A 72,089-nucleotide genomic window follows, 5' to 3' on the forward strand; every position below is an offset into this window, starting at 1 on the left:
ATGTTCTGTCCCTCACAAGAAAAACAAACCCAATAAGAGGCAACTCTGAAGGACACTCAAAGGGTCTACAAAGCTCGATAAGTCAGAACGTATTTATTTCACAACAAGAAGTCTGGACATAAGAAATTATATACGTCAGAAATGTTCTGAAAATGATAAGTGAATGTCCAAGTAAATAGGATTTCAACAACAAAAGATGATCCAAATCCCACACAAATATGGCAAGCTAGACTAGGTCGTATTTCCCAAAGAAAGATGCACAAGCTAGTGGGAGAAGGCATGTTTGACCTGTCAGACATAAATTCTCTACCAACTTGTGAGTCCTGTCTAAAAGAAAAAATGACTAAGACACCATTCAATGGAAATGTGGAATGTGCGTATGGTCTACTGGATTTGATCCACACTGACGTTTGTGGCCCGATAAGTGTTAGCACAAAATATGGGCGATCCTACTTCATTACCTTTACTGATGACCATTCGAGGTATTGGTATGTTTATTTGATGAAACACAAATATGAAGCATTTGAAAAGTTCAAAGAATTCAGATCTGAAATAGAAAATCAGCTAGAAAGAAGTATTAAAGCACTTCGATCTGATCGAGGTGGAGAATACTTGAGTGCTGAATTTTTGTGTTGTCTAAAAGAGAATGAGATCCTCTCACAGTAGACTCCACCAGCAACACCACAATTGAATGGTGTTTCCGAACGTCGAAATCGAACCCTGATGGATATGGTTCGATTCATGATGGGATTCACTGAAATGACTACATCGTTTTGGGGCTTTGCGCTTGAAACTGCGGCAATGTTGTTGAATAATGTCCATACCAAAGCAGTGGATAAAACACCATATGAGATATGGATGGGAAAAACTCCCAAATATTCTTACATGAGAATATGGGGATGTCTTGCTTACGTGAAGCAGATAGTGGGAGACAAATTGGATATACTATCCAATTTGTGATACTTTGTAGGATATCCAAATAATTCTGTTGGATATTATTTCTATCATCCCAATGAAGCAAAAGTATTTGTTTCAAGAAATGCCACCTTTTTGGAAAAAAGTTTCTATTAGATAGAAAAGGCAAGATGATAGAACTTGAAGAAAGTCAAGAGACTCCCTCAACTTTAGAAGTTGAACCTAATCCCCAAGAACCAGTAGTTGAAGTATACGCTCCTAGAAGGTCTGATAGGGTTATTAGACCACCTGCTAGATATACGCCTCTTCATGAACGAGACCATGATGAGTCTTGTGTTGGATGTGATCCAATGAACCTCAAAGAAGCAATATCTAATACTGATTCATCCAAATGGTTTGAAGCCATGCAGTCTGAGATGGACTCTATGTATTCAAACCAAGTCTAGATATTAGTGGATCCACCTAAGGGAATCGTTCCCATAGGATGCAAATGGATCTACAAAAGAAAGCTTGGGGCGGATGGGAAGGTATTGACCTTCAAAGCAAGACTTGTTGCAAAAGGTTATACTCAAAGGCAAGGAGTTGGCTATGAGGAAATTTTTTCACAAGTTGCTATGTTTAAGTCCATTAGAATACTACTAGCCATAGCAGCATGGTATGACTATGAGATATTGCAAATGGATGTAAGGACTACATTCCTCAATGGAGACATCAAAGAAAAAATTTATATGTCTCAACCTGAGGGATAAATATCAGTAGGAAGTGAGCATAAGGTATGCAAACTTTAGAGATCTATATATGGTCTCAAGCAGGCGTCAAGGAGTTGGAACCTCAGATTTGATAGCACAATCAAAGAGTTTGGTTTTGCTAAGAATCCTGAGGAACCATGTGTGTACAAGAAAGTTAGTGGGAGTGCAGTGGCATTCCTTATACTTTATGTTGTTGATATCCTGCTCATTGGGAATGATGTAGGATTATCGCAATCAACTAAAGTATGGTTAGCAAGTAAATATTCCATGAAATACATGGGTGAAGCATCCTATGTATTGGGAATACAAATATATTGAGATAGATCAAACAGGATGCTATGGCTCACCCAAATCACTTATATCGATACCATCTTGAAGAGATTCTCTATGGAAGAGTCCAAGAGATGATACTTACCAATGTGTCATGGTGTTACTCTATCTAAAGCTGTGTCCCAAAACTGATGAACAGATAGAGATGATGACACGTATTCCATATGCGTCAGCTATTGGTAGTATCATGTATGGTGTGATATCGAAGCGTCCTGATGTTACTTACGCTCTGAGTGTTACAAGAAGATATCAGGCGAACTTTGGTCCAATGCATTGGAAGGCCGTGAAAGATATTCTTAAATACTTGAGAAGGACTAAGAACTTGTTCATGGTCTATGGGGGTGGGGAATTGAAATTGGAAGGCTACACTGATTCTAGCTTCCAATGTGACGTAAATGATTTGTAATCGACCTCTGATTTTGTATTCATGCTAAATGGTGCGGCTGTCTCATGGAAAAGTTCCAAGAAAGACACCGTTGTGCAAGCAAAGGAACCAAGGTCTCATCAGCGATCCAAACATGTACTGAGGAAGTTCCACATCATACGGGATATTGTGGGAAGATGAGACATATCAGTCGAAAGAGTCCCCTCTGCAGATAATGTTGCTGATCCACTTACAAAGCCCTTGCCATGATCATTGTTTGAAAAGCATCGCGAAGCAATGGGATTAAAGTTTATGGGTAGTTGGCTCTAGGACAAGTGGGAGATTGTTATAATAGATGCCCTGTAAGCCAACTGTTGAATGAAGAATTTATTGACTCAAATATAATAAATAATCTTTATTTTAATATAATTTAATTTTTAATGGTTTCGTTTTAATTTATCTGTATACCCATGCAAGCTGCATAGATAAAGTCCTTGATTATGCTTTAATACAAATGAATCGTAATTCGATGTTGAAACTCATTTGTAAACACTGCATATTCTAAATTCGTTCCTAGTAGATTCAGCCGCCTAAAACATGGATAAAGGTCGCTTGAGCTTGAGACTAGCATCTGTGATGTTGTGTACTGCGTTTCTTGGTAAGGACATAGAGATGTCCAAACATACAGATGGGTAGTCATATGATGATTATACCGAACAACCCTCCCTCGAACTTTCCAAGTGGTTATCATTCATCGAGAGGATAAGTCCGTGTTTATTATTGTACACCATTAGTCCTTACGACCCTGGACAAAACTGAGGCTCTATATTCTAAGGATGTGCTTTGACTCGTTTACCGGCTCCAAGAGAGTCATCAAGTGGCGAGGTTGGGTACAATTGCGAGACATATAGGAGTTAGTGCATTGTAGTCGGGGATTCACCGCTCACCTACGGGTGTGGATATCCTATGTGATATGATGAAATAATAGTGCGTGAAATATCTGGTCAGAGTATGAGATGTACACTGGAGAATGAGTTTTCCAAATAGTACACGCGATGCCACTATTATATGTGCCACATAGTTATCGAATTAATATGCAACCCTCGATGAACCAATGGTTGCAGATTCGATCGGGATATATGAGATGAAGGGACCGTACTGTACGTTAATCATAATCGACTGGTTCTTTTAGGCACTATCAGTGATACCTAGGGGATCATGGGGCGATGTTACTAGACGCTCTTACCATGATCCGATGGGTGCAATCAGAAATGAGTTCTGACATTTTTGATCAAGGTGTTGAAGAAAAGAATGGGGCTAACTAGGGTAAGCCCGAATAAGAATAAATGTTATTTTGAATCACAAGGAGTTGTGAACCCACGGCTAGGTGTATCCCTGAATCATTGAGGGTCACACAAGTATTGGATCGTTTGTTACCGTTGAGAGAATAAATTCAAGGAGTTGAATTTATATTATGATATAGTAAATTCAAGGAGTTGAATTTATGATAATTAAATTTAGAGATAATAAATTCAAGAAGTTGAATTTATATTATGATATAGTAAATTCAAGGAGTTGAATTAATGATAATTAAATTTTGAGAAAATAAATTCAAGGAGTTGAATTTATGGGATAGTAAATTCAAGAAGTTGAATTTATGAAATTTGGAGAGAATAAATTCAAGGAGTCGAATTTATAAAATTTGGTAATTAAATTTATTAAGCTCAAAAGTTGAGTTTATTAAATATTAAATTTTGGAGGTAATAAATCCAAAGAGTTGAATTTATAATTTAAATATTAAATTCAAATGTTGAATTTATAAGGGATTTAAATTAAATGTAATGGGTATATGTATAATGGGCTTGTAGGAGTACAAAACCAACATACATATTATTAAGGTTCTTTTTTGGATTTTAAAAGATTAATTAATTAATTAAACTAGTTAGACTAGAATAATTAATTGATTAAGCCCATTAAGTATTTAATTTTATTAATGGGCCTAGGCTTATATATATGTGTATTAGGCTTAAGGTTAAAAATAATTGATTCACAATTTTCGAAAATCCTCCTCCTTCTCTCCAAAAAATTTCGGCCACTTCTTTTTGAAGGAGAAGTTTGAGCCGTCTCTCGTTTTCAATCTCCAACATAAAAACTTCTTCTAATTTTTCTAGTGCAAATTAGAAGAGGAACAAATCATCTAGTCGTGGACTTGATTAGAAGAATAAAGAAAGGAGTTTTCGAAGAAAATCCGTAGGGATTTATTAAGAGCTATATCCGCCTAAACCGGATTAGATAGAGCCCAGTGATTTAATTCACCAAAGGTATAAAATTCCAACGCCCTATGATTGTTTAATTATAAAATCATACGAGTGCCTAAAACAAATATATTTTGATTGTCAAAATAAAATAAAAATTTTAAAACTTCCGCTGCGTTTGGGCACGAGAAAACCGAGATCCAACAACCCTTAACCACCGAGCCCCACCTGACCCTAGCCATCCTTGGACCACGCCCAGACCCAGCCAAGACCTAGCCCAGCCCCTGAACCCATGCACGAGCCGCCTGAAGCAAGCCTAGGCTGCACGCACGTTGTGACGCTTCCCTCACGTTGTCCACTTCCAGCTGAGCCAGCAGCGAACCCAGTCGCACCAACCCATGCCTAGACCTTGTGCACCCTCTTAGGACCCTAAGGACCTAGCCTAGCCCAGCCCTAAGCCGTCTGGCCGAGCCTTTTTCTCCCTGCACCACCTGCGCTACCCTTGCTTTCTCTCGGGTGGAGTCCTAGCTTGCTAGAACTCCTCCCCAGCCCCTGGTCTCGAGTCTTAGCATGGCTAGTACTCTTTCCCTGACCCCTCACGGACCCTAGCCAAGCCCTGGTCCCAGCCGAACCCAAGCCCAATAACCAAGTTGTAATATCCAAGCTTGGTGAATGGTACAGTTTAAGATTTCGTATGTTTATGGATTATTTGGTTAAGATTAAGTTTGATTTAGATGTTAAGAGTTGTGATTATGGGTCATAGTATTGTTGGTTATTATTGTTTTGTGGTATTGTTGATATTAGTTGATGGGTAGTTGTGTTGTCTCAGCGTTGCGATTCGATTTTGTTGCATAGAGTTGTTTTGGCTGAGAGCAGACTGCACCCGCGGTGATTTGTGCAGCGCACCCGCTGTCTTTATTGCAGAATTTGTGGAATTGCCGAAGAGACACCGCACCCGCGGTGGGATAGGTACCGCACCCGCGGTAAAGTATGTAGCGCACCCGCGGTGTATGAACAGTAAAGTCGTATTTTCGGGTTTTTAGTGTTTAAATGGATGAGTTGGTCTCATTTTTCTCATTCTTTCCCCTCATTCTCGATTCTTCAGTCCTTGGGAGTGCTAGGGTTCCATTTCCTTTCTTTTCCTTCCTTTGATTCAAGTATCTTGTGGGAGTTTTGAAATGTGAGCAAGGTTCTTTTGGAGTTCAAAGAGCTAAGGTAAGCTTGTGGTATAGTTTATTCTTGGTTTTGGTGTTGGGAGAAATCATGGGTTTGGTGATGGTGTTGGTTTTATGGATGAAATGTTATGGGTTTGTGTTTATTGGGTTATTGATGGTTCTATTTATGGTTTATTGTTGTAGGTTGTGTACCAAGAGTATTGTAGCAAGTGTTGCAAGTGTTGTAAGTGGAATTTCATTTCTTGTGCTCACATGATAATATATGTATTGTGTTTCAATGGTTTTAAAGTGTTATTCCCTTCCATTTGATTCATGCTATGTATTAATACACCTTGTTGTATATTAGAGATATTCTTATGTCTCAATTATGTTAAAGGGAATACAAAAGAAAATAGAGTCTTCAAAGTGTTTGTTTTAATGCCAAAGAGAGAATTCCAATGTTTTATTGGATTGATAGATACATAGTCAGAGATTGCATGCAATAAGTTGATCAACGACCATAGGCTTATATCCCTCAGAGTTATCGATTCATATCGATGGGATAGAGGCACAGAGACAGAGATACTATATAGATATCAATCCAACAGAGGAAAGAGAAATACCATCGTTATTGTTATTCATTCTATGATATTTGTGTTTCAAAGTTGAGGGTATTTAATGTTTTCAAAGCCACGTTTTACAGAGTATGGTATATGTACATTGCTATGTAAGAGTTCCACTTGCTGAGTTTCATACTCATTTCAGTTATTCATGTGATGCAGATAAGAGTGACGGGCCGGGACGTTGATTGGAGCCGGGGTCATATGCATAAGAGAGGGAAGGAAGAAGACTATTTTGAAAGTATTTTGACATGATCACAAAAATGATGTTTTGTATTTTGTTGCTTCATTTGATTGATCATGTATTAACTTTTGTTTATATATTGTAATGTATTTTAAATCCTTCCTCCCTTCAAAGAAAATTTTAAATTCCGCTGTTATTTTATTAAAACCGACCAGAGGTGTTACATTAAGTGGTATCAGAGCCAGGTTCCTCGGACCAATGCATATGACTTCGTCTACTTTCAACAGTCCGGGTATGTCTTCTTCTACATCTATTCATTGTTATCTATTGATATGTATTATGTGAGCACATTGTAGGAGTATGCCTCCTAAGAGAAAGGCTTCAGAGGGTTAGGATAGGTCTTCCTCTAGAGTTGTCGATGAGTTTGGCAAGTTACTAAAAGAGCAAGCCAAGGTCCATAGTGAGCAGATCCAGCAGTTGCTCCGTAGGCAAGGTACAGGCCAAGGTAGAGGACAAGGAAGAGGCCCAGTGGTTCAAACAGATGGGATCTTTACTGCTTTTAAGAGGATGGATCTGCCTGAGTTTGCAGGAAGCACTGATCCATTGGTGGCTGTAGAGTGGATCAAAGCACTTGAGGCAATATTTGATCATCTCAAGTATGAAGACAAAGACAGAGTTGGATGTGCAGTGTTCATGTTAGTCAAAGCTGCACGCATTTGGTGGAATGCTACCAAGGTAAGTGTTGATGTTCCAGCATTGAAGTGGCAAGAGTTCACTGATCTTTTCTATGACAAGTATTTCCCAGATGAACTTCGAGCTTGGAAGGTGACTGAGTTTTTAGAGCTTCGTCAAGGAGGTATGAATGTTGATGAGTATATTCTGAAGTTTGAAGAGGGCTGTCTGTTTGCTCCGTATATTGCCTCCAATGACAAAGAAAAGGGTGCTCATTTCATTAGAGGATTTCGAGCAGAAATCAGAAGGGACATCAATATGTCTAAGGCGGTGACATTTAAAGAGATTGTGGCTAAAGCATTGTTAGCCGAGCAAGATGAGAAAGACATTGCCAGAGAGAGACAGGCGAGGCAGCAGTTTGTTGCTCAAAGAGGTCAAGGTTCGAGCCAAAGAGGAAAAGACCATTTTAAAGGGAAAGGAAAGTTAGAGCCGAGTTCTAAAGCACCAACTGTTTTATCTGATCCAGAGAAGCCATTGTGTCCCAAGTGCAGTAGGCCTCACAGGGGTGAGTGCAGGTTTGGTACTAATACATGCTACAGATGTGGCACTGCAGGCCATATTGCCAAGGACTGCCCAAGAGGATCGAGCAAGGAGAAGGTGCAGGGTCGCATCTTTACCATGACGAAGGAAGGTATAAACCATGATTCTTCTGTGATCTCTAGCACTATTTTAATTTCAGGCAGAGTAGCTACGACATTGATTGATACAGGTTCTACTCATTCTTTTATGTCTGAACTATTTTTGAGATCTTTGGGTATAGTTCCTTCTATTATTCCCCTCCAGTTGAGTAATGTATTGCCTTCGGGAGATGTGTTGTGCCCGACGTCTATTGTGTATGCGTGTTCTGTTCAAATCGATGGGCGAGTGGTTTATGCCGACTTGATTGTTATTCCTATGGTTGCGTTTGATATTATACTTCGCATGGATTGGCTATCAACTTACCGTGCAGTGATTGATTGCATTGTTAAGACGGTTAAATTTTCAGATGATGGCAATAGGGAAGGTTTGTTCGCCAGTGCAGGTACTTCGCTGGTCCTTCCTTTTATTTCGTGTCTTGAAGCTAAGAAGTTGTTGCTTAGAGGTTGTGATGGGTTTTTGTCTTCGATTGTGGATATGGATAGAATTGTGAAGTTGAATCTTGATGATACTGATATTGTGAGAGAGTTCTCTGATGTATTTGAGGATGATGTGCCGGGTTTACCGCCGGACAGAGATGTAGAGTTTTTGATTGATCTAGTTCCAGGTACGGTTCCTATTTCTAAGGCTCCGTACAGAATGGTCCCTTCAGAGATGAAAGAGTTGAAGACACAATTGCAGGATTTATTGGATAAAGGTTTTATTCGGCCGAGTTCTTCGCCTTGGGGAGCTCCGGTTCTTTTCGTCAAGAAGAAAGATGGGTCGTTGCGACTGTGCATTGATTATAGAGAGATCAACAAAGTGACTATCGAGAATAAGTATCCGTTGCCACGGATAGACGATCTCTTTGACCAATTGCAAGGGGCTACAGTGTTTTCGAAGATTGATCTGTGATCTGGCTATTATCAGTTCAAAGTGAGGGAGTCTAATATCCCTAAGACGGCATTTCGGACTAGATATGGTCATTATGAATTTCTTGTTATGTCGTTTTGTCTAACCAATGCTCCTTCAGTCTTCACGGATCTTATGAACCGAGTGTTCAAGCCGTATTTGGATAGCTTTGTCATTGTTTTTATCGACGATATTTTGATCTATTACAAGACCAGAGAGCTTCATGCAGAGCATCTCAGAGTTGTTCTTCAGTTGTTGAGGGAGAAGTGGTTGTATGCTAAGTTGAAGAAATGTGAGTTCTGGTTAGAGCAGATTTCTTTCTTAGGCCATGTTGTATCGAAGGATGGGTTAGCTGTTGATCCAGCGAAAATAGAGGCGATACAAAAGTGGCCTATCCCTACCACTGTATCAGAGGTACGCAGTTTTCTTGGTTTGGCGGGTTATTATCGTCGCTTCATTTCAGATTTTTCCAAGATTGCCCTGCCGTTGACCAATCTGACGAGGAAGACTGTGAAGTTTGAGTGGTCCAATGATTGCCAAAATGGATTTCAGGAGTTGAAAGATAAGTTGACGACAGCTCCAGTACTTGCGTTGCCCAGTGGTTCAGAGGACTTTGTTGTTTATACCGATGCGTCGAAGAAGGGTCTCGGTGCAGTGTTGATGCAACGAGGTAAAGTTATAGCCTATGATTCTCGCCAGTTGAAGGATTACGAGAAGAATTATCCTACGCATGATTTGGAGCTGACAGCTGTGGTTTTCGCCATGAAAATCTTGAGACATTATTTGTATGGCGAAAAGTGTGAAATTTTCACAGACCACAAGAGTTTAAAGTATTTGTTTTTCACAGAAAGAACTTAATATGCGACAGAGGCGGTGGTTAGAGCTTGTCAAAGACTATGATGTGACTATTAGTTACCACCCAGGGAAGGCGAATGTTGTAGCGGATGCTTTTAGTCGTAAGTCGAGTTCTTCTTTGAGTTCTATGATCCAGAAGTCGTTGTTGTTAGACTTGGAACGAGAGGAGATAGCTTTGGTGGTTCCAGGAACCATTGCTCGTTTTTCAGCGTTGGTTATTCGGGCTGCATTGACGGACAGGATCCGTAGAGAGCAGGCTATTGATGTTCAGTTGTTAGAGTTGAGAGCTAGAGCAGAGGAGAGAGGTAATTCAGAGTTTGCGACGAATAGAGATGGTTTGGTGACGTTTAGAGGCCGTATTTGCATTCCTGCTGGTGACGATATTCGGCGAGACGTCTTGACAGAGGCACATACAGCGCCATACTCGATACATCCAGGCAGCACTAAGATGTATCAGGATCTTCGTAGACTCTATTGGTGGCCAGGTATGAAGAAAGATATTGCCATGTTTATTTCTCAGTGCCTAACTTGTCAGCAGGTGAAGATCGAGCACCAGAGACCTGCTGGGACATTGTTATCATTGCCGATTCCTCAATGGAAATGGGAGCACATTACGATGGATTTCGTGACTGGTCTTCCCAGAACGCAGAAAGGTTTTAACTCTATTTGGGTTATTGTTGATCGATTGACCAAGTCAGCGCATTTTCTTCCAGTCAAGACAACGTATTCTATGAACCAGTATGCCGAAGAGTATGTAGCAGAGATTGTTAGACTTCATGGTGTTCCTGTGTCGATTGTGTTTGATCGTGACCCTAGATTTACTTCAGAGTTTTGGAAGAGTTTACACAGAGCTATGGGTACACGGTTAGCATTTAGTACAACATATCACCCCAGAGCGATGGTCAATCAGAGAGAATTATTCAGATTTTAGAGGATATGATCAGAGCTTGTACTATCGATTATCCTGGTAGCTGGAATTCTAAATTGCCTCTTGTTGAGTTCACGTATAATAATAGCTACCAAGCGACAATTGGCATGGCACCGTATGAAGCACTTTATGGTAGGAAGGGTAGATCTCCCTTGTATTGGGATGAGATTGGTGAGAGGAAGATACTGGGTCCAGAGAGTCCAACAGACTGCTGATGTTGTTGCTGTTATTCGAGAAAGAATGAAGACAGCGCAGTCGAGACAGAAGAGTTATGCCGATGTGCGTCGTAGGCCATTGCAGTTTGAGGTTGGCGATCATGTGTTCTTGAAGAGGGCAAGAAGGGAAAGTTGAGTCCGAGATTTATTGGCCCATCTGAGATCTTGGATAGAATTGGTGATCGAGCTTACAGGTTAGCCCTACCGCCAGATCTTGACAGAGCTCATAATGTTTTTCACGTCTCTATGCTCAGGAAATCTATTGCGAATCCTTCCCATGTTCTTCGCCACGAGCCATTGGATTTGACGCAGAATTTGACGTACCAAGAGATTCCGGTCCAGATTCTGGATCGCAAAGTTAAAATGTTGAGGAACAAAGAGATCGGCATTGTTAAAGTCCTTTGGAGGAATCATCTGTTGAAGAAGCCGCGTGGGAACCAGAGGATGAGATGAAAGAGAAGTATCCTGAGTTGTTTGTGCAGTGACGTCAATTTCGAGGACGAAATTTCCTCTAAGGAGGGGAGATTTTAATATCCAAGCCTGGTGAATGGTACAGTTTAAGATTTCGTATGTTTATGGATTATTTGGTTAAGATTAATTTTGATTTAGATGTTAAGAGTTGTGATTATGGGTTATAGTATTGTTGGTTATTATTGTTTTGTGGTATTGTTGATATTAGTTGATGGGTAGTTGTGTTGTATCAGCGTTGCGATTCGATTTTGTTGCATAGAGTTGTTTTGGCCGAGAGCAGACCGCACCCGCGGTGATTTGTGCAGCGCACCCGCGGTCTTTATTGCAGAATTTGTGGAATTGCCGAAGAGACACCGCACCCGCGGTCGTCGATTTCAGAAATTTGGTTGAGGTGCCGAAGGCACACCGCACCCGCGGTGTATGAACAGTAAAGTCGTGTTTTCGGGTTTTTAGTGTTTAAATGGATGAGTTGGTCTCATTTTTCTCATTCTTTCCCCTCATTCTCGATTCTTCAGTCCTTGGGAGAGCTAGGGTTCCATTTCCTTTCTTTTCCTTCCTTTGATTCAAGTATCTTGTGGGAGTTTTGAAGTGTGAGCAAGGTTCTTTTGGAGTTCAAAGAGCTAAGGTAAGCTTGTGGTATAGTTTATTCTTGGTTTTGGTGTTGGGAGAAATCATGGGTTTGGTGATGGTGTTGGTTTTATGGATGAAATGTTATGGGTTTGTGTTTATTGGGTTATTGATGGTTCTATTTATGGTTTATTGTTGTAGGTTGTGTACCAAGAGTATAGTAGCAAGTGTTGCAAGTGTTGTAAGTGGAATTTCATTTCTTGTGCTCACATGATAATATATGTATTGTGTTTCAATGGTTTTAAAGTGTTATTCCCTTCCATTTGATTCATGCTATGTATTAATACATTTTTTTGTATATTAGAGACATTCTTATGTCTCAATTATGTTAAAGGGAATACAAAAGAAAATAGAGTCTTCAAATTGTTTGTTTTAATGCCAAAGAGAGAATTCAAATGTTTTATTGGATTGATAGATACATAGTCAGAGATTGCATGCAATAAGTTGATCAACGACCATAGGCTTATATCCCTCAGAGTTATCGATTCATATCGATGGGATAGTGGCACAGAGACAGAGATACTATATAGATATCAATCCAATAGAGAAAATAGAAATAGTGTGGTGCCCTTAGCTCCTAATCGTTATTACGATACAATTTGATTAGGGTTAATTAATCACAGCGGAAAACGAGTTTAAAATTTCTTTACAATGAGCCCAAAATATATTATTTGAATACTAAAAATAGTATTTCATCTCACATCATAAAATCTGCCCACACATAATCAAAACAACTCATGCAACAATAAATCATATCCTCGGGACATGTCCCGGTATATAGATACATAAACAGATATACTGGGAGAGACAACTAAACCTCAAATCAAACTGTGACGACCTCCAGAAGTACCATCTCCGGTCTCCTGATATCCTGGAGTACCTGCCATTGTCCACACACAAAGACAACAACAGCCCCCCTTGGGAGTGAGCAAAGCTCCGTATGGAACAATCAATCATATATACCACAGATATCTAAACAATGATATATGGGATGCAATGCATGTATGTAGTGGAGGTATCGGGTCAAATGCCCATCCACTGAGCACATGTCAGAATCAAACGAATCGCTATCAAATCAATGCTCGAGCTGGCACACTGGCCTCAATAAGGGATACTCGTATGATATCGTCGACAAAGCGCCATCAAATCCCAAATCTCATATCCAATCATCGGGGCCACAATTGTCTATGTTTTACGGGTCATATAATACCGGCATAGCGATTGTGTTCACAAACCCCAGAATCCAATCAAATCATATCAGGGTATCCAAGGATCATAGCTCAACGTGCATGTCATGTATCGATGTATGCATCAAACGATGTGTGTTAACAAAACATTTATTTTATACATCGATATCTCAATCTCAATGTCATGTATGTCACATCAATCAACAAATAAGGCATATAGACAAATAATCTCATTCCAATCAATCCAATCAAACCGACATATATCATATAATACAGATACCTGTCGTATGTTACCCGGTCGCAACATACCTCAATTCTTCGTTCCGATTGATGTAGTTTGAAGATATCGGTATAATACTTTATCTACATCAATAACATACTCATTCCCATCAATAACACAATCCAAAATCATTAATATAAGTTCAAATAACATTTGAAACTTCAAAAATTCATATCAATTCAAAATCATATCCTAATTCAATTCCGACTTCGAATATGAGTTTCTTGTCTGTCATTCCACTACATATAAGAAATTCAACTTCAAATACACGCTATTCCAGCACTTTGATATTTAGAGCTGCTGGAACTAGAAGAAAATTACCTCAGTCAGAAGCCCTCAACGCGACGATCACAAATATATAGTTTGTTTCGCGTTTAGACAGCGTTTCGAAGTTGATTCGGACGAAAGAAAATCGAAATCTCTCGTTTATTCTCGAATTGTAGCGAAGGAAATAAAGAAAATGAGAAAGAAGCCTCGTTCTTATCACTCCACCGCTCTCGCGCTCGGGCGGTAGAATTCTCGCGCCCGAGCGCGAGACATTCTGTCCCCGAGTTACATTTGTGCCGCGCTCGGGCGGTCAAAAGTTACCGCTCGGGCGCCGCAGGTTCTGCCCGAACACTAAAATTTCTACCTTGGCGCTCGGGCGATCATTTTCTACGGCCCGGGCGCCACACATTCTGTACAAAATATTAATTTTGTACTATATTGGCGTCCGGCTTCTCCACTCGAGCTCTTACAACGTCAATTCATATTCGATACTTATTTTCTCAATTTCATTGTCATGATATACATCATATACATAATCACATGACAATTTCATAAATTATCGATAATCACACAGGATTTACGATAATACGATACACAGTCCTTACATTTCTCCCCCTCTTAAAAGATTTCGTACTCGAAATCTCAAACATCTCTATATACATAACATTGGTAAACATATATATGTCACCTGTTATAATACATATCAAAACTAAAATCAGTAAATGGATCAGTATACAGTGAATACAATGGAACAGGTGGAATAGAATCGAACAAGTGCGGATAGGATTCTCGCATCTTGCTTTCCAATTCCCATGTTAACTCCTCTACACCATGTCGTGTCCATTGTACTCGAACCAAAGGGATCGATTTATTACGCAATATCTTCTCCTTCCGATCCATAATGCGATTAGGTTGCTCAACATAGGATAGTGAAGGATCAAGTTCAACCTCATCAGGTGCAAGTACATGTGATGGATCTGGTGGCAGATAGTGCTGGCGGCAATGCTAGTCGATACGCAAGATCACCAACTCTATCAAGAATCTCGTATGGACCAACGTAACGAGGAGACAATTTTCCTCGCATGCCGAATCGAACAGTGCCTCTAAAGGGAGATATTTTCAAAAACACTTTGTCACCTTTCTGGAATTCCAATTCGAGTGAAAAGTCCAGCCAGAAGTACATATATCTTCGTGTACTTTGGCGACATTGACAGAAGCTAACACAGACTCATGCACTTTACGACTCAGGGCATCCGCAGTAACATTCACCGATCCAGGGTGATACTGAATCTCACAATCAAAATCTTTCAGGAGATCTATCCATCTGCGTTGCCTCATATTCAAATCAGATTGAGAAAAGAGATATTTCAGACTCTTGTGATCTGAATAAATAACAAACTTCTCTCCATACAAATAATGGCGCCAAATCTTCAGAGCAAATACAATGGCGCGGCCAATTCAAGATCATGAACACGATAACGTGTTTTATGAGATTTCAATTGACGAGACGCATAAGCAACCACTTTGCCATGTTGCATCAGAACACAGCCCAAACCTTTACCAGATGCATCTGTACACACTACAAATCCTCCGGTACCTGAGGAAATAGTAAGCACAGGTGTTGTGGTCAATCTCGTCTTCAATTCAAGAAAACTAGCTTCACATTCATCTGACCAAATGAATCGCTGATTCTTCTGGGTCAGTTGAGTAATAGGTTTAGCTATTTTCGAAAATCCTTCAATAAAACGATGATAATAACCAGCTAAACCCATGAAGCTACGGATCTCAGGAACATTCGTAGGTCTCGGCCAATTCAATACGGCTTCAACCTTAGCAGGATCAACAGATATGCCATGTCTCGAAATGACGTGGCCTAAAAATATCACTCGATCCATCTAGAATTCGCATTTGGACAATTTAGCATATAAATGGCCATTGCGAAGAGTTTGAAGTACCAGTCTCAGATGTTCAGCATGCTCCTTTTTCGATTTCGAATATACAAGAATATCATCAATAAATACAATAACGAATCGGTCAAGATAATCTCGAAAGACACGATTCATTAAATCAATAAATACGGCAGGAGTATTTGTGAGACCAAAAGGCATAACCAAGAACTCATAATGGCCATACCTGGTACGAAAAGCAGTCTTAGGCACATCTTCTTCTCGAACACGTACTTGATGATAACCAGATCGAAGATCAATCTTAGAGTATACCGAAGTACCCTGAAGCTGAACAAATAAATCATCAATACGAGGAAGTGGATATTTGTTTTTCACAGTAGCTCGATTCAATTGCCTATAATTGATACACATTCGCATAGTACCGTCTATCTTTCGAACAAATAAAACTGGAGCTCCCCAAGGTGATACACTCGGTCGAATATATCCCTTATCGAGAAGATCCTGTAATTGTTCTTTCAATTCTTTCAATTCCAATGGTGCCATGCGATAAGGAGCTTTCGCTATCGGTGCAGTTCCCGGCATCAGATCAATACTAAATTCAACTTCTCGATGAGGAAGAAAATCAAGAATCTCATCAGGAAATACATCAGTGAATTCTTTCGCAACAGGAATATCAGATAAAGAAGGCTCCTTCTTCGAAATATCAATAGCGTAGATAAGATAACCCTCATCTCCGCTAGTCAACAATCGGGACATTTCCAAGGAAGATACCAATGGAATTTTGGCTTGGGAACCCTAGCCATAAAAATTCCACTTGGGTCCATCAATAGGTCTAAATCGAACAACTCCATGAAAACAATTAACAGTAGCTCGATTTGTCATCAAGATATCAATGCCAACAATACAATCAAAGTCGTGCATTGGGAGGACAATCAAATTCAAGAACATCACATTATCCTCATATATCAATACACAATTATGCACAACTTTCTCAATCAAAATAATCTTTCCTGCTGGCGTGGCTATCGACAAAACATCATACAACGGGGTACACTCAATACCATGAGATGCAACAAATGCATGCGATATGAATGAGTGAGATGCTCATGTATCAAATAAAACACGTGCAGGATAATCGCACAGCGTGCAAATACCTGCAATCACACCACCAGGAGCTTCTCGCGCCTGATCCTCAGTCATAGCATACACTCGAACTTGAGGAGGAACCTAGGCAGTTTGACCACCTGGTCCTCGATATCGCGGAACATTCGACTGCTGGAAAGAGAGAACAGGAACAACAGGTCTCATCATACTGGGGCCACCTCTAAATCCAGGCTGGGGTTGAGCAGAAGTCGTACCCCTGTTCGGACATACTCGAGAGAAATGTCCTTCCTGCCCACACTGATAACAAGTACCAAACATACCTCGACACTGCTCGATAGTATGTTTACCCCCACAATAACTACAGTAGGGAGCAATCACAGGACTCCCTCGCTGTGATCCACTCGAACTCGAAGAAGACGAAGAAACAGAACCAGTCTTCTTGAACTTCTTACCCTTTGGACGCAATGCAGGCTGCTGAGCTGACAATGGTGGTGGAGGAGTATACTGTGGACCTCCCCGCCTAAGTCCAGCCTCGGTCGCCTTGGCTCGTTCAACTGCCTCTGCGTAGCTGGTAGGCAATCCAGAAACAACATAAGTATATATCGCAGGATGTAAACCATTTACAAACCTGTTATATTTTGCCCTCACATTCCCAGCTACGTGAGGTGCATACTTCAACAGAGAAGAAAATTTTGAAGCATATTCCGCAACAGTCATCGTTCCCTGCTGCAGACTATTGAAGTCATTCTCCTGAGCAGTATAATAAGAAGGAGGAGAATACTGCTCCAAAACCTGGGCCTTGAAGACATCCCATGTGACTTCAATCCCGACCTCTTTCAATCCAATCCCAGCGGCTTCCCACCAAGATTTAGCTCGATCTTTCGGCTGATACAAAGCAAGTTTCAGTCTCCGAGCCTTGGATTATTAAACGATATTAAACAAGTGCTCGATATCTTTCAACCAGGCCTCAGCTCTTTCTGCACTCTCAGTCCCAAAAAACCTCGGTGGTTTCAAATCGTGGAATCGAGCCATTACTACATCCATGGACAATCCTTCAAATTGTCTCGCAATCCTCTCAGTACTGCTACTCGCAGTTTCATTTGTGGGATCCATCTACAATTCATATGATGAATATCACAATTTCATATCAATTTCATAATCTCATCATCTCGTATCATCAATCTCATCAGATACTTACTCAAATCAAATCAAGTAAGAGAAAGTAATACAAATAATTCAAACACAAACGCACAATTCATTTGTGCCTATTCAAGTGTACAGAAGACTCAATCGAGCATTCCCAGCTATGCTCTGATACCACTCCGTGTGGGGCCCTTAGCTCCTAATCGTTATTACAATGCAATTTGATTAGGGTTAATTAATCACAGTGGAAAACGAGTTTAAAATTTCTTTACAATGAGCCCAAAATATATTATTTGAATACTAAAAATAGTATTTCATCTCACATCATAAAATATGCCCACTCATAATCAAAACAACTCATGCAACAATAAATCATATCCTCGGGACATGCCCCGGTATATAGATACATAAACATATATACTGGGATAGACAACTAAACCTCAACTCAAACTGTGACTCCCTCCAGAAGTACCATCTCCGGTCTCCTGATATCCTGGAGTACCTACCATTGTCCACACACAAAGACAACAACAGCCCCCCCTTGAGGGTGAGCAAAGCTCCGTATGGAACAACCAATCGTATATACCACAGATATCTAAATAATGATATATGGGATGCAATGCATGTATGTCGTGGAGGTATCGGGTCAAATGCCAATCCACTGAGCACATGTCAGAATCAAACGAATAGCTATCAAATCAATGCTCGAGCTGGCACACCGGCCTCAATAAGGGATACTCGTATGACAGTGTAGAAAAAGCGTCATCAAATCCCAAATCTCATATCCAATTATCGGGGCCACAATTGTCTATGCTTTACGGGTCATATAATACCGGCATAGCGATTGTGTTCACAAACCCCAGAATTCAATCAAATCATATCAAGGCATCCAAGGATCATAGCTCAACGTGCAGGTCAGGTATCGATGTATGCATCAAAAGATGTGTGTTAACAAAACATTTATTTTATACATCGATATCTCAATCTCAATGTAATGTATGCCACATCAATCAACAAATAAGGCATATAGACACATAATCTCATTCCAATCAATCCAATCAAACCGACATATATCATATAATAGAGATACCTGTCGTATGTTACCCGGTCGCAACATACCTCAATCCTTCGTTCCGATTGATGTAGCTTGAAGATATCGGGATAATACTTTATCTACATCAATAACATACTCATTCCCATCAATAACACAATCCAAAATCATTCATATGAGTTCAAATAACATTTGAAACTTCAAAAATTCATATCAATTCAAAATCGTATCCTAATTCAATTCCGACTTCGAATATGAGTTTCTTGTCGGTTATTCTACTGCATATAGGAAATTCAACTTCAAATACACGCTATTCCAGCACTTTGATATTTAGAGCTGCTGGAACTAGAAGAAAATTTCCTCAGTTAGAAGCCCTCAACGCGACGATCACAAATATATAGTTTGTTTCGCGTTTAGACAGCGTTTCGAAGTCGATTCGGACGAAAGAAAATCGAAATCTCTCGTTTATTCTCGAATTGTAGCGAAGGAAATAAAGAAAATGAGAAAGAAGCCTCGTTCTTATCACTCCACCGCTCTCGCGCTCGGGCGGTAGAATACTCGCGCCCGAGCGCGAGACATTCTGTCCCCGAGTTACATTTGTGCAGCGCTCGGGCGGTCAAAAGTTACCGCTCGGGCGCCGCAGGTTCTGCCCGAACACTAAAATTTCTACCTTGGCGCTCGGGCGATCATTTTCTACCGCCCGAGCGCCACACATTCTGTACAAAATATTAATTTTGTACTATATTGGCGTCCGGCTTCTCCACTCGAGCTCTTACAACGTCAATTCATATTCGATACTTATTTTCTCAATTTCATTGTCATGATATCTATCATATACATAATCACATGACAATTTCATAAATTATCGATAATCACACATTATTTACGATAATACGATACACGGTCCTTACAAATACCATCGTTATTGTTATTCATTCTATGATATTTGTGTTTCAGAGTTGATGGTATTTAATGTTTTCAAAGCCACGTTTTACAGAGTATGGTATACGTACATTGCTATGTAAGAGTTCCACTTACTGAGTTTCACACTCATTTCAGTTATTCATGTGATGCAGATAAGAGTGACAGGCCGGGACGTTGATTGGAGCCAGGGTCATATGCATAAGAGAGGGAAGGAAGAAGACTATCTTGCAAGTATTTTGACATGATCACAAAAATGATATTTTGTATTTTGTTGCTTCATTTGATTGATCATGTATTAACTTTTGTTTATACATTGTAATGTATTTTAAATCTTTCCTCCCTTCAAAGAAAATTTTAAATTCCGCTGTTATTTTATTAAAACCGGCCTGAGGTGTTACACAAGTCCCCAAAAACGTGCCTCTCAAATCTTATGGCAGTAAGGGGGTTCCAGCTTCTAATCTTTCGTGTTGTGCAGCCTATGGGTGGTGTTCTTAGGACCCTCCTCGTGTAAAAACATCCCCTAGACAACCCCTAATCATTGCAGCCCCTTTATATATGTAAACAACACAAGTTTGACTCCATAATCATGCTTAAACTTTCATGTGATGCATAAAAACGAAAATACTTGAAAGTGTCTCTTGTTTTTCCATAAAATTCATATATATAAACATATTATGGTGAGAAGATGTTTGAAGGAAAGAATTATGCGTGCCTTTGCGTATTTAACCGCACGAAAACGAAGCGGTGATGCGTCGCCTTGGCCGAATTTTCCTTTGAACTTACAAAGCTTTTCCCTTGATTTTTCTCTTGTGTGTGCCGTGTGTTTGCTGGTGGAAGGAGTTTTGAAATCTGATGGTTGTTTTGGGCGTGAAACAAAGAGGGTTTGGAGTGAGTTTTTGTATATTAAATACTTAATTAAGCTACTAATAATGCTTTGGCCCATTAAGTAAATAATTTAGGCCCATTTGTGCTTAATTAAAATATGGAAAATAATTTTGTTTAAATAAGTTTGTGAATATATAGCCAGGTTGCCAAAACGTTAGTATTTTTGTTGAAAAACAAACACCGTTAAAAATTACGTCCCGTTGTATAAAATCACCTCAAAACTCCTTATTTTCAAAAATATGAAAAAGTATCGTTCATATTTTAAATAATTAAAAACAATTATTTAATAAAAATATAACGTTCGAAAATCAGTCCACGCAGACCGCATGTATGAAAATTATTAAATTGTTAAAATATTTTAATTAAATGATTTTAGATACATGAATGATATATTTTGAGTGACTAAATGATTAATTGTATAATTTTGTTTGATTCACGATTTAAAGATTTTCAGACGAATATCGGTGGTTGGCCGGAACGGAGGTCCGGAGACGACTAAAGTGTTAAAATTTTAAAAGCTAAATTTTTATTTTTACTTAAGAAAATATTTATTTTAAATATTTTAAGAATTATTGCATTTTTAAGGACAAGTTTAAATTAATTGGTGGGAACCAAGAATTTTATGTATTTTATAAGGGGATTTTTGGAAATATAGTTCTATCTGTTTATTGACATTCGGATAGTTATTGTTGACTTCTTGAATAATCGGATCGGTGATGATGTAAGTTTTGTTTATCTTCAATTGATCTTGAAAAAAATCTATTGTGTTCGAGAACATTATTCCATGTATTTTTGTTCCCTTCAATGAAAACGGAAAATGTTTTTTTATTATTTTAACAACAAATTAAAATATACATGAATATGAAAGAAATTACCTCTTCGTCCACAAAGATCAGTTTTCTAATAGGCTTCGAATTTGATTTGGCGGGTATTTGGTTTCCCTGTCGTACTGCTTTAACTTTTATGGAAGCATTGTTTTGACTCGGTTGCAACAAGATAATAGGACATATGTGCAAGGTTTCCATTCGAGCTATATGATTTTGTACTCTATAATTGGCATGAAACAAAAAATTTTGAGAAAGAAATATATTAAACAGCAGTAATAATTTAAATAAATAATAAGTATATTGGAAATAATAGAAATTGATAGATATTTGTCTACCACATTGTGATTGAAATATAATATTTTGGCAGGGTACACAAATCGAACAGGTTCTTAATTCAAAATGTTTGGAAAATGAAATAAATACTATTTAAAAGCAATGGAACATTGGGTTACAAAAGTCGATGCTTTGATTTCACCGTGTTTTTCATTCAATTCATCGACTATATTCAACACAAATACGTTTAATAAAACGCACGAAGATTAAAGACTACCTGTCAAATTTTGATTTAAGGAGTTTCAACTTTGAATGAATAACCATCCTACTGTTGTATCTCGGTTTTCTACGTGCCCAAACGCAGCGGAAGTTTAAAATTTTTATTTTATTTTGAAAACAAAATAATTCTTTTGGACACTCGTATGGTTTTCAGGAATTAAATATGCACAGGATGTTTAAAAATTATACCTTTGTGAATTAAATCACTGGACTCCAACTAATCCGGTATAAACAAATTAGCTCTTGTTGATTCCCTACGAACTTTCTTCGATGAAATCCTCCTATCAAGTCCACGACTGGATGGTTTATTTCTCTTCCAATTTGCACTAGTAAATATGGAAGAAGTTTTTCGTAGGAGAGAAATTAATTGAGAGATGACTCAAATTTTCCTTCAAAGAGGTAGTGGCCAATTTTTTCCTTTTGAAAGTGAAAGTCTCGAAAGACTTTTTGTTGTGGTAGGTTAGGGCTTTTAATTAACATGTGTTATTTATAATTAAATAATAGCCTAATGACATAATTAACATTAATGAGCTTGATTTAATTAATTGGGCTAGTCCAACTAGTTTAATTAATTTAATCAAAGCCTATTAAAACTTTAATTATTTATTATGATGGACTTGTACTCTTACAAGCCCATTAAACATACCCACCTTATTTAATTTATTAATTAATAAACTCAACTTTTGAGCTTAATAAATTAAATACATTATAAATTCAAAATTTGAATTTATTATTTAAATTAATGGTTCAGGGATACAGCTAGCCGTGGGTTCACAACTCTTTGTGATTCAGGACATAATCCTTTATTCGGTCTTACCCTAGTTAACCTCATTCTTTTCATCAACACCATGATCAAGAATTTCAGAACTCATTTCTGATTGCACCCATCGGATCATGGTAAGAGCGTCTAGTAGCATCGCCCCATGATCCCCTAGGTATCGCTGATAGTGCCTGCAAGAACCAGTCGATTATGATTAATGTACAGTACGGTCCTTTCATCTCATATATCCCGATCGAATCTGCAACCATTGGTTCATCGAGGGTTGCATATTAATTCGATAACTATGTGATAACTAATGGTGTACAATAATAACCACGGACTTATCCTCTCGATGAATGATAACCACTTGGAAAGTCCGAGTGAGGGCTGTTCGGTATAATCATCATATGACTACCCATCTGCATGTTTGGACATCTCTATGCCCTTACCAAGAAACGCAGTACACAACAGCACAGATTCTAGTCTCGAGCTCAAGAGACCTTTATCCATGTTTTAGGCGGCTGAATCGACTAGGAACGAATTTAGATCATACAGTGTTTACAAACGAGTTTCAACATCGAATTACGATTCATTTGTATTAAAGTATAATCAAGGTCTTTATCTATGTTTGATAACATGGGTATACAGATAAAGAAATAACAAACCATGAAATAATGAATTATATTAAAATAAAGATTGTTAATTAAAACTGAGTCAATAAAATCCCTAGCCAACAGTTGGCTTGCAGGACATCTACTCTAACACCTATCTCCAAATCCCAAGCCTTCTTCGAATTTCGAAACGCGTTTATGCAAACTTGTAGAGAAAATTCCTGTGTATTTTTGTTGAATACATTTGAAAGTATTACACTATATATATAATTATTAATATAATAATAGAGTCTTAATAGAATCTTTCTTATCTTGTGTTAAACAAATCCTTCTTATCTAGAGTTCTTCTTATCCTGTGTTAAAAAGAATCCTTCTTATTTAAAGTTCTACCGGAATAATAACTCAATTAATAAAGATAATATAATTTTATTTAAAATTACTTAATAAATTATTATAATCATGATAAAATAAGTTTATGTTTTTTCTAACCTTTAATGCTTATTTTAAAATATAATTATAATTGGAGCATGTGAAATTTTATTATTATACAAATAACATATGTTGTCCTACTTGAGTCGGTCATTTATTAAGTTTTAAGTAGATATATTATAGCTATGACGTATCAAATATGAGAAAAATCAAATCAATATTGCTAATATCTTTTTTGTATATATATAAAATAACTAAATTTGATATTATATTATGTTTTTTGATAAATCAAAAATACAATTTATCTCGAATTACAAAATTTTATCTTTTTATTTATTACAAATTATCATCTCGTATTATTTTTTTATAAACCAAAAATACTTTTTTTCCTCGATTGAAAGAATTACACTACATATATAATTATTAATATAATATTAGAGCCTTATTAGAATTCTTCTTATCTTGTGTTTAAAAAATCTTTCTGATCTAGAGTTCTTATCTCGTGTTTAAAAGAATCCTTCTCATCTAGAGTTATACCGAAATAGAAACTCATTTAATAAACATAATATAATGTTATTTAAAATTACTTAACAAATTGTTATGATCATGTCAAAATAAGTTTATGTTTTTCACAACCTTGAATGCTTATTTAAAAATATAATTATAATTGGAGATGGTCAAATTTATTATTTTGATATCAAATATTTATCTCGAATCACAAAATTTTATATTTTTATTTAATACAAATTATCTCTCTCACACACACATATATATGGTCAAATTTATTATTTTGATATCAAATATNCAAAGAAATCCAACATCATCACATAGCTCCTAAGACCCGAGAATCCCACTCTAACTCGTATCTCCTCGCCTGGAGCTGGACTCTGGCATCCCAAGCCTCGCCTCACCTACCGTCAAGCACATGAAAACAAGAGGTAGCCGACGTGCCGGTGAGTATAAACCCAGTATGATACAATCAATAACATATGAGATTTAAAATGACAAATAGTTCATATAATTTCATAAAAATGCAATATAATGCAATGCATGATCAGAAGCTGTGGGTTATCAATAAATCTCAAGATCAAGTGAATCATCTGGTCATAGGGTACTCAAGAGAAGAGAATCCCCCAGCAACATCCACCGACTCATCCGCTCGATGTGGGTTGCTGTGTTCTACAATCCCAGGACTATGGTGCGCCTATAGAGAGTGTTCAGGCCATAACAGCGACCTCCGCATACACTATGCCAACTCAACTATAGCACCATACGTCCAACAAATCAATAAATCATGGCGACATCCGCCATATCAAATCTAAATCGACAAGTGGCTCAATATGCAATGTAATGATGCAAATCAATATCATCATCTCGATATCATAATAAACTCATCTAAAGACAACAATCATCATCAAATCACAAGTATTTCATCGAGCCTTAGAATTTTCAATTTAAAATAAAAATGATACTTTTACCTCGTATGTTACCGACCGTAACATACCTTTCAAATATTACCAAAAGGGGATCTCAATGTGTAGTCGAGAAGTCTTGAATCTTTGAAGTATACTATAACTCAAGAAGTCGGTTCATTTATCAAAATAGAGCAGTTTCTATATAAAATTCATAATTAATTCAATATTGATTCAGGCATTACAATTTGTAAACCGCCTCCGTCAAGTGTAAACCATCACTGAAGGGCTCAAACTGCCGACAAATATCATAGGAATCTTTGAAAATAAATCAAGCTAAGTATTCAAATAATGGTAAAATATACACAAGCCAACACCAATGTTCGCCTAAATTATACAATCGAGGTCGATGAAAATTTTACGAAGGCAGAATAAAAAAAATACACAACAATAATAATTTAAAAGATATATGTTTGTATCGACAAGAAAAAAATTAAGGTTTTCGGTGGTCGTGTGGAGATTTTATTCACCCCTTCCTTCCATGTGATTCTTTTTGTTTCTCGAATACATAGTATAATTTGGAAAACAGTTGATATAATATAATTTTTTAATTTTTATTTTTTGCAATATAAATAAATGAAATTAAAAGTTACTAATAAGTATCTACTGTAAAAAAAAAAGTAAATAAAATTAGAAATGATGACTGTTTTAAAACATTTTAAAAATAATATTAATGTTTACTCCTTCAAAATCTCTGGGGAAACCTTTTTTATTTTCTCTAAGCCAACTCCGGCATTCAAAATTTATTATATAAAACAAATAATAGCAAAAAATGGCTTCAAATTCAAGTTCAAAATCAAAATACTCTTGAAGGAAACCAAGCAAGATAATGTTTATAGATTGCATGAAAAAAATAATACATGATTGCAAGTAAGACGGAAAAAGCCACGACATTTTGTTCTCTAGGAACTTCAAGCACTTCCCATGCTCATTCAAAACTTGAACCGGTGCTTTTCAAGCAACACAGAAACATATGGTAATTTCTAAGCAAGATTCATTAGATTTGGACTTGTAAGTAAGCCTCTAATATAAACTGGGAAGAAGGGGAACCTGAATATTACGCACTTAAGCTACTCCAAAAATGTCTGAGCGTAACATACCACAGATACACATGTACAACAGACATTATGCACATGCGATATGCTTAAGTAACATGACTTCATGCTCATAAAAATTTCATATAAGGCATGCAATAGCATAAAGATTATTTGTGTATCATTAGGAAGTTTCATATATTCTCATATTATTAAATCAATGAGTTAAACTAAATATGTAAATTATTTAACAAACAAGCATCACTCTTTACAGATGCAAAATTAAACATAACATACTGGAGAGCGGAAGAATTGTAATGGATTTGACAAATTCACAGTTCCTAAACAATTGATTCTTTAAGGAGTTATTATTGACAACCCTTTACAACACATGAGACTGGTAATATTAAGTGCTTTGCAAATATTATAGCAATTCGGTATACGAGTGTGTCCCGAAAAAATGCTTACAAGATAGTATAGAACCAGGAAAACAGAGAGGACCTCATTTTATCTGCTTCAACCCTTTTTAGGCTGGGCATTGCTGGGAAAAAGCTCTTGCATGCTTTCATGGCTATGTCAATCTGAAGTAATATATAGAGATAAAACATGTTTAAACACCATAATCATGACTTGTCCTACATAAAATAGAATATTCACTCATGACATTCTGAAAAATAAACAGAAAAGAAAACAATAAAGTTTCAAAAAGTAAATAACACGGAAGAAATCAATGAGTCTAAAGGTAAATTCTTTCAACTCCCATTTGTCAATATTAGTAATATTGTTGGAAAATTTTGATGCTTAATGAATGAAAATTAAGCAAATTAATCAATGTGTTTGATTGGAAAAATTCGAAAAGAAAAATGAAGCTTAATGAACGAATATTAAGTTTGGTGGTTCTGAATTAAACTCGAAACGAGTTCATCAAATGTTGAAAGAANAAAAAAAAAAAAAAAAAAAAAAAAAAAAAAAAAAAAAAAACTGTAGCGCGCAGGTGCGCGCGCCTGCCAGTGGCATGTGCGCGCAGAGCCGCGCGCGCATGCCGAGAAGCTCTCGGTCGGCAGCGCTCGGCAGCGCGCGCACAGGGGCACGTCCTTCACGTTTTTTCGTGTCCCTTCGGGTTTTTCTGATGTTTTTTCAATTCCTTGGCATTGTTTGATGTTTGTGGTCAGTTACAATGGTCAAGGGACACCATATGAATGAAAGATCATGTCTTTTCACATGAAAATCATTAGATACATGATTATTCAAAATCAAAACATACATTTTACATCTTTTTGCATCTCCTTCTTTCTTTCTTCAACAAGAGAGAGTTCCTTCATTTCTTTGTGATAGAACTTGAATATTTGAGTGCTCATTATTCAAGTGTTGTTGTTGTATCTTGGGAGAAGATTGCCACAAACTCTAGCACATTGTGAGGGCAAATTCTTCTTAAGGAGAAAGTGTTCAACACTTGCCTCTACAAAACCATTTTCATTGTTTTCTTCTTGCTTTCCTCTCATATTTGAATACCCCAAACAACAATCTTAAGAAGAATTTTGGATTTTTGATCATTTGCAAGAAGATTTTCAATGGCATCATCATCTACAACACCACATCCAACCATTGCACAAGGAGAGAAACCAGAAAAGTTTTCTGGTGCAGATTTCAAAAGATGGCAACAAAAGATGCTCTTCTATCTCACAACCTTGAGTTTGTCAAGGTTCTTGAAGGAGGATCCTCCCACCGTTGCTGAAAACGAGACAGACACCAACATGAGGGCCGCTTTGGATGCATGGAACCAAAGTGATTTTCTATGCAAGAACTACATCCTCAATGGACTTGACAATGCATTGTACAATGTGTATTGTCAAGTCAAGACCGCCAAGGAACTTTGGGATATGCTTGATAAGAAATACAGGGCGGAGGATGCGGGCTAGAAGAAGTTCATTGTTGGGAGATTTTTGGACTTCAAGATGGTGGACTCAAAATCTGTGATGAGTCAAGTGCAAGAACTACAACTTATCTTGCACGAGATTCATGCGGAAGGAATGAGTCTAAGCGAGTCCTTCCAAGTTGCTGCTATGATCGAGAAACTCCCTCCGTTGTGGAAGGATTTCAAGAATTATTTGAAGCATAAAAGGAAGGAGATGGGATTGGAGGATCTCATTGTGAGATCGAGGATAGAAGAGGACAACAAGAGAACCGAGGCCAAGGCAAGTAAGATGGCAGCTAGGGTGAACATTGTTGAATCAAGTTTTAAAGGGAAGAAGATGAAGTTTGAGAAGCAACCACAACAAGGCCAACAACCACCAAACAAGAAGAAGTTCAAAGGCACTTGCTATAACTGCGGAAAACCGAATCACATGGCTAAGGATTGTAGGAAGCCAAAGAAGGGAAATCCTCAAGCCAACGTAGTTCAAGAAAGGTCGGTACCATTTGACTTTTCTCAACTTGATTTATCTGCAGTTATTTTGGAAGCAAATTGGGTGGAAAACCCAAATGAATGGTGGGTTGATACTGGAGCAACTCGACACATATGCTCCAACAAGGGGATGTTCTCCACATACACTCCATCGACCGGGAGAAAACTATATATGGGGAACTCCGCTACATCTGAGGTGGTGGGAACTGGAAATGTGGTACTGAAGATGACATCGAGTTTGAAAGTAACACTTGTTGATGCACTTCATGTACCGGACATAAGAAAGAACCTCGTGTCGAGGTCTCTGTTGGTCAAACATGGGTTTAGACTAGTATTTGAGTCTAACAAAGTTGTATTGACCAAGAATGGTCATTTTATTGGAAAAGGATATCTCGATGAGAACCTTTTCAAGTTGAATGTAATGGCTATACGCCAAAATGTTGTTGAAAGTAATAAAGACAAAAGTTCTATTTACTTGCTTGAGTGTTCTCATTTATGACATGTTCGTTTAGGACACGTAAATTTTAATACCTTGCAACATTTAATGAAACTGGAATTATTGCCGAAACACAACGTCGATCCAACACACAAATGCGAAATATGTGTTGAAGCAAAAATGACCAAAGCGCCTTACCACTCAATTGAAAGATGTACAACTCCTCTAGAACTAATACACACCGATCTTGGTGATTTAAAGTTTGTACAAACTAGAGGAGGGAAAAGATACTACGTGACATTCATTGACGATCATACGAGGTACTGTTACGTTTATCTTTTGAGGTCTAAAGATGAAGCTCTTGAAGCATTCAAAGGTTATAAGACCGAAGTTGAGAATCAACTAGGCAAACAAATAAAGAGAGTTCGAAGCGATAGAGGGGGCGAATACGGAGCACCGTTTGATGAATTCTACACATCTTTGGGCATAATTCATGAGACGACTGCTCCTTATTCACCCCAATCGAATGGCATTGCCGAAAGAAATAATCGAACTCTGAAAGATATGATGAATGCTATGTTAATAAGTTCAGGACTACCCCAAAACTTGTGGGGGGGGAAGCAATACTATCTGCTAATCACATCCTGAAAAAGATACCCCACAAAAAAAAATGACAAGTCACCTTATGAATTGTGGAAAGGTCACAAACCTTCCTACAAGTACCTTAAAGTGTGGGGGTGTCTAGCTAAGGTTGAAATACCAAAGCCTAAACAAGAGAGAATTGGACCAAAGACGGTAGACTGCATATTCATCGGATATGCACATAATAGTAGTGCCTATAGGTTTATAGTGCACAAATCCGAAAATGTAGAAATGAATACGGGCATGAAAATTGAGTCAAGAAATGCAGTAGGTTTTGAAAATATATTTCCTTGTAAAGAAAGGAAAGAAAATAGTTCTAGCAAACGAAAACTGGAGACGGAGCATGCAGGTCAAGTACCTACACATGAACCAACTCTAAAAGAAAATGCTACACCATTGGAAAGTTCTTCAAAGGAGCAAGAGCAAAGAAGTAGCAAAAGGGCTAGAATCTCAAAGTCCTTTGGTCCAGACTTCCATACTTTATGTTGGAGAATGAACCAAAGGACATACAAGATGCTCTGGCTAGCCCTGAAGCTCCCTATTGGAAAGAAGCCATCAACTCTGAAATGGATTACATATTGCAAAACCATACTTGGGAACTAGTGGATCTTCCACCAGGTACTAAGCCATTGGGATGCAAATGGATATTGAAAAAGAAAATGAGAATTGATGGAAGTATTGAAAAATACAAAGCCAGGCTTGTGGCCAAAGGCTATAGACAAAGAGAAGGTCATGATTTCTTCGACAAATATTCACCAGTTTAAAGAATAACATCCATTCGTGTGCTCATTGCTATTGCAGCTTTGCATAACCTTGAGATACATCAAATGGATGTCAAAACGGCATTCTTAAATGGTGAACTTGAAGAAGAAATACATATGGAGCAACCTAAAGGCTTTATTGTTAAAGGACAAGAAAGAAAGGTCTGTCGTTTAATTAAGTCACTATACGGACTTAAACAAGCGCCCAAGCAGTGGCACGAAAAATTTGAGAAGGTAGTATTGTCAAATGGATTTAAGATTAATGAGTGTGATAAATGTGTTTACGTTAAAGGCACTCGAGAATCTTATGTGATAGTATGTCTATATGTGGATGACATGCTAATAATGGGGAATAGCCAAGAGTTGATTAAGGGTACAAAGAAAATGTTGACAAAACATTTTGATATGAAAGGTATGGGTATTGTTGATGTAATTCTAGGGATTAAAATATTTAGAACTCCAGAAGCAATAATCCTATCTCAGTCTCATTATGTAGAAACAGTGTTGAAGAAGTTTAACGCTTATGACTCTACCCCAGTAAAAACGCCTTTAGACGTAAATGTCCATTTGGCGAAGAATCGTGGAGAACCAGTTTCCCAACTGGAATACTCCATAATTATTGGAAGCCTTATGTACATCACTAACTATACTAGACCTGACATCGCTTGTGCGGTTAACAAGTTAAGTCGGTTTACAAGTAATCCTAGTGATGCACACTGGAAGGCATTGACAAGGGTGCTTAGATATTTAAAGCACACCTCAGAATATTGACTAAATTACACAAGGTATCCTGCAGTACTTGAAGGATACTGTGATGCAAATTGGATTTCTGACACCAAGGATTCCAAATCCACCAGCGGCTATGTATTTACCATTGGTGGAGGAGCAATCTCTTGGAGGTCATCGAAACAAACTTGCATTGCTAGATCTACTATGGAATCAGAGTTCATAGCGCTAGATAAAACTGCAGAAGAAGCTGAATGGCTTCGTAACTTTCTAGAGGACATTCCGTGTTGGACAAGTCCAGTGCCAGCAATCATGATACATTGCGATAGTCAGTCGGCAATTGCAAGGGCACAAAACAGTATGTACAATGGCAAGTCTCGACACATTCGTTGAATACATAATACTGTACGACAGTTGATCTCTAATGGAGTTATATCTATTGATTATATTAAATCAAAGGATAACTTAGCGGATCCGCTTACAAAAACATTAAATAGAGATCAAATGTACTGTCTGTCAAGAGGAATGGGTTTAACACCTACCAAATAAAGTTTTCATAGTGGCAACCCAACCTTGTTGATTGGAGATCCCAAGATCTTGGTTCAATGGGAAAACTAAATTATGAGAACTTGAGGAATCACTCCTCATTCCTATGACGATGAGTGAAGTTGCCTACAAAGGTACTGAGGTTAATTATTGTACTTTTAATGATTCTGTAGCTTGCAAAAGCGCGGTAAGTAGGATACCCTTTTACAAGGAGATCACCTATGTACGTGTGAGTACGGGCCGCCTCGATGAAACACGTATGAAGCCAAGATGTGTTCCATGGCCAAAACGGACACAACCGATAAAACAAATGGAAATGGAAGAAAGGTTATCATGTGGGTACAGTTGTCTGGGTTTACATGAACCGCCAAGAAGTTCAAGACATCACGTTCACTTCGTGGCCTAATAAATCCGATTGTATTCCACTAAGGAAGGTTAAAAGCCAAAAGCCACCTCTCCTGATGTGATAATTTTTCGTATATACTCTCTCTTATGCATCACGAGCATTCATGCATTAATTTAATTCATGTGGGGGATTGTTGGAAAATTTTGATGCTTAATGAATGAAAATTACGCAAATTAATCAATGTGTTTGATTTGAAAAATTCGAAAAGAAAAACGAAGCTTAATGAACGAATATTAAGTCCGGTGGTTCTGAATTAAACTCGAAACGAGTTCATCAAATGTTGAAAGGAACTCAAACGAGTAGTCGGAACATGTAAAGGACAAAAATCAGAGAAAAAATAATAAAAAAAAATACTGTAGCAGGCGCGCAGATGCACGCGGATCGGCGCGCAGGTGCGCGCGCTTGCCAGTGGCATGCGCGCACATGCTTGCAGAGCAGCGCGCATGCGCGTGCGCCTGCCGAGCGCTCTCGGCAGGAGCTGTCGAGCGGGCTCGGCAGACGCTGCCGCTCTCGGCAGCGCGCGCACAGGGGCACGTCCTTCACGTTTTTTCGTGTCCCTTCGGGTTTTTCTGATGTTTTTTCAATTCCTTGGCATTGTTTGATGATTGTGGTCAGTTACAATGGTCAAGGGACACCATATGAATGAAAGAGCATGTCTTTTCACATGAAAATCATTAAAGACATGATTATTCAAAATCAAAACATACATTTTACATCTTTTTTTATTTCCTTCTTCCTTTCTTCAACAAGAGAGAGTTCCTTCATTTCCTTGTGATAGAACTTGAATTTTTGAGTGCTCATTATTCAAGTGTTGTAGTTGTATCTTGGGAGAAGATTGCCACCAACTCTAGCACATTGTGAGGGCAAATTCTTCTTAAGTAAAAAGTGTTCAACACTTGCCTCTACAAGCAATTATTTTTATTTTCTTCTTGTTTTCCTCACATATTTGAATCCTCAAACAACAAATATAGTGTGGCTCAACAAAGGTTAGTTCACTTCAGCAATAACCAGAGTCCAATATGGCCGGCATACTTCAGAAAGAATAATTTAGCAGAAATTTTTATATGGCATAATTTTTCTATATCAGGATAGCCTTATTGCTATACGTCTTCCGATTAATTCGCAACATGTATATATGCTATTTCAAAGACTAAAGTAATCAAATCCCACATTGAAACTTAAAAAACATACACAAATACGTGAGAAACAGATAACATCATTTATGTAGGAAGCTATTCCAAGGATGTAGGACAATTCAAATAGTGAGCTTCATTTTATTTGCTCAATTTTTTGTTCTAAAATGGATTTTGATTCTCTTCGACGCCAACTGGAAATTGTTTTGAAAAATTGTGAAAAAAAAATGAAAGATAAAACCTTCAAGTCCGACGTACTTAAGCTTTGTCCTTTCACCCACATTTGTTACAATGCAGTCTCTTTTACTTCCACTCTTTCCCCTTGACTGTGGCCGTCTCATGGTCTGCAAAATCAGATTTTTTTAGTAAATATATCAATTTCATACATGCAATATCAAAATTATTCTGACAAATAAGTTAATGAAATTATGAACCTTGACGAAGAATTTCTTTGAATACAACATTTTTTGTTCTTGCATCATCAACATTTTTGATTGAATTTGGCTTTATCAAGACTTTTGTAGCGGACATTGAAGTGCCTTTAGATAATGCAACATATAATTGGCCATGTGAAAACACAGGTTGTGGTAGGTATATACCAACAATTGGTATAGTTTGACCTTGTGCCTTATTAATTGTCATTGCAAAGTACAAACGAATTGGAAACTGTTTTCTTCTTAATTGGAAAGGATATCCCTCGTTCTCAGCAGGAGACAAAGGTATTCTTGGAATAAAAACATGTTTTCCAGCATGATGTCCAACAGTTATTTCTGCATGGATGACATTGTCTTCAAATTCCTTACAAACCATTTGGGTTCTATTACATAGGCCTTCAGATGAATCTAATTTTCTCAATAGCATAATTGTACAGTTTTTTTGCAAAACCAAACGATGAGGAGGCATTCCATTTGGAGTCAAGGTATTTAAAAATTCTTGGGGATAAAAATTATGAGTATCGTCAACAGTTTCATCAAAGCTTGCATATGTTTTACCTTCACCTTGGAAAAAATGAATAATTTTCTCATTCAACTTGTCAACATATTCATTTATTGAAGTAAGTATTGCTCGACTTGTCATATATTCTGTTGATTCAGCATTTTCTTTTAGATTTGGGAATGTGTGATTTATTAGCATTACTTCATAAGACTCCTCATCATTTTTGCTATACTTGATAATCATTTCATCAGGAATTTTGATATTGCCTTCACTATCGGTAGGTTCAATCCCACTGCCTATTTGTAGCAAAAAATCGCTAAAAACAGGGTCAGGTTTTGATCTCATATTTTCAGTTAGAGTCAGATGTTGCATTTGTTTATACAAATAAGATTTTACTAAACTTGAATTAATTGTTTCTTGAATTGTGGCTTTTGGAACTACCGGCAAAACTTGCATGAATTCTCCTCCAAGAACAACCACCTTTCCACCAAATGGTTTTTGGATTCCCGTTATATCTTGTAAACTTCTATCAACAGTTTCAATTGCTATCCTCTTAGCCATCGGTGCTTCATCCCATATAATTAATCGTGTTACACGTAACAGTTCTTCAAGTCCACTTTGTTTTGATATTGTACAATAGCTTTCTTCATGCAAATCAATTGGGATTTTAAATCAGGAATGAGCTGTTCGACCACCAGGTAATATCGAAGCTGTAACTCCCGAAGTTTCTGTAGCAAGGGCAATCATTTTCTTTGCCTAACATTTGCTAGCAAAGCACGATATAAATATGTTTTCCAAGTTCCACCAGGTCCATTGACAAAAAAAGGCCACTTCCAATGGAATCTAAGCACTCGAGAATTTTTGAGAATGCTTTTCGTTGCCCTGCATTTAATTTGGATTGAGCTAGCAAGTCGTCAGGTGAGATTTCAATAAACATTTCCTCTCGAGCTTCTGTACAAATATTATCATTGTACTCATCTATTTCAATAGTTATTCTTGGCAAATCAAAAACATGAATACTTTTTCCCATACTTTCCAAAATAAAATTCAAGTTTTGCAATGTCTTTGATACCAAAAATTCCTTGTTGCCATCATTTTCTTTCCTAAATTCTTCGGACATCGCGTCAAAATAAGTGTCCCATAATTTTCTGACATCGGATGGCTCACAATATACTATGATTGTTGCAAAAGTCTTCTCAAAGCATATGGCATTTGGAAGCTCATAGCATCATTCAAACGCTCAAAGTTGCTCTGATCTGATTCAAGCAACCCCTTTCTCTGTGCTGCTTCTTTGAATGTGAAAAAAATCTTTCCATTAACCGTTAACAAATAGTTAAAAGAAGTAGGTCCTCTTACATGATTGAGCAATAATCTTAAATGATACCTTTCTTATTTTGTAGGATTTGCAACATTTATACGTCCAATAACCTTTACTTTTTTCCTTTCATACCAACACTTGTTTCTTTTGTCCCATACATAATGTTCTGGGAATTCGGCATACAAATAAGATCTTGCTTTAGAGTTTATTGAGCACATATGAAAAAATTCAGTTAGCATCGTCTTTGAGGTCAATTCGTGTTGAATGACATTTTCCAAATTTTGATTCCTCCAAAATGCGATGCATTGTTTGTTGGGCAAGTGTAATGCCAAACTTATTACAGCATGGGATATCTCGTTTAAATCAAATTCAAATATTCTCCACAGTGCTTCTTGTGCTGAGACCCACCTTGCATCTTGAAAGTTCTTAATCTCATCCACAACAGTATCACTATTGCTGGAGGCAATATGCACCACAACTTTATCATGTCATTTATATATATATTTGTAAAGATATTTGACAGTCGTCAATCCAGAGCATACTTCGACATTAACATGACAATCATACCTTAACAGAAGGTAAGAATTGTGAGGAACAACCCATTGATTGTTTAGCTTTGCCTTTCGTATATCAACTATTTGCCCATCATTTATTCTTCTATAAATTGGATAACCATCTTTTCCTTGTGTTGTACTTTGACAAAACTGGCGTGGATAGTTGCTTTTACAACGCCCAACAATCATACAAGAATTCTTTTTATTTAAATCCCCACAAGGACCATGCATCATATGCTTCACAACAAAATTATGAAGGTTGGAATTTTTGTCTTTGTTTGGTAATTCTGCTGATACATAGTATTCAAAATTTTCAGGACCATTCACTTTAAGAAAAATGGCTTTCCGCAGCACATCATCAACAACGTGCATTACAAGCACGCTGCGAGTAGTACTTTTAACGGCGTGCATCAATATGTGCGCTGTTAATATTGTTGTACTTGACAGAAATAACGGCGTGCAGTAAAAGCACGCTACGGAAAGTAATATCCGCAGCATGCATTTATATGTGCTGTAAATATTATATATTTTCCGCAGCGTGCTTTTAATGCGCGCCGTTAATAACATATACATTAACGGCGCGCGTAACAAGCACGCTGCGGAAAGTAATATTATAAACTATCTGCAGCGTGCAAAAATGTGCGCTGTTAATATTCTATGCATTCATGGCGTGCATTAAAAGAACGCTGTTGAAAATACGTGAATTTTTAAATTAGCGACGGTTCTGGTAAGATCGTGCTAATTTAAAGTTGCGACGGTTTTACAAGCCGTCGCTATATTTAGAGACGGTATACAATAAACCGTCGCCGATTTTAAATCGACGACGGTTTAATAAATTACCGTCGCTTATAGCGACGGTTTCTATTAAACTGTCGTTAATAGTCGTAAATCAGCGACAGTTATATTTAAATCGTCGCTAATAGCGACGGTTTAACGCAAAACTGTCGCTAATAGTCGCAAATTGTCTATAAATATCCGATTTCCGTTCCACTTTTCTCACACCACTTCACAACGCTTAAAACTTTTTATCTTATGCGTTTTTAATTCCGTTTAGGTACATTTTTTTTATTTCTGATTAATTTTTTAAGTGTTTGTTAAGATATCATAGTTGTATTGTAATTTTTATTAAAATTTATTAAATTATAAAATAATTTTTTTTTTATTTTTACGCAAAATTTAGCGACGGTTTGTAAACCATGTAGCGACGATTTATAACCGTCGCTAAATTTAAACATCGTCGTTAACTTAGCGACGGATTATAAACTGTCGCTAATTTAGCGACGGTGTCTTTGGTTGTTAACCGTCGCTAATTAGCGACGGTTGTGTCAAAAACCGTCGCTAATATTTAGATTTTTTGAATATTAACGGCGTATATTGCATGCTGCGAATAGTTGTATTAACAGCGTACATATGCACGCCGTTGATAATAGTATTAACAGCGTGCGCATGCACGCTGCGGATAATCTTGAACTTTCAACAGCTTTCAATTGCGCAGCGTGCAATGTGCGCCGCGGAAAGAGTATTTGTGCGCTGCGAAAAACCATTTTTGTTGTAGTGATTGATTTTAGAATCTTGCCTCAAAATAATCAACATGTTCATATGAGGCAACCCCCTATTCTGAAATTCCACCACATAAACAAAAGCAACAACCACTCCGAATATTGACTTTGTAATTATTTGATTTTTTAAATCTTGTAACTTAGCTCGAAATACCCTAGTAGTTAAATCAGGTCAATCCTAAGGTTGTTGACCTTCTTTCAAATTATTTGTTATCTCTTTCCATTCTGGATTACAAGTCATTGTAATAAAAAGATCAGGTTTTCCAAACTTTCTTACTTATGCCATTGCATCAAGATATCTACGACGCATATCCCTTGGTCCTCCGATAAACGATGCTTGAAGAACAATTTTTCTTCCAATTTCATTTCCTTTTGTTTCTCCATTTATAATGCTGTCAACGATACCTTGATAAAGTTCTGACCTCATTTCCGCTTGGTTCCTTATAAAGTAATCCAATCTAGTTGTTTCAAGCTTAAGATACATATCAACGGCATATTGTTACAACAATCTTCCAGCATATAAAAGCATCGATGGCATGTTATCTCTTATTTGGAATTTGTAACAATAGTACTCTCGGCAAGAAACCATCTTTTGCTTGTCTTTGTTGATTACTATGATAATATATTAAAAAATGAAAAAGTACACATTCAGAATATGACATTTTTCACAATTTACAAATAAATATTATATATAATACAAATAAAACCATGCATTAAATTATAAAAAATAGAGAAATATTATATAGTGAATTGGTAAAAGTTCTAACAATGTATTAAACTAAATCAAACAAATTAGATAAATACACAAAGAATAATAAAACCAAAACATCATTGATACATGTATAATCTTAATGTGATAGCAACTAAAGTATATAAGATGCATATTACATAAGTGGTAATGAAATCTTTTGAAAAATTCAAAGTCTTGACATGTGGATTCAATTATTTCATCTATCATGGAAGTGAAATATTTGTAAAAGTGATGAAATCTATTACTTTAAATATATATAGATTGAAAAGAAAAAAGACTAAAACATGTACCATGTTGTTCCTCTTGAAGGATATTTTCGATAGAAGAAAAGTTCGATCGGACGGAAATATTATCTTGAATTTGATTATTAGCTTCCATGGACTTGTATTTGGGTATATTTTGATGCCAATCATTATCTCCATTCGGAAAAGAAGCGGATATTGTAAAAGATCATAATAACCAAAATAATGTTTAATTCTATTACTCTGACCATTGAATCCATGAATTACGATGTCTCTATCATATGGTATATTAGCATTATTGCCTTCGATCCAAATGGCAGCAACTTGATCAACTGTAGGTGTATTGTGTCACGCCCCGAGTCCGAAGCGTCAGTGACATCCGTCATTGTTTAGCAATTACATTGAAAACAATAAAGCCTCGTATCAAATCAAACCAGTTTTTTCATAAATAAAGTATTGTCTTACAATGACAATGAAATAAATACATCAGAGTTGCGAAATGCGGAACACTAAACAAACGGGATAAAGTAGTTCTTGATCTTGATCATCGTTCACCAACCCCAGAACGCTTCTAGCTCCTCCTCGTTCATTTGTTCTTCATTTTTATCTGAAATTTGTAAGGGGTGAGTGTTTTGAGAAACACTCAGCAAGTGGGGGTCGATCGATTCCAAAGATATATATAGAACTTAATTCTTTAAAAATTTCTTTTAACATACTTTAATAACATACTTTCAAAACATAATATTCTTGACTTGACACAACAGAAACGAAGCGAATAAAAGACGGATCTTATCAAATGATTCAGAACAGAACAGAAACAATTCAGGTCATTTCAGAACAGAGAAAACCCACTGTTACTCATCTCATTTCCATGGTCAAATTGTCCCCAATATGTTAGTCCTCTAAGAGGTGAGGCCAGAACATGGTTTTATACCCACCAATGGGGGCCAAAACAGAATTACAATTCTCGTCCCATTTCGAATTCGAATCATAACAGTGCAACAGAATTAAGAAATAACTGACAGAGCTTTTCAGATATTCAGATAGAGTTATTCATATAGACACAGCGGAACCAAGAAATTCGAAGCACATAAGAGAACACATAATCGATCGAAATTTTAAAATTGAACACACTGATATTTTCGAAAAAGGGACACACCAACATGCATGTCACATTATTTATATCAACGATTTAAAATAGAAACGAAGTACATAACAAAAGCCTACTTACCTATCTTGAAGGTAGAACCGAATTTATTTGCAAACTTTGGCACCTTGCCTCTCGAAATTTCCGCAGCACCTCGACGTATCTTTCACAAATACTGTCTTTACTCCAACAGCACCTCGGCACAGGATGACAACTCTGGACAGCACAAAATCTTCCCTTCCTTTTCTTCCTTTACTTCGGCCTAATGGTTTAGGGATAGGGGGAGAGAGGACCGAAATTTTAGAGGTCTTGGTGGTGTGTCATCTCTCAACCAAATAAGTAGTATTTATAGGTACAAAAAAAACTCTCCACCTTGCCACCCCCATTTGGCCGAATTCTTGGCCATCAAGAAAGGCTTGAATGTGATTAATTGTAGACCAAAATTCCATGTGCTCTTCCAAATTCCAAGACTAGTTATAATGATGGGTTCATGCATTCCTCAAGTTCTAGAATGATCATCCAAACTCCCATGCATATTAAGTTTGTCTTAACTCCTAGCTCCTTCATTGATTATTTCTTGCATAATTAATTTGTCCAAACCTTAGCTCCTCCCTTAGCTCCCTTTTTGGTCTTGTTAGGACAAGCTTGGTTGAACTTCTTTAAGCTGACGAATTGAGTCCTTGAGCTGGGGTTTTATTCCTCCCGTGGTAACTTCTCAATGGATACAGTTAATTACAGCTTGGCCTCCCGCTGAGCTAAACCCCGAGCTTTGAAGTTATTCTCTCGAGCTAAATTTAATGAAAATTTAAGTTAATATTCAAGTTATTTAGTTGTAACGAAAAATTGTCGAACTTATTTTAAGTTAGCTTTCAAGTTCATATCACCTACTTGATTTGCTTTGGATTGGAAAATCTCGGGTTCTCACATCCCTCCCTCCTTATTGAAAGTTTCGTCCTTGAAACTTGCGTTAGCTTGATCTTTCGAATAGATGAGGGTACTGAGATCGCATTTTCTCTTCGAGTTCCCAAGTTGCCTCCCTTTCAGTGTGATTTGACCACTGTACCTTGACATAAGGTATTGTCCGGTTTCTCAATACTTGGTCTTTTGAGTCCACTATTCGGGTAGGGACCTCTTCGTATTTGAGTTCTTCGTTGAGGTTTCCTTCAATCATCAGTGGTGCAACTTTGAGTATATGACTCGGATCTGGGACATACTTCCTCAGCTGAGAGATGTGGAAAACGTTATGTATCCTGGACATATCAGGTGGTAATGCTAATCGGTAGGCTAAGGTTCCTACCTTCTCCAGTATCTCGAACGGTCCCACATATCTCGGATTCAACTTTTCGGATTTACTGAACCGAACCACTCTTTTCATGGGAGAGACCTTGACATAAACTTTTTCACCCACTTCCAATTCAAACGGTCTTCTCTTCGAATCAGCCCAACTTTTTTGTCTGTCTTGGGCTACCTTGAGTCTTTCTTTGATTATGGCTACTTTGTCAACAGTTATTTGAATAAGTTCTGGTCCGGCAACAGCTTTTTCTCCGACTTCGTCCCAATATAGGGGCGACCTACACTTTCTTCCATACAAAGCCTCATACGGAGCCATCTCGATGCTACTGTGATAGCTGTTGTTGTAGGCGAATTCGATCAGGGGTAACTGTTCACTCCACTTTCCGGAAAAATCCAGCGCACATGCCCGCAACATATCCTCGAGGGTCTGAATTGTCCTTTCGGTTTGGCCATCAGTCTGGGGATGATAGGCCGTGCTGAGAGTAATCTTGGTTCCCATAGCCTTCTGGAAACTCTTCCAAAATCTTGATACAAATCTTGGATCTCTGTCAGAAATTATACTGGTTGGGACTCCGTGTAGTCTCACTATGTTGTCCATATACAAGGTAGCGAGCTTATCCAGGTTATAAGTCATTCGCACTGGTAAAAAATGTGCAGACTTGGTCAATCTATCAACGATTACCCAGATACTATCGTGACCCTGCCTGGATCTTGGTAGTCCTACAATGAAATCCATGGAGATGTTATCCCACTTCCACTCCGGTATTTCCAATGGTTGTAAAAGTCCTCCAGGTCTTTGATGTTCTGCCTTGACTTGTTGACAGGTTAGGCATTTGGAAACAAAGACAGCCACGTCTTTCTTCATTTCGTTCCACCAGTAGTTATTTTTTAAGTCTCTATACATTTTGGTACTCCCTGGATGCACCGAAAATCTTGATTTATGAGCCTCGGCCATTACCTCCTCTCGAATTCCATCGTTATTTGGCACATACAATCGTCCTTTCATCCAGAGTATCCCATTATCATCTATTTGAAATTCTGGAATTTTTCCTTCTCGGATTTGTTCTCTAATTTTAAGGATGGAGGTGTCTTGACCCTGCTTTAATTTGATGGTTTCCCGTAGTCCTGGTGTAGAACCCGTAACTTAGACTACGTATAAGTCATGCATAATTCTAGTATTTAAATTAAAATGATTTTTTTTATTGCATGAGTATTTAAATTTAATTATTTTACGTAGTAGTTTAACTTTATCATTTCAGTTATTTCAGTGAGGCCGGACTGGAGTTGGAGTTTAGAGATAAAATTTAAGATTTAGAAAATATTTCCGGAATTTATTTTAGCTAGCAAGTAAGTTAATTTAAATTATTAAGGAGGTTTGAGGATTTATTTAAGCAACTTGAGATGAGTAGAAAGTAAATTCAATTAAGTTCCATAATTAAGGGGTTAGTTCACTAAATTAATTAAAGGATAGGTAAGGCTTATAAGGGTTATAAATTTAGTAAATAATCAACATTTCCCCTCCATATATTATTGAATTTTCGGTCATTAGTATCTAGACTAGTCATTTCCAACTCATCACCTTTTGACCCATTCTTTGTTGAGTTAGCATACTAATCTCTTTAATTCTTTATCCACCTTAATTAATTAATTATTAACCAATATCCTAACCTAGTCTAGCATGAAGAATCGGTCACCCCATCCATTTCTCTCCCCAACAAATATTTGTTAGCAACCAAAATTCAAATTTCAAAAAAATAAAATGGAGACTTGGTCTTGCTTTTTCCACCTATATTGCACTCATTTTCCCTCACTCTCCTAACCATCACTTCCCCTCCCCCATGACCGAAATTCAGAGGCATTTCAGAGTGTAAAAACCGTGAGCATCCTAGCAAGAATTAGGAGAGAAAATCGAGTAGCAAGCAAGAAAAGAAAACGCTCCACCTCCTCCGCGCCGGATCGTCTCGTTCTTTTCGTTTTTCTTTCAAACGAAACCAGGCATGCATATATTCTTCCTTGACTCTTCAATCAAGTCCTATTATCATTTATTTTTCATTACATGATCATCATTTCCATGTTAAAACCGAAATACATCAAGAGATTTCAGAAAATGCAACATGCAGAATTTTTCGGTTTTTCTCTTGTGCTTCACGGGTTGCTTTGTTGTGTGGGTTTCAGGTATTGGTTCGATTCCAGGCTCCCAAGGCGACATCTAGACATGTAATAGGATGTATTAGTATCACTTTGGTCCATTCATTCGAGCCCCACACCCACTGGAAACAAGAAATGACAGCAGCTTCCCATTCTTGCCATATTGAGTTTCGATTTTCTCAAGTTGCTGTCAAAGGGAAATGAATCTGATCTTGGCTGCCCTAAGGGCTTATAGCCATGGTTGGATCACTTCCCTAGCATGTCTAAGACGTGACTAAGTCGCCCTTTTGGTGGCTTGGTCCATGGTGCATCGGTTTTTAATTAAAAGTGCAAGATCAGCCCCAGCCCCCTTCGGCTTCTCATTTTGACAGCATGTGTATTTCGAATTTGGTGGGATGGTGTGGATCTTGGTTGGCCTAGGGCCCTTAGCCACGGTTCATACCATGCCCCTAGATGTCTAGATCGTGTCATGGTCAATCCAATGGCCATTGGAACGATTCGTGACAGCAAAACAAAAGCAATGCATCCTACGTGCAGAATTTGTTCTCGGTTGTAACGTTTGGGTCGTTGCTGGAATATTTCGAATTGTGGCTGGTCTAAAGCCCTTAGCCATGGTTCAAATCATTCCTTGGGATGTTGGTAAGAGATTTTGGTCGGTGGTTCAAGCCCCAATGGCCATTAGTCTCGCAAACGACACAAGAAACCAAAGCACAGCTGCTGTATTTCTGGACAGCAACTTGCTGTGACGGTTCAGTGGCTCGTTCGAGTTCTCGGTTGGCTTTTAGCCCATGGCCTTGGACTGGACAGTACCTCACCGAGTTAGGAAGGTCATGTTTTTGGCCGTTCGTGATTCGGATCATTTTTGAGGTCGTACGAGAATTTACGGTGCGATGTGCCAAATTGACTCTCGAAAGAGCGTTTCATGTTTTGGCCTCCATTCACCTAGATTTCGGCCCTCACCATTTTAGGAGCATTATTTGATCATTTTAGACGTATTTTAATCATGACTACATGATGGTTCAGTGTTGGTTCGGGTTGGCTCGGAGTCATGATTTAATACGAAGTCGGTAGGCGTAATTGTCACATTTTTTAAGGTTATTGTATAGTTTGGTCCCATAAATCTATTGCATATTTTTCATGGCATATTTAGGTTGCAGCGAGCCTGGGAGCGATCCAATCCAAGCAGTAAAATGGGTACAGGATATTTAATTCAGTTATTTAATTATATTACGTGCAAAAATACAAATTTTGAGATTTATGCGATATTGCTTGTGGTCACTTTACTATCATGCTTAAGTCCGGTCCCCAGTATCGGCCCGGTCACCAGTTACCGGTCAGTTCAGTTGTTTCACCCAGTACTGTGGCAGTAGTCTGATCAGACGTAAATCCGATCCCCAGTATCGGTCCGGTCACCAGTATCGGTCAGCTCAGTTCAGTTCAGTTCAGGGACCACTTGCGTAGACCATAATCTCACAGAAAATTATTATATGCTATTTCAGTACAGGGCTCCAAGGAGCAAACAGTTTCACTATGATTTTCAGTTCAGCTATGCACGTATTATAATTAATCATGACACGACATTTTACGATATGCCTCATGACATGAAATTTTACTCCCATGCAATTTTACTATATTTACTCGTTATTTACGATATATGCATGTTGAGTCTTTAGACTCACTAGACTTGATTGTTGTAGGTACTGATGATGTCGGGATCGAGGGCGGGGACCAGTGAGCTAGCTCGAGTCGGCAGTAGTGGCACCCGAGGACCTCAGTTTCAGCACTTGCCATTTTGATGCTCAAATATTTTATTAGTTATTGAATACTTTAACTTGTTATTTTGGCAAGTAATAATTTCTTCCGCTGCTGTTTTGAACGTTAAATATTTTATCAGTTTTTGGTATGAATGAGGCACTCCATTTATTTTAAAAGAAAAATTTTAAATTTTCCGCAAATTTTCAAGTAAGGATTTTTAGGCCTCTACATCTGGTATCAGAGCAATGGTTCTGTAAAGGGTTGCACTACTACTGACCGCGAGAAGCTCATGAAGTCACGTCGTCGGTCTGTAAGTTTTACAGTTACGCATTTTATTTAAAGCATGAATTATTTAACAGCATGTTTACATGAAATGTTTTACTTCCAGATTTATGTTATTGTTCAGTACTTAAATTTAAATAAATTATGGAATTATGCATGTTAGTTACGTATGGGTTATGTATGGAACAGTATGCCCCCTAGACGCATTCTCGAGCGCACTATAAATGAGGAGCCTCGCCAGGAGGACAGGGAGGAGCAGAGGCAGGAGAGAGACTTACCACCTCCACCACCACCGGACATGAATGCCCAGATGCTAGCTGGGATGACTCGGTTCTTCGCGCAGTTTGCGGAGAACAATGCTGTGGCGACCAGGCCGACAGAGCCTGAGGCAGTATACGAGAGATTCATGAAGATGCGTCCAAAGGAGTTTTCTGGGACGACGGACCCCATGGTTGCCGAGGGCTGGATCAAGTCCCTCGAGGTTATTTTCGAGTTCATGGAGCTTGGAGATGCAGATCGAGTTCGTTGTGCCTCTTATCTGTTCGGAGGAGATGCCCGCTTATGGTGGGAAGGAGCTTCAGTAGCCCTTAACTTGGCTACCCTGTCATGGACACGTTTCACGGAGGTATTCTACTCCAAGTATTTTACGGATGAGGTGCGCACCCGATTGACCACGGAGTTTATGAGCCTTAGACAGGGGGATCTGACGGTTACGGAGTTCATCCGTAAGTTCGAGAGGGGTTGTCACTTTGTGCCCTTGATCGCGAACGATGCTAAAGCCAAGTTGATGCATTTCTTGGTGGGTTTACGGCCGATCTTGCGCCGTGATGTTAGGGTGTCTGACCCTACTACTTACGAGGTCGCCGTCTCCAGAGCTCTGGCCGCAGAGCAGGACCAGCGAGATATAGAGAGGGATCGCTTGGGAAAGCGACCAGTTCAGATACCACACCGCCGTCCTCCTCCTCAGCAGCACCAGCATCAGCATAAGAGGCCGTATCACGGCCCGCCCAGGAACAGAGGAGGACCTCAGCAGGAGCAGCAGCAGCAGCAGCAGCAGGGACGTGTCGTCCCGAGGACCTTTGAGCACCCAGTCTGTCCCAAGTGCTCACGCCGTCATCCGGGAGCATGCATGTTTGGCTCAGGGAAATGTTTTAAGTGTGGCAGCACGGACCACATGCTACGGCAGTGCCCCCGGAAGAATCTGCCTACCCAAGGCAGAGTTTTTGCTCTCCATGCTGCGGAGACGAACCCTGACACCATGCTGATGACAGGTACCTTACAGCTTTAAGTTACATTTGCATTCCAATGTTTTGGGAATCGGGATTAAGATTTTGAACTTAGAATTGCGATAGGATTGCATGCTCTACTCAGTATTATTTTCGGGATTTAGTTAGAAGAACTGTGACCTTTGCATGTCTATAAGCTTAGCTCTTGTGATTATTTGGGTTCAGCTTAGTGTTCCGAACTTTCAGGGAGAATTTTCATAGCTGGCTCAGCTACCAAAGCCCTGATAGATTCAGGGGCTACCCACTCATTTATTTCAGAGGTCTTTGCAAACTTTCTCAAAGTTAAGACCATCGGGCTAGATGTAGCCTATTCGGTGTCATTGCCTTCGGGAGAGGAGATAACCGCCACCAGCGTGATCCGAGACATAGACCTTGAGCTGCATGGAAATCTTGTTTATGCGGATCTCATCTTATTGCCGATGCCAGAGTTTGACATCATTCTGGGGATGGACTGGCTATCGCGGAACAGAGTTTTGATCGACTTTCAGCGGAGATCCATTCTAGTTCGACCGCCTGGGATGACTCAGTTCTTATTTGAGCCGGACAGGTACTTTCCTTTACCGCGCATTATTCCATATGTTCAGGCTAGAAAGCTCATGCATAGAGGGTGTCGGGCATTTTTAGCAACTTTTATATCTGTCCCCGAGGCACCCAGTCAGTCAGCCTCAGATGTTCCGATTGTTAGAGACTTCGTAGACGTTTTCCCTGAGGACGTCTCTGGTGTTCCACCTGAGAGAGAGGTGGAGTTTTCCATCGAGCTTATGCCAGGTACGGCTCCGATCTCAAAAGCGCCGTATCGACTAGCCCCGACAGAGATGGCAGAGCTTAAGAAGCAGATTCAGGAACTTCTTGACAAGGAGTTCATTCGCCCTAGTTTCTCACCTTGGGGCGCGCCAGTCTTGTTTGTTAAGAAGAAGGATGGCTCGATGAGGCTTTGTATTGACTATCGGGAGTTGAACAGGGTTACAGTGAAGAATAAATACCCACTTCCGAGGATTGAGGATCTGTTTGACCAGTTGCAGGGAGCTTCGATTTTCTCTAAGATAGATCTGCGTTCCGGTTATCACCAGTTGAGAGTGAGAGATGCTGATGTTTCGAAGACAGCTTTCAGGACTCGTTATGGCCACTACGAGTTCCTTGTGATGCCGTTCGGTTTGACGAATGCGCCAGCGATCTTCATGGATCTCATGAATCGCGTATTTCAGCCGTACCTCGATCAGTTCGTGATAGTATTCATAGACGACATCCTCGTCTACTCCAAGAATCGGGAGGATCACAGCAGGCATCTGACTACAGTGTTGCAGACATTGCAGAAGCACAAACTATTCGCAAAGTTCAGTAAATGCGAATTCTGGTTGGAGAAGGTGGCGTTCTTAGGCCACATTGTTTCTAGCAGTGGCATTGAGGTGGACCCAGCGAAAGTTGCAGCAGTCAGAGATTGGGTAGTGCCTCAGAATGCATCCGAGATCCGCAGTTTTCTTGGCCTAGCAGGATATTACCGGAAGTTCATCAAGGGATTCTCCTCGATTGCAGTTCCACTCACAGCACTGACAAAGAAGAATGTGAAATTTGTTTGGAGCGAGGAGTGTCAGAAGAGCTTCGACACTTTGAAGCAAGCTCTTATCTCAGCACCAGTTTTGGCCATGCCGTCAGGGCCCGGTGAGTTTGTTCTGTATACCGATGCTTCGAAGCTCGGTCTTGGCGCCGTATTGATGCAGCATGGGAAGGTGATAGCTTATGCTTCTAGACAGCTGAAAACTCATGAGAAGAACTACCCTACCCATGATTTAGAGTTGGCCGCCGTAGTTTTTGCCTTGAAGATTTGGAGGCACTATCTGTATGGAGAGAAGTGCCAGATCTTTACCGACCACAAGAGCCTCAAGTATTTCTTTACGCAGAAGGAGCTGAACATGCGTCAGAGGCGTTGGTTGGAGCTTGTGAAAGACTACGATTGTGACATTAGCTACCACCCGGGTAAGGCTAATGTAGTTGCAGATGCACTGAGCAGAAAAGTTGCAGTGATGGCTCATTTGGCAGTTTCGAGACCTCTTCAGTTTGAGATGCAGAGGTTTGATCTTGAGACTTATCCTCGAGGTAGAGTTCCCCGTCTATCTACCTTGACCATTCAGTCTTCCCTTCTTGACCGTATTCGCAGTGGTCAGGCAGCAGATGAGCAGTTGGCCAAGTGGAAGCAGAGAGATGAGGCCAAGGGCAGTGTTTTGTATTCAGTCAGCGACGGCATACTGAGATACCGAGACAGGATATGGGTTCCTAGCAGTGATTCTATCCGAGCAGACATCTTATCAGAGGCCCATATGTCGCCGTACTCTATTCATCCAGGGAGTACGAAGATGTACAAAGATCTACAGCTATTGTATTGGTGGCCTGGGATGAAGAAAGACATCAGACGATTTGTATCCGAGTGTCTGACTTGCCAGTTAGTGAAGGCCGAGCATCAGAGACCAGCAGGTTTGCTCAAGCCTCTTCCTATTCCCGAGTGGAAGTGGGAGAACGTTACCATGGATTTTGTGACAGGATTGCCGAAGTCAGCCAGAGGATCGAATGCTATCTGGGTGATTGTAGATCGTCTTACCAAATCAGCGCACTTCTTGCCTATTAAGACGACTTTCACTATGGTTCAGTATGCGGAGTTGTATATCCGAGAGATAGTCCGACTTCACGGCATTCCAGTTTCTATCGTGTCTGACAGAGATCCCCGATTTACTTCCTCGTTTTGGAAGAGTTTGCATTCGACCATGGGTACGAAGTTGCTGTTTAGCACAGCTTTCCATCCGCAGACAGATGGGCAGTCAGAGCGAGTTATTCAGATCTTGGAGGATCTTCTCCGTGCTTGCGTCATTGACTTCTCAGGGAGTTGGGAGTCGAACTTGCCATTGGTAGAGTTCACCTATAACAACAGCTTTCAGTCGTCTATAGGAATGGCTCCGTATGAAGCACTATATGGTCGCAAGTGCAGATCTCCTGTTCATTGGGATGAAGTAGGAGAGAGAGCAGAGTTGGGTCCAGAGATTATACAGCAGACTGTTGATGTAGTAGCCCGGATCCGTGATAGAATGAGGACTGCTCAGAGTCGACAGAAGAGCTATGCAGATCAGAGAAGGAGAGAGTTAGAGTTTGCTGTGGGCGATCATGTTTTCGTGAAGGTGGCACCCATGAAGGGTGTCATGAGATTCGGAAAGAAAGGGAAGCTCAGTCCGAGATTCATTGGACCATTTGAGATCCTCGACAGAGTTGGGACGCTAGCCTATCGTGTGGCTCTTCCGCCGAATCTGGCCGGAGTACACAATGTCTTTCACGTCTCTATGCTGAGGAAGTACATGGCGAATCCTTCGCATGTCTTAAACTTCGAGCCGTTGCAGCTTACTCCGAACCTATCTTATGAGGAGAGGCCAGTGCAGATCCTAGACAGGCAGGAGAAGAAGCTTCGGAACAAGCTGGTTAGGCGAGTCAAAGTCAAGTGGCTCAACCATTCAGAGGAGGAAGCTACGTGGGAGTCTGAGCCCGAGATGAGGAGTCGGTACCCTGAGTTATTCGGTGAGTTTTAATTTCGAGGACGAAATTCTCTTTAAGGGGGGGAGGATTGTAGAACCCGTAACTTAGACTACGTATAAGTCATGCATAATTCTAGTATTTAAATTAAAATGATTTTTATTGCATGAGTTTCTAAATTTGATTATTTTACGTAGTAGTTTAAATTTTTATCATTTCAGTTATTTCAGTGAGGCCGGACTGGAGTTGGAGTTTAGAGATAAAATTTTAGATTCAAGAAACTTTTCCAGAATTTAATTTAGCTAGCAAGTAAGTTAATTTAAGTTATTAAGGAGGTTTGAGGATTTATTTAAGCAACTTGAGGTGAGTAGAAAATAAATTGGTTTAAGTTCCATAATTAAGGAATTAGTTCACTAAATTATGTAAAGAATAAGTAAGGCTTTTAAGGGTTATAAATTTAGTAAATAATCAACAATTTCCCTTCATTTTTACACCAAATTTCGGCCACCCTTATGTCTAGACAACATCTCTTTGCCACCTCACCTTTGACCCTTTCTTTGTATTTAATTAGTAGGATAATTCTTTTATTTTTGGGAGCACCATTTAATTAATGATCAACCTTATCCTCACCTAGTCTAGATGGTATTATGATCGGCCACCTCACCCCAACAAGCACCAACAAATCATTTGATATCAAACAAGAATTCAAATTTCAAAAAAGAGTAGACTTGGTCTTGATATTTTCTCCCTATATTTTGCACCCATTCTCCTCACCCTCTTAACCACCATTCCCCCTCCATAAGTCTCGAAATTCAGAGTGTTTGTGGAGAGAAAAATCGTGGCTAGAACTTGAGAAAACTAGAGAGAAAATTTAGTAGAAGAAAAGGAAAGAAGATCACTCCACCTCCTCCGCGCCGGATCGTCTCGTTCTTTTCGTTTTTCTTTCAAACGAAACCAGGCATGCATATATTCTTCCTTGACTCTTCAATCAAGTCCTATTATCATTATTTAACATTACATGATCATCATTTCCATGCAAAAACCGAAATCTATCAAGAATTTTCAGAAAATAAAAGATGCAGATTTTCGGGCTTCATGATGCTCTTCACGGTTTCATTTGTTTTGATGGTTTCAGGTATTGGTTCGATTCCAGGCTCCCAAGGCGACTTATAGACATGTAATAGGATGTATTAGGATCACTTTGGTTCATTCATTCGAGCCCCACACCCGCTGGAAACGAGAAATGACAGCAGCTTCCCATTCTTGCCATATTGAGTTTCGATTTTCTCATGTTGCTGTCAAAGGGAAATGAATCTGATCTTGGCTGCCCTAAGGGCTTATAGCCATGGTTGGATCACTTCCCTAGCATGTCTAAGACGTGACTAAGTTGCCCTTTTGGTGGCTTGGTCCCTGGTTAATCGGTTTTTACAAAATACTCAAGAACAGCCCCTGCACCCTTCGGCTTATCATTTTTGACAGCATGTGTGTTTCGACTTTTGTGGAATGGTGTGGATCTTGGTTGGCCTATGGCCCTTAGCCACGGTTCATACCATGCCCCTAGATGTCTAGATCGTGTCTTGGTCAATTAAATGGCCACTCGAACGATCGGTGACAGCTAAACAAGAACAATGCCCCGACGCGCAGAATTGGTTCTCGGTTGGAACGTTTCGGTTGTTGCTGGTGTGATGCGAATTGTGGCTGGCCTAGGGCCCTTAGCCATGGTTCAAATCATTCCTTGGGATGTTGTTGAGAGGCTCTGGTCGGTGGTTCAAGCCCCAATGGCCAAAAGTCTTGCAAACGACGCAAGGAATCAAGACGCTGCTGCTGTATTTTTTTTTGACAGCAAGCGACGTCGCGGTTCAGAGGCGTGTTCCGGGTTCTTGGTTGGCTTTTAGCCCATGGCCTTGGACTGGACAGTGCCTCATCGAGTTAGGAAGGTCATGTTTTTGACCGTTCGTGATTCGGATCATTTTTGAGGTCGTACGAGAATTTACGGTGCGATGTGCCAAATTGACTCTCGAAAGAGCGTTTCATGTTTTGGCCTCCATTCACCTAGATTTCGGCCCTCACCATTTTAGGAGCATTATTTGATCATTTTAGACGTATTTTAATCATGACTACATGATGGTTCAGTGTTGGTTCGGGTTGGCTCGGAGTCATGATTTAATACGAAGTCGGTAGGCGTAATTGTCACATTTTTTAAGGTTATTGTATAGTTTGGTCCCATAAATCTATTGCATATTTTTCATGGCATATTTAGGTTGCAGCGAGCCTGGGAGCGATCCAATCCAAGCAGTAAAATGGGTACAGGATATTTAATTCAGTTATTTAATTATATTACGTGCAAAAAACAAATTTTGAGATTTATGCGATATTGCTTGTGGTCACTTTACTATCATGCTTAAGTCCGGTCCCCAGTATCGGCCCGGTCACCAGTTACCGGTCAGTTCAGTTGTTTCACCCAGTACTGTGGCAGTAGTCTGATCAGACGTAAATCCGATCCCCAGTATCGGTCCGGTCACCAGTATCGGTCAGCTCAGTTCAGTTCAGTTCAGGGACCACTTGCGTAGACCATAATCTCACAGAAAATTATTATATGCTATTTCAGTACAGGGCTCCAAGGAGCAAACAGTTTCACTATGATTTTCAGTTCAGCTATGCACGTATTATAATTAATCATGACACGACATTTTACGATATGCCTCATGACATGAAATTTTACTCCCATGCAATTTTACTATATTTACTCGTTATTTACGATATATGCATGTTGAGTCTTTAGACTCACTAGACTTGATTGTTGTAGGTACTGATGATGTCGGGATCGAGGGCGGGGACCAGTGAGCTAGCTCGATTCGGCAGTAGTGGCACCCGAGGACCTCAGTTTCAGCACTTGCCATTTTGATGCTCAAATATTTTATTAGTTATTGAATACTTTAACTTGTTATTTTTGGCAAGTAATAATTTCTTCCGCTGCTGTTTTGAACGTTAAATATTTTATCAGTTTTTGGTATGAATGAGGCACTCCATTTATTTTAAAAGAAAAATTTTAAATTTTCCGCAAATTTTCAAGTAAGGATTTTTAGGCCTCTACACCTGGTCGCACTGATAGTGAAGATAAGCTTACCTTTCCAAAATGTCTTCAACTCAATGCATCAGCCACCTTATTCGCCTTTCCTGGATGATAATTGATTACCAAATCATAATCCTTTAGAAGTTCCATCCACCTTCTTTGCCTCATGTTTAATTCTTTCTGGGTGAAAATGTACTTGAGGCTCTGGTGATCGGTAAACACCTCACATTTTACTCCATAAAGGTAGTGCCTCTAGATTTTAGGTGCAAACACAACCGCAGCTAACTCAAGGTCATGAGTGGGGTAATTCTGCTCATACGGTTTCAATTTTCATGAGGCATATGCAATTACCTGACCCTCTTGCATAAGCACACACCCTAATCCCTCCTTGGAAGCGTCACTGTACACAGTGAAATTCTTACCATCCTCGGGCAGAACTAGTACTGGTGTGGATGCGAGTTTCGTCTTCAGGGGTTAAAAACTTCTTTCACAAGCTTCATTCCAAATGAACTTCGTGTTTTTCTGAGTAAGTTTGGTGAGTGGAATGGCTATCGAAGAAAATCCTTCCACAAATTTTCTTTATTAGCCTGCTAAACTCGGAAAACTCCTTACCTCAGTCACCGTCTTTGGTTGTGGCCAATCTTTGATTGCTTCCACTTTCTTAGGATCTACTGACACTCCAAGTTCAGAAATTATATGGCCTAGGAATGCCACACTCTTTAACTAGAATTCACACTTCTTGAATTTGGCATAGAGTTCTTTCTCACGTAGTGTTTGCAGAGTGAGACGTAGATGTTCTCTATGTTCTTCTTCACTTGGTGAGTAACCAAGATATCATCTATAAAAACAACCACAAATCTGTCGAGGTATGGTTTAAATACTCGATTCATCAGGTCCATGAATGCTGCAGGAGCATTTGTCAGACCAAAGGGCATTGCTATGAATTCGTAATGTCCATATCTTGTTCTAAAAGCTGTTTTAGGGATATCATCTGCTTTGACCTTTAACTGATGATATCCTGATCTTAAATCAAGCTTTGAGAAAACTTTGGCTCCTTTTAGCTGATAAAAAAGATCATCTATTCTCGAGAGTGGGTACTTATTCTTTATGGTTATCTTGTTCAACTCCCGGTAATCAATACATAGCCTCATGCTCCCGTCTTTTTTCTTTACGAATAGCACTGGAGCTCCCCACGGGGATACACTTGGGCAAATCTGCTTCTTGTCTAATAATTCCTGGAGTTGCTCTTTTAACTCCTTCAATTCAGCTGGAGCCATTCGGTATGGTGCCTTCGATATGGGAGCAGCACCAGGGGCCAAGTTGATTTCAAATTCTATTTCCCTATCGGGTATCTCACCCGGTAGTTTTTCGGGGAAAACGTCTGGAAATTCTTGAACAATTGGAATATCTCCTAATGTTGGGGCTTCTTCTTCCTTGATCTCATTGATCATTGCCAGATAAATCTCTTCACCTCCTTTTATGGCCTTCCAGGCTTGTGAGGCAGATAGTAGAGATTTTCGTTCTCAGGATTTCCCGTGGTATATGACTTCCTCTTTGTTCGAAGTCTGAAGTCTAATATCTTTCCTTTGACAGTCTACCATGTTATGGTTTTTAGCCAACCAGTCCATTCCAAAAATGATGTCAAACTCAACCATATTGAGTTGAATCAATTCCGCTTTGAAAGTTTGATTGCTGATACAAATTTTATAGTTTCGATACACTTTGTGTGATTCAATTACTTTACTCGTCGGTGTTGCCACTCTTAAGGGTTCACTAAGAGTATCATGTTTAAGTTTAAGCTTTTTAGCAAATATTCTAGATACAAATGAATGTGTGGCACCACAATCAAACAAAGCATATGCAGGCATTTTATTGAGTAAAATGGTACCTGCCACCACTTCGTTGGTATTATCAGCTTATTCTTGGGTTATCGCGTACACCCGGNATTCTGAGTAGATTGATTGTTCATCGGCCTTTTGTTCTTGTTTTCTTCCTCGCGTCGCTTGATATCAGTTTCTGCGCTCATTGCAGCGCCCATCAAATCCGCAAAGTTGTTTGGCTTGAATACTGCCAATGCTGACTGAATTCGACTGTTGAGTCCCTTCTTGAAACGATGTATTTTTAACGTTTCATCCGACATGATCGTTGGGACATAAGTTCCCAAATCGTTGAATCGTGAGGTGTACTCCATTACTGACATGTCTGGAGCCTGTTTGAAGCTTTCAAATTCACCCAACTTCTGTAGTCGAAATTCGGCTGGGTAGTATTGTTTCAAAAACTCTCTTTTACAAATCTGTCATGTGATCTCTTCCACCTCTGTCAAAGATGGCGACACAGTTTCCCACCATTTCCTAGCCCGGTCTTCCAAAAACGGTGTTACAACCTCCACTCTCAGTTCTTCAGGTATCTCCAGTAAATGCAATTGTGTTTCGACGTTCTTGAGCCAGTTGTGACTGACTTCCGGGTCTGGGTTTCCATCGAAAGTTGGAACTCGATTCCTTCTTTGAGATTCATAATGGTATTTAATTCCACGCGGTTGTGGTTCTTGAGGTGGTTGGATGGCGTTAGCTAATGGGTTCACGAATCCTTTCAACGTCGCAGCTACGATAGTGGCTATTGCCATCATATCTTCTTGGCTGAGGTTTACTCTCTGAGGTGGTGGTGGATTTTCATTTTGGTTGTCGCCACGAGGGTTACGGTTGTTTCGGGGTGGTCTGCCAGCCATATCCTATAAACATGTATTTTATTAATTTGTTTGCCACAATATTTAATCAAATAAATCATTTCATTAAATTATAAAAAAATTTCATACAATCAATCTTTTCAGAATAAATGTTTAATCAAATAGCTCTAGGTACAAGTGGTGCCTATTCTAGAGTTCTTTCCCTACTCATCTATAACTTCACCGTCTCCTTCTGCTTCATTAATTCCTTCCTCTTCAGGGTTTTCTTCTAGTTGTTCCATGAGTTCTTCCATGTTGATCATTTCGTTTTGCAGGTGCTCAATGTAATTCTGCAGTTGTGTGTTGTGATGATCAAGGTTGTTTACTTGATCTTGTAGCTCCTGTATTGTTGATTGACTTATATTCTCATTGATTTCTTGATCTGCGATCTGTTCCTCCAGTCGGCGTTGTGTTTTGAAAAGGCTATCGTCCCGGATTTTGAGGGTAAAAATCCTATCCTGAGCTTTGTTTAACTCTTGCTTGGTGATTTCGTGTCGACGTTCCGACTCTAGATGATAAGCGGCATAACGTCTTACGTCCTCGCGTAGTTTCTTCTCTTCATCTCTTTTTTCACGAAGATCCTCCGTCATGCATACATTATTCCTGTCTAACTGGAAATTATCTCTTTAGAGTTTCTCATTTTTTTCTTTTAGTGTTTTAATTTCTGACTCCTTTTCCTGAAGTTGATTTTGAAGTTCATTTATAATGCGTTGAAGATCCATGTTGTTTTCCTAAAAAAACAATTTTATACATAAGATATTCATCAAATTTTTAAATATGCAATAGAAGGATAATAGAAAGTTTCAAAATATTTTGGTACACATAGTATTTTCTTAGTCACAAACTTTATTACAACCCATATATTATAATGCCAATCTAATCGAGCATCTCTCCGCCATCGCTGTCACTGGCGCTGTCATCTCCGGCCACCTCCATAGGTGCTACCTCCTCTTCCTCTATGTTCTCTATCACCAAATGCAGGTAATTATTCTGATCTTGAAGTCTGTCCATGGTGGCATGGAGCTTTGAAATGTACCGATCCTGTCTGGCGTTGTACTCCTCATGGCGCTGACGGGCCTGAGCAGCACGTCCCCGCTCTATCTCCACTCTATCCAATAAATCCCTGTTAAGTGCAGCTAAGCGCGTGATGCGAGCGGAATCGGTCGGTATCTACAGCAGCTGGCTCTCCGCCAAGTCCAGATGATGAGTCAATCGTTGTACATCGGTCTCCAGTATGAGTCTACTCTCAATAATCTCCTGTTTCTCCAACTTTTCTCTAGCTAGTTGCGCCTTCAGGGTTGCAATTTCTCTAGTCTGATTGTTAATCGTGAGCTGGCGCATGCGAAGGGCAGCCTGAGCACGGGTACGTGGAGCAGCCATTTCCTGGGATAAAATCGAAGGCAAAGCATCATAATCGTATAAAGGATAGAAAGACACAAATAATAGGAACAAAGTGGTCGTGGAAAAATTTTGATAATAAGAATTGCGAAGAGATTGAAGGGATAGATTTCTGAAGTCTATTCGAAATTTAAGAATCAGATGAAAGTTGGATTTCAAGAACAGATGAAAGTTTGACTTAAATTGGGATGCACTAGGCTTTTGCCAAAATTTGACTTCGCCAAATTTTGTCTATCAAAATCCCAGCGGGATTATGAACCTAGTGGCTCTGATACCACTTAAATGTCACGCCCCGAGTCCGAAGCGTCAGTGACATCCGGCTTTGTTTAGCAATTACATTGAAAACAATAAAGCCTCGTATCAAATCAAACTAGTCTTTTTCATAAATAAAGTATTGTCTTACAATGACAATGAAATAAATACATCAGAGTTGCGAAATGCGGAACACTAAACAAAAGGGATAAAGTGGTTCTTGATCTTGATCATCGTTCACCAACCCCAGAACGCTTCTTGCTCCTCCTCGTTCATTTGTTCTTCATTTTTATCCTAAATTTGTAAGGGATGAGTGTTTTGGGAAACATTCAGCAAGTGGGGGTCGATCGATTCCAAAGATACATATAGAACTTAATTTTTTAAAAATTTCTTTTAACATACTTTCATAGCATACTTTCAAAACTCAATATTCTTGACTTGACACAACAGAAACGAAGCGAATAAAAGACGGAGCTTATGAAATGATTCAGAACAGAACAGAAACAATTCAGATCATTTCAGAACAGACAAAACACACTGTTACTCATCTCATTTCGATGGTCAAATTGTCCCCAATATGTTAGTCCTCTAAGGGGTGAGGCCAGAACATGGTTTTATACCCACCAATGGGGGCCAGAACAGAACATGGTTTTATACCCACCAATGAGGGCCAGAACAAAATTACAATTCTCGTCCCATTTCAAATTCGAATCATAACAGTGCAACAGAATTAAGAAATAACAGACAGAGCTTTTCAGATATTCAGATTTCAGAGTTATTCATATAGACACAGCGGAACCAAGAAATTCGAAGCACATAAGAGAACACATAATCGATCGAAATTTTAAAATTGAACACACTGATATTTTCGAAAAAGGGACACACCAACATGCATGTCACATTATTTATATCAACGATTTAAAATAGAAACGAAGTACATAACAAAAGCCCACTTACCTATCATGAAGGTAGAACCGAATTTATTTGCAAACTTTGGCACCTTGCCTCTCGAAATTTCCGCAGCACCTCGACGTATCTTTCACAAATACTGTCTTTACTCCAACAGCACCTCGGCACAGGATGACAACTCTGGACAGCACAAAATCTTCCCTTCCTTTTCTTCCTTTACTTCGGCCGAATGGTTTAGGGAGAGGGGGAGAGAGGACCGAAATTTTAGAGGTCTTGGTAGTGTGTCATCTCTCAACCAAATGAGTAGTATTTATAGGTACAAAAAAAACTCTCCACCTTGCCACCCCCACTTGGCCGAATTCTTGGCCATCAAGAAAGGCTTGAATGTGATTAATTGTAGACCAAAATTCCATGTGCTCTTTCAAATTCCAAGACTAGTTATAATGATGGGTTCATGCATTCCTCAAGTTCTAGAATGATCATCCAAACTCCCATGCATATTAAGTTTGTCTTAACTCCTAGCTCCTTCATTGATTATTTCTTGCATAATTAATTTGTCCAAACCTTTAGCTCCTCCCTTAGCTCCCTTTTTGGTCTTGTTAGGACAAGCTTGGTTGAACTTCTTTAAGCTGACGAATTGAGTCCTTGAGCTGGGGTTTTATTCCTCCCGTGGTAACTTCTCAATGGATACAATTAATTACAGCTTGGCCTCCCGCTGAGCTAAACCCCGAGCTTTGAAGTTATTCTCTCGAGCTAAATTTACTGAAAATTTAAGTTAATATTCAAGTTATTTAGTTGTAACGAAAAATTGTCGAACTTATTTTAAGTTTACTTTCTAGTTCATATCACCTACTTGATTTGCTTTGGATCGGAAAATCTCGGGTTCTCACATATTGTAACATCGTTGATCCACAACATCATTTTTACAAATATGTAGCCTAATTTCCTCAATAGACGACCAATCATTTATTCTACATAATAATTGAGCGTAAGGGTTTCTTTTGAGAACCTCCATTAATAGTCTCATTGTCTCTTCATCGATATCAGCATTGCCCATCACATTCAAACTTTCTCGCTTCACAGTAGTGACATATATTCATAGGTTTCAATTCGTGCAGATCATCAAGTGATTGACCTAAAAAAAATATAAAAATATGATAAATATAAAACAAATATGCAGTTTCCCGATACTTTATAAAAGTGTATGGAATTAAACTTGGTTTTACCTTCATGAATCAAAGCTTTCAGCAACCAAACTGTATTTTCCTTATTTAATTTTGTTGATGTACTGGATTCACATTCATTTAATTTTTTTTTCTTCTAGAATTCACAACATTATTAATGTAATGACGTTTTTTTATCTATTGAAAAATTCGAATATATTTTTTCGAAAGTGCAACACCTATTTATTGATTCTCTTTTTTTCTTCTAGAATTCACAACATTATTAATGTAATGACGTTTTTTATCTATTGACAAATTCGAATATTTGTTTTCGAAAGTGCAACACCTATTAAATGTCAATAATCTGCAATTTTAAAAAAAAATCAAATAACTTGTCTGGAATCAAATTTGGATGTTTATTATTTCAATTAAATACTACAAATTTGAAATTTTCAATTGATGTACCTTGGTTAGTACGATTTTCAACTGATGGATTGGTTGCTTCAAAGAACTTACTGTTTATCAACACAATTAGTTACAACTTTTTAGTTCAATATATTATCAAAGATGCAAATGACATTAAATAAATATAGCTTTTTATCAATTACTCTTCAAATTTGAGGAAGAAGCTTTTCTGCCCATAAGAAATAGAAATTTTGTAAATTCTACAAACAGGGTCTAAAATTTCTGTTGATACCTCGAATCGACGCAACGATTGTACCTGTAGAACCCGATAAATCAGATTACGTATAAGCCATGCATAATTACTATTATTTAAATTAAAATGATTTTAATGCATGAGGGTTTAAATTCATTTTTTAAGTCATGATGATGTATTTTACGCAGAAGTTAGTTTTCATCTTTTTAGTTAAATACGTGAGGCCGGACTAGAGTTGGAGGATTGAGATAAAATTTAATAATAAGAAAATATTCCTAAATTTAATGTAAGTCAAAGAAAAATTTATTTTAATGTAAAAGAATGTTTAAGTATTTATTTAATTAATTGAAGTTAAGTTATTAAATAAGTTCTTTTATGTCCAATAATTAATTAAAAGCCTAAATTAAAATGTGTAACCAATTGGAATAAATTAATTTAGGCCTATTTTATTTAAGAAATTGTAACTTAACATGTTAGTAATTTATTTTAAGACTTAGCCATGCATGCAAGAAAAAATTGCTAACCTAAATTAATTTATTATTTCACTAAAATACATAATAAGTGTTTACAACTTTAAGGATTTAAAATACAAGATTTAAGCAACATTTTTCCTTGCATTTAACCATCAATTTTCGGCCACCCCCCTCTAAAGATTTAATCATGTTTGGCAACTCTCCATTTTTGATTCCTTTCCCTATCCTTTCGTGGTAGATAATTCCCTCATTTTTTAATCACCAACAATTAATAATTAAGCAATATTCCTACCCTACTTTGGCTAGATAAATTCGGCCATCACCTCCCCTAAATCTCCCTCAAATCCAATAATATCACACCTCATTTCCTTATCTATCAAACTCAAGGCTAGAAAGATTTTATAGTTGACATTCAACCCACATTTAATTGGTAACCTTCCCCTCATTTTTCCTAGTCTTCCTCCCACCCCATTCTCTCGAAAATTTCACAGAAAAACCTACAGAAAATCGTGAGAAGCAACAAGGAAAAACAAGAGAGAAAATAAGAAAAGAAAAGGAACTCCGTCTCTGCCGCGCCGTATTCATCGTAGTGTTTGTTTTCTTTCGCAAACAAAATTTAGGCACGTCTATATCATTTTTTTCTCTTCAATCAAGTCATATACATATTTTTAAACCATGTTATGTCCATGAATCATGAGGCAAAAATCTAAATTTTGACAACAACTTTCGAAAATACTGCACAGATTTTCGGCCGTTTCTTGTGCTTCACGTTTGGTATTGTTTTTTTGTGATTTCAGGGGTTGGCTCGGTTCGAGGCGTTCAAGGCTGCATCTAGGCTTGTACTAGGGTGTATTGGATTCATGTTGGTCCATTGGTTCAAGGCCATGCACTCAGGATCAAGAAATATACAGGAACTTTCTCCCATAGTGCAGATTTTGGCCCTCGGATTTGTGTTTCGGTTGTCTAAGGTGAGGTTCGAATCTTGGTTGGCTTTTGGGATTGTAACCATGGTTTGAACCCTTCCCTAGCATGTCTAGGATGTGACCAAGATGACCTTTCATGGGTTGGTTCATGGTCCCATCGATTTTTAAAACAAACAACGCAAGTGCCCCTTCGGTTTTCAATTTTCTGAATTTTGTTGTGTGAGTTGGTTTTCGATTTTGAGGATGTTGGGTGGATCTTGGTTGGCTTCTAGCCCTTAGCCATGGCTCACACAATATCTCATGATGTCTAGATCAAGCCATTGTCGATCACATGGCCATTGGAATGACTATGAAAACAAGTGAAGCAATACACCCCATGCGTGCAAAATGGCGTCCTCGGGTGGTGCTTCGGATTGTCGTAGGTGTTTGTTTGGATTGTGGTTGGCCTAGGGCCCTTAGCCATGGTTCAAGCCATACATTAAGATGTTCGGAAGAGGCTCTGGTCGGTGGTTCAAGCCCCAATGGCCATTAGCCTAGTAATCGAAGCATTTCAAACGAAGCTGCTGCCGCTGGAATTGGACAGCAACTTTGTCTTCGGTTCAGAGGTCATGTTTGAGTTCTTGGTTGGCTTTTAGCCTATGACCTTCGATTGGACAGTACCTCATTGAGTTTGGAAGGTCATGTTTTTGGCCGTTTGTGATTTGGCTACGATTAGAAGTCGTACGAGAATTTACGGTGCAATGTGCCAAAGTGACTTTCGAAAGAGCGTTTCATGATTTTGGCCTCCATGCACATTTTTCGTGTATTTCAGCCCTTGATATATAATTTCCAGTATTTTAGGTATATTTTAATCATGGATAAATGATGGTTCAATATTGGTTCGGGTTGGTACGAAGCCATGGTTGGATACTAAGTTTTTTGGACGTAATTGTCTCGTTTTCGGTTCGGTTATGAAGTGTTGGTCAAGTTGAGATTATTTGCAAGTGTTACCTGTTAGAATTAGGTCACAGCGAGCCTGGGAACAATCCAACTCATTCGATAAAATGTGGTTATAAATATATTGCGTGCATAAAAATATAAAATGTTTATTTTTGAGATATATGCGATATGTCTTGTGGCCACCTTACGCTTATGGGATTGCTTCACCCGGTGACTTACGACCGGTTTATGATTATGTATGGGTATGGATATCCAGTCCAAGGGCTGTGATGATATCTATCGCCCAGTATACCGTGGTTTAGTCTTATCAGGCGCTTACGTTCATGTTATGTTAAGGGCCACTTGCATAGGAACATTATCTCTACAGAAATATTACGATATGATATTTTATGACAGGGCTCTATCGAGCAAATCTTTTACGTACGATTTTCAGATATGCACGTATTTATAATTACTCACGACATGATTTCTGCTTTACGCTTTACGATACGATATTTTGACGTTGCATGCGATTTTATGATATATTTACTTGCTATTCACAATATATGCATGCTGAGTCTTTAGACTCACTAGACTTGATTGTTGTAGGTACTGATGAGGTCGAGGCCGAGGGCGAGGACCAGTGAGCTAGCTTGGGTCAGCAGTAGTAGGAACCTGAGGACCTCACTTTTTATCATTTACTATTCATGTTCAAACTCAGTTTTCTTTTTATGTTGAATTATTGTTAAGATGTGATTTGGACACAATGTTTACTTACGCTGTTACTTAAAAATTAAATCTTTTTATCAGTCTATTTTATGAATGATACTGTTATTTATTTAAAGAGAAAAATTTTAAATAATTCCGCAAATTTACGAATACGACATACGGGCCTTTACAGTACCTACATCCAAAGATATAAAAAAATATCAAATATTAGTACCAAAATCAATTTTACAGCTTCATGATGCGGACCGTGCCGGTTCTTATCACCAATCTTGGCTGAGATCGCAAAGAAAACACCCCATGTTCTGTTCAGGAAGGTTGATGAACTTGAGGCAATGTTATACTTTGCATTGCTATTTTAATGCACTTTAGAATACAATTGAGTATCCAAAAACACAATTAGCTAGTTGTGTACAAACTTTCGATTTAATTTAAATAATCTGTCATTGGTTTGTTTTGGTTTGGTCATATCTATTTCAACAACTTGTAATTGCATTTTGAGCATCCATCGTCATTGGATTGCTAATTTGATACAAATTTCTTTAGGCTGTGGCAAAGAAATTCCAAATGGAGGCGATGCCAACATTTTTGTTCTTCAAAGAATGGAAGGAAGAGGATAGGCTCGTGGGAGCAAAGAAGGAAGAGTAGCTGGCAATAATTTACAAGCATGGCTCCACCACCAGTACGGCTTGAGGGAGTCTCGCATCAATGTGTCATCCCATGAATGTTCATCTTACAACCCAAACTAACATTTCTAAGCAGGAAAACAAGAATCCCCGGATCGGAGAAAGTATGTAACTTGGTAAGGAAGCAAAGCCATACCACTTAAAAGCACAATAAACCCATACGTGCTCCATTGTGGTTAACTTCATACAGTTTTGAAACAAAATACTGCACAACATTCCTACCCCAAATTGTATGATTTTTTTCTCCTCCACAGAAAAACATAGAGAAACAAATTCTGTGAGAACCCGGAATATTCGATCCGAAGCAAATCACGTAAGAAATACAAACTTAAAATTTAGCTTAATCTAAGCTCAAAGAACTTTCATCCTAACTGTAAACTTAATTATGAACTTAGATTTTCAGCTAACATAACTCGAGGAAGTAGCTTCAAATCTTGGAGATTAACTCAACATAAAGCCGAGCTGCAAATAACAGCATCCATTGAAGTATTGTCACTGGAGGAGTAAAACCCCAGCTCAAAGACTCGATCTTTCAGCTCAAAGCAGCTCAACCAAGTGTGTCCTAACAAGACCAAAAAGGGAGCTAAAATGTAACCCTCTGACCCGAATTCATAAAATAACAGCGGAATTTAAAATTTTTTTCTTGAAGGAAAGAAGGTTTAAAATACATTTCCATATAGTCAAAAGTATACACATGATCAATCAAATGATACAACAAAAAAACAAAATATCATTTTTATGATCATGTCCAAAATGCTATCAAAATAATCTTTCCTTCCTCCATCTCTATATGCATATGACTCCGGCCTCAATCAACGTCCCGGCTCGTCGCTCTTATCTGCATCACATGAAATAACTGAAATGAGTATAAAACTCAGCAAGTGGAACTCTTACATAGCAATGTACATATCACACTCTGAAAACATGGCTTTGAAAACATTAAATACCATCAACTCTGAAACATGAATATCATAGAATGAATAACAATAACGATGGTATTTCTCTTTTCTCTGTTGGATTGATATCTATATAGTAACTCTGTCTCTGTACCTATATCCCATCGATATACATCGATAACTCTGAGGGATATAAGCCTATGGTCGTTGATCAACTAATTGCATGCAATCTCTGACTATGTATCTATCAATCCAATAAAACATTTGAATTCTTTCTTTGGCATTAAAACAAACACTTTGAAAACTCTATTTTCTTTTGTATTCCTTTTAACATAATTGAGACATAAGAATATCTCTAATAAACAACAAGGTGTATTAATACATAGCATGAATCGAATGGAAGGGAATAACACTTTAAAACCATTGAAACCCAATACATATATTATCATGTGAGCACAAGGAAATGAATTCCACTTACAACACTTGGAACCTTGAATCTATACCCTTGGTACACAACCTACAACAATAAACCATAATTTGCACCATCAATAACCCAATAATCACAAACTCATACCATTAAATTCATAAAACCAACACCATCAACAAACCCATGATTTCTCCCAACACCAAAATCAAGAATAAACTATACCACAAGCTTACCTTAGCTCTTTGAACCCACAAGAACCTTGATCACACTTCAATAATCCAACAAGTAGCTTGAATCAAAGAAAGAAAATGAAACCCTAACCTCCTCTTGAGAGAAAGAACGGAGAAAATGGGAGAAGAAATGAGTAAAATGAACCAACTCTTGCATTATATCACTTAAATCTTGAAAACACGCTTCTACTGTTCATGCACCGTGGGTGCGCTACATACCTCACCGCGGGTGCGGTGTGCCTTAGGCACCCCAACCAAATTTCTGAAATCGACGACCGCGGGTGCGGTACCTACCCCACCGCGGGTGCGGTGTCTCTTCGGCAATTCCACACATTCTGCAATAAAGACCGCGGGTGCGCTGCACAAATCACCGCGGGTGCGGTCTGCTCTCGGCCAAAACAACTCTATGCAACAAAAATCGAATCGCAACGCTGATACAACACAACTACCCATCAACTAATATCAACAGTACCACAAAACAATAATAACCAACAATGCTATGACCCATAATCACAATTCTTAACATCTAAATCAAACTTAATCTTAACCAAATAATCCATAAACATACGAAATTTTAAACTGTACCGTTCACCAGGCTTGGATATTACAATCTCCCCTCCTTAGAGGAAATTTCGTCCTCAAAATTGACGTCACTGCACAAACAACTCAGGAAACTTCTCTTTCATCTCATCCTCTGGTTCCCACGTGGCTTCTTCAATCAGATGATTCCTCCAAAGGACTTTAACAATGCCGATCTCTTTTTTCCTCAACGCTTTAACTTTGCGATCCAGAATCTGGACCGGAATCTCTTGGTACGTCAAATTCGGCGTCAAATCCAATGGCTCGTGGCGAAGAACATGGGAAGGATTCGCAATATATTTCCTGAGCATAGAGACGTGAAAAACATTATGAACTCTGTCAAGATCTGGAGGTCGGGCTAACCTGTAAGCTCGATCACCAATTCTATCCAAGATCTCAAATGGGCCAATAAATCTCGGACTCAACTTTCCCTTCTTTCCAAACCGCATCACACCCTTAAGAGGTGCTATCTACAAGAACACATGATCGCCAACCTCAAACTGCAATGGCCTCCGACGCACATCGGCATAACTCTTCTGTCTCGACTGCGTTGTCTTCATTCGCTCTCGGATAACAGCAACAACATCAGCAGTCTGTTGGACTAACTCTGGACCCAGCATCTTCCTCTCGCCAATCTCATCCCACGACCAGCGAGATCTACACTTCCTACCATAAAGTGCTTCATACGGTGCCATGCTAATTGTCGCCAGGTAGCTATTATTATACGTGAACTCAACAAGAGGCAATTTAGAATTCCAGCTACCAGGATAATCGATAGTACAAGCTCTGAGCATATCCTCTAAAATCTGAATAACTCTCTCTGATTGACCATCGCTCTGGGGGTGATATGCTGTACTAAATGCTAACCGTGTACCCATAGCTCTGTGCAAACTCTTCCAAAACTCTGAAGTAAATCTAGGATCACGATCAGACACGATCGACACAGGAACACCATGAAGTCTAACAATCTCTGCTATGTACTCTTCGGCATACTGGTTCATGGAATATGCCGTCTTGACTGGAAGAAAATGCGCTGACTTGGTCAATCGATCAACAATAACCCAAATAGAGTTAAAACCTTTCTGCGTTCTAGGAAGACCAGTCACGAAATCCATCGTAATGTGCTCCCATTTCCATTGAGGAATCGGCAATGATAACAATGTCCCAGCAGGTCTCTGGCGCTCGATCTTCACCTGCTGACAAGTTAGGCACTGAGAAATAAACATGGCAATATCTTTCTTCATACCTGGCCACCAATAGAGTCTACAAAGATCCTGATACATCTTAGTGCTGCCTGGATGTATCGAGTATAGCGTTGTATGTGCCTCTGTCAAGACGTCTCGCCGAATATCATCACCAGCAGAAATGCAAATACGGCCTCTAAACGTCACCAAACCATCTCTATTCATCGCGAACTCTGAATTACCTCTCTCCTCTGCTCTAGCTCTCAACTCTAACAACTAAACATCAATAGCCTGCTCTCTACGAATCCTGTCCGTCAATGTAGCCCGAATAACCAATGCTGAAAAACGAGCAATGGTTCTAGGAACCACCAAAGCTATCTCCTCTCGCTGCAAATCTAACAACAACGGCTGTTGAATCATAGAACTTAAAGAAGAACTCGACTTACGGCTCAATGCATCCGCTACAACATTCGCCTTCCCTGGGTGGTAAATAATAGTCACATCATAGTCTTTGACAAGCTCTAACAACCGTCTCTGTCGCATATTAAGTTCTTTCTGTGAAAACAAATACTTTAAACTCTTGTGGTCTGTGAAAATTTCACACTTTTCGCCATACAAATAATGTCTCAAGATTTTCAGGGCGAAAACCACAGCTGCCAGCTCCAAATCATGCGTAGGATAATTCTTCTCGTAATCCTTCAACTGGCAAGAAGCATAGGCTATAACTTTACCTCGTTGCATCAACACTGCACCGAGGCCCTTCTTCGACGCATCGGTAAAAACAACAGTCCTCTGAACCACTGGGCAACTCAAGTACTGGAGCTGTCGTCAACTATCTTTCAACTCCTGGAATCCTCTTTGGCATTCATTGGACCACTCAAACTTCACAGTCTTCCTCGTCAGATTAGTTAACGACAGGGCAATCTTGGAAAAGTCTGAAATAAAACGACGATAGTAACCCGACAAACCAAGAAAACTGCGTACTTCTGGTACAGTGGTAGGAATAGGCCACTTCTGAATCGCCTCTATTTTCACTGGATCAACAGCTATACCATCCTTCGAGACAACATGGCCTAAAAAAGAAATCTTCTCCAACCAGAACTCACACTTCTTCAACTTAGCATACAACCACTTCTCTCTCAGCAACTGAAGAACAACTCTGAGATGCTCTGAATGAAGCTCTCTGGTCTTGGAGTAAATCAAAATGTCATCGATAAAAACAATGGCAAAGCTATCCAAACACGGCTTGAACACACGGTTCATAAGATCCATGAAGACTGAAGGAGCATTGGTCAGACCAAAAGACATCACAAGAAATTCATAGTGACCGTTCCTGGTTCGGAACGCCGTCTTAGGGATATCAGACTCCCTAACCTTCAACTGATAATAACCAGATCGCAAATCAATCTTCGAGAACACTGTAGCCCCTGGCAGTTGGTCAAAAAGGTCATCTATCCGTGGCAACGGATGCTTATTCTTAATCGTCACTTTGTTGATCTCTCTATAATCAATACACAGCCGCAACGACCCATCTTTCTTCTTGACGAAAAGAACTGGAGCTCCCCAAGGCGAAGAACTCGGCCGGATAAAACCTCTATCCAATAAATCCTGCAATTGCGTCTTCAACTCTTTCATCTCTGAAGGGGCCATTCTGTACGGAGCCTTAGAAATAGGAACCGTACCTGGAACTAGATCAATCACAAACTCAACATCTCTGTCCGGCGGTAAACCCGGCACATCATCCTCAAATACATCAGAAAGCTCTCTCACAATATCAATATTATCAATATTCAACTCCACAATTCTATCCATATCCACAATAGAAACCAAAAACCCATCACAACCTTTTAACAACAACTTCTTAGCCTCAAGACACGAAATAAAAGGAAGGATCAGCGAAGTACCTGCACTGGCGAACAAACCTTCCCTATTGCCATAATCTGCAAATTTCACCGTCTTAGCAATGCAATCAATCACTACACGGTAAGTTGATAGCCAATCCATGCCAAGTATAATATCAAACGCAACCATCGGAATAACAATCAAGTCGGCATAAACAACTCGCCCATCAATTTGAACAGAGCACCCATACACAATAGATGTTGGGCACAACACATCTCCCGAAGGCAAAACAACATTAAACTTGAAGGGAATAACAGAAGGAACTATACCCAAAGATCTCAAAAATAGTTCAGACATAAAAGAATGAGTAGCACCTGTATCAATCAATGTCGTAGCTACTCTGCCTGAAATTAAAATAGTGCTAGAGATCACATAAGATTCATGGTTTATACCTTCGTTTGTCATGGTAAAGATGCGACCCTGCACCTTTTCTTTACTCGAGCCTCTTAGACAATCCTTGGCTATATGGCCTGCAGTGCCACAACGGTAACAAGTATGAGTACCAAATCTGCACTCTCCCCGATGATGTCTACTGCACTTGGAACACAATGGCTTCTCAGGATCAGATGGAACTGTCGGTGGTTTAGGACTCGGCTCCAACTTGCCTTTCCCTTTAAAATGGTCATTTCCTCTTTGGCTCGAACCTTGACCTCTTTGAGAAACAAACTGCTGCCTCGCATGTCTCTCTCTGGCAATGTCTTTCTCATCTTGCTCGGCCAACAAAGCCTTAGCCACAATCTCTTTGAATGTCACCGCCTTCGACATATTGATGTCCCTTCTGATTTCTGCTCGAAGGCCTCTAATGAAATGAGCACCCTTGTCTTTGTCATTGGAGGCAATATACGCAGCAAACAGACAGCCCTCTTCAAACTTTAGAATATACTCATCAACATTCATACCTCCTTGACGAAGCTCTAAAAAATCAGTCACCTTCCGAGCTCGAAGTGCATCTGGGAAATACTTGTCATAGAAAAGATCAGTGAACTCTTGCAACTTCAATGCTGGAACATCAACACTTACCTTGGTAGCATTCCACCAAATGCGTGCAGCATTGACTAACATGAACACTGCACAACTGATTCTGCCCTTATCTTCATAGTTGAGATGATCGAAAATCTCCTCAAGAGCTTTGACCCACTCTACAGCCACCAATGGATCAGTGCTTTTTGCAAATTCCGGCGGATCCATTTTCTTGAAAGCAGTAAAGATCCCATCGGTCCCAACTGCCTGAGCCACTTGGCCTCTCCCTTGACCTCTACCTTGGCCTGTTCCTTGCAAACGTAACAACTGTTGGATCTGCTCACTATGGACCTTAGCTTGCCGAACTCATCGACAACTCTAGAGGAAGAACTATCATCACCCTCTGAAGCCTTTCTCTTAGGAGGCATACTCATACAATGTGCTCACATAATACATATCAACCAACAACAATAATTAGATGTAGAAGAAGACATACCCGAACTGTTGAAAGTAGATGAAGTCATATACATTGGTCCGAAGAACGGTGCTCTGATACCATTAAATGTAACCCTCTGACCCGAATTCATAAATTAACAGCGGAATTTAAAATTTTTTTCTTGAAGGAAAGAAGGTTTAAAATACATTTCCATATAGTCAAAAGTATACACATGATCAATCAAATGATACAACAAAAAAACAAAATATCATTTTTATGATCATGTCCAAAATGCTAACAAAATAATCTTTCCTTCCTCCATCTCTATACGCATATGACTCCGGCCTCAATCAACATTCCAGCTCGTCGCTCTTATCTACATCACATGAAATAACTGAAATGAGTATAAAACTCAGCAAGTGGAACTCTTACATAACAATGTACATATCACACTCTGAAAACATGGCTTTGAAAACATTAAATACCATCAACTCTGAAACATGAATATCATAGAATAAATAATAATAACGATGGTATTTCTCTTTTCTCTGTTGGATTGATATCTATATAGTAACTCTGTCTCTGTACATATATCCCATCGATATACATCGATAACTCTGAGGGATATAAGCCTATGGTCGTTGATCAACTAATTGCATGCAATCTCTGACTATGTATCTATCAATCCAATAAAACATTTGAATTCTCTCTTTGGCATTAAAACAAACACTTTGAAGACTCTATTTTCTTTTGTATTCCCTTTAACATAATTGAGACATAAGAATGTCTCTAATATACAACAAGGTGTATTAATACATAGCATGAATCAAATGGAAGGGAATAACACTTTAAAACCATTGAAACACAATACATATATTATCATGTGAGCACAAGGAAATGAATTCCACTTACAACACTTGGAACCTTGAATCTATACCCTTGGTACACAACCTACAACAATAAACCATAATTTGCACCATCAATAACCCAATAATCACAAACTCATACCATTAAATTCATAAAACCAACACCATCAACAAACCCATGATTTCTCCCAACACCAAAACCAAGAATAAACTATACCAAAAGCTTACCTTAGCTTTTTGAACCCACAAGAACCTTGATCACACTTCAATAATCCAACAAGTAGCTTGAATCAAAGAAAGGAAATGAAACCCTAACCTCCCCTTGAGAGAAAGAACCGAGAAAATGGGAGAAAAAATGAGAAAAATGAACCAACTCTTGCATTATATCACTTAAATCTCGAAAACACGCTTCTACTGTTCATGCACCGTGGGTGCGCTACATACCTCACCGCGGGTGAAGTGTGCCTTCGGCACCTCAACCAAATTTCTGAAATCGACGACCGCGGGTGCGGTA

The 72,089-nt window shown here is 38.8% G+C and overlaps 1 protein-coding gene across 1 annotated transcript; it reads right to left on the reverse strand.

The window, feature by feature from the left end:
* Nucleotides 1-26,864: 26,864 nt before the first annotated feature.
* LOC140975839 (ATP-dependent DNA helicase PIF1-like) lies at nucleotides 26,865-34,910 on the reverse strand. Its single transcript, XM_073439769.1, has 3 exons — nucleotides 33,848-34,910; nucleotides 33,672-33,757; nucleotides 26,865-26,994 (listed from the first exon to the last, which is right to left on the reverse strand). The coding sequence occupies exons 1-2, from the start codon at nucleotides 34,908-34,910 to the stop codon at nucleotides 33,717-33,719; spliced, it is 1,104 nt and encodes a 367-aa protein (XP_073295870.1). The 3' UTR covers nucleotides 26,865-26,994; nucleotides 33,672-33,716.
* Nucleotides 34,911-72,089: the final 37,179 nt, after the last annotated feature.

The sequence above is a fragment of the Primulina huaijiensis genome, chromosome 4 (assembly GCF_012295235.1).
Source record: "Primulina huaijiensis isolate GDHJ02 chromosome 4, ASM1229523v2, whole genome shotgun sequence".
NCBI classification, from domain to species: Eukaryota; Viridiplantae; Streptophyta; class Magnoliopsida; order Lamiales; family Gesneriaceae; genus Primulina; species Primulina huaijiensis.

Bases quoted from the DNA above. Each gene is read 5' to 3' on its own strand.
- LOC140975839 (XM_073439769.1), bottom strand. From the start codon at position 34,910: ATGGCTAAGAGGATAGCAATTGAAACTGTTGATAGAAGTTTACAAGAT. The intron at 33,758-33,847 runs GTTCATAATTTC...CTGATTTTGCAG, and splicing joins CAAAGAAATTCTTCGTCAAG to ACCATGAGACGGCCACAGTC.